The 70,156-nt window shown below is 49.6% G+C and overlaps 3 protein-coding genes across 3 annotated transcripts in view; 2 read left to right on the top strand and 1 right to left on the bottom strand.

Annotated features, from left to right (window-relative positions):
* The first annotated feature begins 16,848 nt into the window (after positions 1-16,848).
* SPACA6 (sperm acrosome associated 6) lies at positions 16,849-51,582 on the top strand. Its single transcript, XM_031963286.1, has 9 exons — positions 16,849-17,534; positions 18,146-18,223; positions 46,460-46,528; positions 47,056-47,079; positions 47,387-47,464; positions 47,751-47,854; positions 48,707-48,863; positions 48,987-49,197; positions 49,448-51,582. Exons 1-9 carry the CDS (start codon positions 17,273-17,275, stop codon positions 49,476-49,478), a joined length of 1,014 nt encoding a protein of 337 aa, XP_031819146.1. The 5' UTR covers positions 16,849-17,272; the 3' UTR covers positions 49,479-51,582.
* Positions 51,583-51,668: 86 nt separating this feature from the next.
* Positions 51,669-59,973, bottom strand: HAS1 (hyaluronan synthase 1). The gene is made up of 5 exons (XM_031963285.1): positions 58,834-59,973; positions 57,430-58,125; positions 56,611-56,836; positions 55,662-55,794; positions 51,669-52,860 (listed from the first exon to the last, which is right to left on the bottom strand). Exons 1-5 carry the CDS (start codon positions 58,840-58,842, stop codon positions 52,185-52,187), a joined length of 1,740 nt encoding a protein of 579 aa, XP_031819145.1. The 5' UTR covers positions 58,843-59,973; the 3' UTR covers positions 51,669-52,184.
* A 7,501-nt stretch (positions 59,974-67,474) lies between these two features.
* The window catches only part of LOC100915075 (N-formyl peptide receptor 2-like), a 7,964-nt gene continuing 5,282 nt past the window's right edge, over positions 67,475-70,156 (top strand). Inside the window, exon 1 of the mRNA XM_012546834.3 lies at positions 67,475-67,831. The gene's annotated coding sequence lies outside the window, so the exon portion shown is untranslated. The remainder of the gene's footprint in view (positions 67,832-70,156) is intronic.

The following is a 70,156-nucleotide window of genomic DNA, read 5'->3' as shown; positions in this document are numbered from 1 at the left end:
GACACGTGGTCCTGTACAGAAAGGTCCTAAAGGCAGATGTGAGGTTTAGGGCCATGAACAAGATACTGATTTATCATGGTAAGGACAGAACCAGAGAACAGCCTCAGGAGAGACTTGGGGGAGTCAAGGAATAAGACAGAAATAAAACAGTCCCTGCCCATAGCGCATAATATGAGGGAAGGTGTATATACCAATAAAAAAATTATATTCAAAATAGATGAAAAGCAAATACAAGGAAATTTGGGAGGGGAGGCTCTGGCATTGCTGGGCTTTACCTGAGTTTTGAAGGAAAATAAGGGTTCTAAGAGGCAAAGAGGGAGAGCATTATAGGCATGGGGGGGGCAGTGTAGGCAAAGGCACAGGGAGATGGGAGATTGTGTGGAAGAACAACAATAAGGGCAATTTGGCTGACCTAAAGAGTGCTCGAAGGAGAATAATGTATAATAATGCTGGAAATGTAGGTTTAAAAGGCTCTAAAAGCCAAATAGAAGAGCTAAGAGGGAGCCAGTGGAGCTTACTGAACAAGGTGCTTGAATTTTGAGATGATCATTTCATTGGTTATGGGGAGGATAGGCTGGAGTAGGGAGAAATTCAAGGTAGGGAGAACAATTAGGAGGCTAGAACAATAACAGAGCTGAGTGGTGAGGATGGTGTGAATCAAGATGATTATTGCAAAGAAGAGTGAAAGATAAAGGTCAGGCAGGTAAGAGGGAGAAAAAGGAGAGAATAGTGTGTTTATGGAAAGGAGAAAGAACTTGGGAAGCTGGGATGATTGTATATTCAAAGCTGAAAAAAGGTCAAGAAAGATACGGAACAATCAAAAAAAAAAATCATGGGTATTAGAACTTTGGAAATCACTGGTAACTTTAGAGGGAGCAATTTCACTTGAATGGTGGAGGTCAGAAGTCAAAAAGCAGGGGAATGAAAAATGAGGGTAGATCATCTTTTCCTAGGAGTTTGGGTTTGCAAAAAGGAGGAGAGATATGTGATAACAGCTCAAGGAAAGAGCAGGGTCAAGGGGAAAGTTAGGTTTGTTTTCTTTTTTTAAGGATAAGAAGAAGTGGAATTGTTTGTGGTCAGGAAAGAAGCCAAGATAGACAGATAAGGAGAAGTTGAAGATTAAAGGGAGAGGAAGATCACAAGGGCGAATTTCCAAAGGAGACTAGACTTTATAGACTAGACAAGTCCTTGGACTGAAGTTAGAAAAGAAGGAATTCCTCTTCCTCTTCCCTTCCCCTTCTTAGAAACAGCTGTGACAACTCTACATACATAGCAGCAAGAGCATGTGAGGTGAGTGAGACTGGACCACCATTTTCTGGCTATCTTTTCTGCATTGTGAACTTTTTCCCGAAATCGAGTGAGTAAACAGTGAGCCTGAGATGGGTGTTTCTAACCTCAGCAACCACTTCTTGAATCTTAGTGGGGTCTTGGGATCAGGTGCTGACTTTCTGACAGGAGATATCTCTGAGGAAAAGCCCCAGTTCTGCCCAGATTTTCCAGAAGATAGGGATCCTGAATGAATTGCTTAGATATTACAGAACTGAGGTGAAGATGAAATCCCTGTTCCTCAATACCACCAAGCATTTCCTGTTTTTATATAAAAAGTAATCTAACAAAAGAAAGCATAATAGGTGTATGGGGTGTACCTCTGGTCTGAGGGCTGCCCTTTTCAAGATGTCCATTCACTTCTTTCCACCCAACCCTCGTGTCCAACTTTCTACCCATCTCTGGTGTCCACCTTTCCACTCATCTCTGGTGTCCATCTTTCCACCCATCTCTGGTGTCCACCTTTCTATCCAACCCTGGTATCCACCTTTTTACCCATCTCTGGCGTCCACCTTTCCACCCATCTCTGGTGTCCCCCTTTCCACCTAACTCTCCCTTGGGTTTCCAAGAAATTGTGGTATGCACAGTGGCCACAATTGGCAAAACTATCTAGCAGATGATCTAAATCAGGTTAAAGGTAACCAACAGACCTCACAACCATTGATGAATAAGGGGGATGTAAATCTCAACGCTTAGAGCTTGGTCAGACATGGAAGACGCCAAGGTGATCCACTCCATCCCAGGCCATCCCTACTTACCCTGACTTTTGACTTATCAATGACTCTGGAAGAGAGGGTGAGACTGATGAATTTGGGCAGCTCTGTGTCAATTAAATCCATTTCATAAACAAGTCAAGACCATGATGTCATTGGTCCTCTTCAAAAACAAAGAACAACCAACTGTGATGGGAGTCAGGAGTTATTGTTCCATGTCATACTTAGTTAGCAATGGCCAGGTGAGTTTTTAGATTTTAAGCATTTCTTTGAGGTAAAGGAAATAAATAACCATCCCATCCCTCTACCTCTCTGTACACTATCCCTGCCTCTAGACAGTGCATGGCAATAGCCATCCAAGACTTTTTGTAGAGATGTGACTCCTAGAAATAGCTCCTGCAGGTACAGCAACCCCCACCTCCTCAGTGCCCAAGCTAGAGAAGACAAAGACAAAATGTTCTCACCTCGAGGCAGGTAGGTGGTACGGTGGATAGAGCACCAGCCCTGAAGTCAGGAGGACTTGAGTTCTAATTTGATCTCAGACACTTAACACTTCCTGGCTGTGTGACCCTGGGCAAGTCACTTAACCCCAATTGCCTCAGCAGAAAATAAAATGTCCTCACTCCCAGCAGCCCTAGCATTGTCACAGGGTTCGACATCAGAAATGGATTTGGTTTTGACATTCAAGGAGACATTACCATCTGCTTTACTACATCATCCTTAGAACCAGGAGGGGCCTTTCCGTCTGATTTGGGACTAAAATTTCTTCTAATGTGTCATCTTCCTCACTTGATCGTTGTGAGCAAGAACTATTTTTTCCTTTCAGATCCCAACACTTAGTAGCGCTTAACATAGTAAGTATTTGATAATTGCTTTTTTCTTGATTTGCTTTTACAAATAATAGGTGTTTAAAATTTGTTTTTGCTCCTTCATTGAAAACATAAACTTTAAAAGAAGAGAAATTGCTGAGCTAGAGAGGCAGAAGGATTGTCTGGACAGGGAAATGAGGAACAAAGAATAGAATTGCTTTGAGGGCAACATCCGGTATTATATTGAGGGACCAGAGATGAATTGTATTCCTGAAAGCCTGGCTCCTAGAGTATAGAGTGTACAGTAGAACTAGAACATTCATGGATTAAGTGGAATTGAATAAACTTGTAAAATGTTTAAAAAGATGATCTGTCAGTATCTTCTCTAGTGGTTGTTGAGGCAAGAATTATATTGCCACCTGGTGGAAAGAAGCAGCACGGAATCCTCTCTCCTACCCAGCCACCATGTGGCCATGAATGCTTGGAGTCTCCATTTCATCCCTTGGGTCTGTTCTTTCCTGATTTCAGACAAAAAAACATTCAGAGACAGAAGAGACATGTTATGAATCTGCAGACTTCAAAAAATCAGAAGAGCTTTCAAAGCTTCAGCAAGTTAGTGTCAGAGTTCAGCAGGAAGCCAGAACAATCAGGTCTAGTGGGAATCCATTAAAGATACCACACAATGATTAAATAGGCTTCTTGAGCCAGCCCAGCCGACCAAAAAAATTTTTGTTAGTCATCCCATTCCCCAGAAGCAAATTTGGTCAAGACTCCTCAAAACAAGAAAAGAATGCCTGGTGCATGCACCCCACTTCCAAAGTTGTCAGGGGGTAGAGTTCATAGAAATCACTCAAAGTTTGAGTTGACTCTCCCTAGGAACCATAGGAAGAGGAGAATATGTCCTCTGGCTTGAGGAGATCTTTCTGTCCTTCAGACCTTACTAAACCTTCCTAGTAAAGAATCTCTCTTTAAGGAAATCCCTTTGTAAATTGATATTAGATGATAATTGATATTGGAGTAGTTTTAATGGATCAAATGATATTAGGGAAAATACACTAGATGGAGGCGTCTGTTTGGTAATACTACCCCCTCAAACTGTGAGGTGAAAAGCTCCAGCTTGGCTCTAGGAACACAATCTTCCTATGCAAAGGAGTCTGAGCCACTCAGCTTATGCTGAAAGTCTATCTATCTATCCAACCCATTTTATCTATTTTATTCTATTTATTGTTCTCTTCTTCCATTGGATATAGATATATCTATAGATAAATCGATTTAATCCTTCTATCCATCTATCTATCTACCTATCTTATTCTATCTATTGATCTCTTGTATATACCAAGTTAAGACACATGTGGTCTTCTCCCATTGGATATAGATAGACAGGCAGATCTATTTAATCTTTCTATCTCTCTCTACCTGTCTATGTAAGGGCTTTGTCTGGGAGAAACGACTCTCCTACATTTGTAGAGATTCTTCACCTAGAATGCCCAAAGTAGAGGGATCCATTAGAGAAAAATTAAGAGGGCTTCCTTTATTTCCTATTTTAGAGTATAGCTGTACAATCACTTTTCTCATGTGTTTTCATACAAATCAGACTAGTTTCTTTTGTGGCAATTCTGGTTAAGTGTTTATGTATCAATATCTATTGTGTAACCATTCACCGTAGGAGTATTGCAGCTTAATAAGAAAAGTATGGATTCTGCCAAATCACTAAAACCCTGGGACCTGGTTCATAAAGGATCTTTTTTTTATTATTTTTATTTTGGAAAAGAATGAAAGAAACAAGCATTTTAAAGCACTGGCTGTGTGTCAGGCACGGTGCTAAGTGCTGAAGATACAAAGAAAAGCAAAATACAGACCCTGCTTTCAAGGAGTTCACAACATTAATAACTTTACAAATAGTATCTCATTTAACCATCTACTGGAAGGTAGGAGTTATCCCCATTTTACAGCTTAGGCAAATAAGAGGTTAAATGACTTGCCCAGGTTCACATATGTCTGAGGGAAGATTTGGATCAAGATCTACCAGGCTACACTGCATCATCTTGCTTGCCTTTCTTTGGGATCCTTGTGGATTGCATGTCCAAGAGGTAATAATTTCTGCTGATCTTGAGGCCTCAAGGAATAATTCCCCAAGTGCTTAATCCCTTTCTGGAGCCCCCTGGGTTTGTGCTTTCCTCAACCTTATTCTTTTTTCTGTCAACTTGACCCCCTCCCAGCCTTATTCTGGGGGAGCTGGAGATTCCATTTGGTTTCTCTTTGCAGTGTCAGAGGTCCTTTGGGGAATTTAGGGGTGCCCTTTTATGGGGATCCAGAAGAAATTGGCCTGAACCCAAGGAGATCGTCTATGACACAGGGACCCCCGGAGAAATTTCAATGTGTTGTGTATAAAAAGAGAAACATAAAGATTTTGTTTGGCCCCTTCACTTGGATTCCCTATCTATTTCAGGGTTTTCTGGACAAAATGTGGGGTGCCTTGGGTTCTTTCAGGGACCCACCGAAGTTGTACAGGATTACACCAGTCTAGGAGTGTGAGTCTGGAGCAGGGGACAGCAATAGTATTATACAAAGAAGGTGAGTTCCCCATCCCAACCCAAGGTCCAGACCCTCATTAAAGCACTTCAGCAAAGAGACTGAAAGGCTGGTGCCTCGGTAACTGTTTGTTGTGAAAATAAGGCAGAGGGACAACGACCCAAGCTCAAAATCATCCTGGTCTCTCTGGAGGAGCTGTTGATTTATTCTTTTTTTCATCTAACCTGGAATCGATCCAGCTCACTCAGGACTGCTTTGCTTAGAACTTAGGTTTGCTTCCTGGTGGCTCCTTGGAGGGAGTGAACTGAATTGCCTTGGATAAATTATATAAGGCTCTCAGTGACTTTGCAGACTTGTCCTGAAACAGGAAACGATCTTTTTTTTGTTAAATGATATTCTTCCGATGTCTAGGCTACTGAGAAGTGGAATGAATTTACCAGGACTACACAGTCTATATGTCTACACAGATATATTTGTCAGGGGTGGGCCCTGAAGCCAGGCTTTCTGAACTCCAGAGCTGGGCTGTTACCCACTCCAACTCTCCAAGGCAGAAGCCTTTTAGCCTAGTGTCCACTTCACAGGGTGGTCCATGAACTTGGATGGGGGGAAGTGACCTTTTATTAACCTAACTAAAGTTGAGCATTTCTTTCAATTATGAAGGTGAGAATAAGCCTGATTCTTAGAAGGGATCTAGGGTCTCCACTCACCTGACTGAGCAAAGGGTCCAGAACACACAAAAAGGGCAATAAACTTAAAGACCTTAAATTAAAGAGCAACTGTCAACCTGTACTAGTGAAGAGGCCTTCCTTACCAGGAGTTCTCTATATCCATGAGATCACAGAAACCAAAAAGTCGGAACAACAATAACAATGTTACTTCAAATGACATTGAATTGTTCAGAATTATAGAATGACACAATCAGAAGGAAGGAAGGAAAAAGGAAAAAATAAAGGAAGGAAGGGGGAGAGAGAGAGAAGAAGAAGGAAGGAAGGAAGGAAGGAAGGAAGGAAGGAAGGAAGGAAGGAAGGAAGGAAGGAAGGAAGGAAGAAACAAAGAAGAAAAGAAAGAAAGAGGAAGGAAGAAAGGAAGGAAGGAAGGAAGGAAGGAAGGAAGGGAGGGAGGGAGGGAGGAAGAAGGAAAGAAGGGAAGAAAGAAGAAAAGAAGGGAAGAAAGAAGAAAAGAAGGGAAGAAGAAAAGAAGGAAGGAAAGAAGGAAGGTAGGAAGGAAGAAAATGTTTCCTATCCGTATATCAAAGCCGTCCAAGACCCCTTGAAAAATATGTCCTAAATAACACTAAATAGACTCTCTGTGTATGGCTACAAGCAAAGTCTAGAACAGGAAAATGTTTGCCCACTGATGGTTTGCTGCTGTAATAGAGAAGATGCAGCCCAGACTAAAAGCTGAGGGATTCTCTGGGGCTGATGAAAGCTTAGCCATGTTCTTGTTTGAATTGTACTGATATCACCAAACCCTGAAATACCAAGGACTTCCTGGAAGAAATCGGTAATCATGCAAAGAATCTGTTCCGACCATCCACACAGGAAAGACTAAGAGGATGAAGAATATTTATTGCCCAGATTATGACATGTATTTGGACAATATGTACATATACATATCCATGTGTGTATATATTTAAACATATAAAAATACACATATATTTATGTGTGAATATATTTAAATATGCATATATTTATATGGCTGCTTGGTGACTCAGGAGATAGAGCACTTAGGGTCAGGTAAATCTAAATTTAAACCCACCTCAGACACCTACTAGCTATGTGACCCTAGGTAAGTCATATAACTTCCCTCAATCTCACTTCATAAATCTGTAAAATGGGGATGATAATAGCACCTACCTCATAGAGTTTTTGTGAGGATTAAACAATGTACTTTAAATGTTTTGAAAACCATAAATATGTATATCTGATACATAAATGGGTGAGTTGGGCTCAAAATTGAACAAGAGGGAAGAAAAGAGTAAGACAGCCTTTAGGAAACAGTAAATCTCCCTTAATGAGCCATTTGAAACACCCAAGAGCGAAGATCACATGGAAGGCAATGAAAAGGTGTCTCGTGGATGTGGAACCAATGAGGAACTTCCAAGAAGAGAATTAAAAAATATTTCACAAGGAAAATGAGATAGAAAAAGAGGAGCTGGCTACGTAGCATGAAGACGCATGGCAGGTGGAGCCTTTGGGTGCTGTATTTATATCTTCTTGATAGCAGGAGAAATAAGAGACCTCCATCATAGCAGGTGGGACCCTTTGGAAAATTTATGGAAAGATATGGACCAGAGGCACCCAAGAGAAGCGGGCATGGATAGGGGGTGATCAAGTCATGGGAGGGAACGTTCGAATCAGTGACATCATAAATCTGTCAGTGGCTAATGAATTTTTAAAAATTCCCTCACAATGCAGATCATCCACAAGTGAATGGGCTGGTTACTGAGACAGTGGGTCCCCCTTTTCGCGAAAGGCTAAGCACCCACTTGTCAGAGAGCCCAGAGGAGATTCCTGTTCAGTTATGAGTTGGACGATACTGAGTCCCCTCCCCAAACTGAGGTTCTTTAGGAGAGGTGAGAAGCCACCGGTCTCAGATCTCCCTCTCCTGCCACCCCAGAAAATAAAGTGACCAAGACTTTGCCTTTCCTAGTAAATCAAGGGGAGGACTAATGATGGATCCCCGGTCTTACCCTTCCAAGTGCAGTGCTCCACCCCCAGCACCCTGGCCCATTCCAGATGCTAGTGTTGGAATCCCATGTCCACTATCTCCCCCTTCTCCACTCCCTAGGGTCTAACTTGAGGCAATGGGATCCAGAACCTAAGGTGTTCCTTGTAGATCCAACCAAACCCCAAGAGAAAAGAACATCTCTGTCCACTGTCTTATGGGGCTGCTGTTGGAGTGTCCTGTTCCTTAGAGTGGCAGAGCACTTTGATCCCTTGTATGATGAGGCTTCTGGGGACTGTAGTTTTTTGTCCCATGGGGCTGCTGGGAGCTGTAGTGTCCTATGTCAGGGGCTGATAGGAGCCGTCTTCTCCCTACCTCAAAAGCTTCTGGGAGCTGTAGTCTCTACACCTTTTGCTCACCCTCCATAGAAGAAGCCCTGCCCAGATACATCATCCTGAATCCTGAAGTGGATGTCCTCGGGGAGTCACTTTTGTTAATAAAATGGGTGAGTGGGACTAGTGTCTCCTAAAATCCTTCTTACTTCCAAATCTGTGATCTGTGACGCATAATTGGCCCAAAGGATAGTGGGGTGAGGGGGGCAAAGAGGTAGCCAAAAGGACGGTCTGTTCAACTGGCTGGCAGGAGATCAATCAAGAAGCCTTATTTCTCCACAGGCAGCTCTGCCCAGTTTCAGGAAGGGAAAAGCACTCCTCTGTCATAATTAATTGGAGAGGGAAGGGTGGTAAAGGAACACTAACCTTTTTGACCCATCCAAGGCACTGGGGAGGGGAAGGAAGAGCAGATAATATATGGGCTTGAATTTCCTGGAAGACCCCTGAGTAAGAGACAAATGCCTCATATAGGTACACTCTCAAGAAGAAAAGGAAAAAGGTAAGAGAGAAGGGGAAAGGAAAGGAAAGAGAAAGAATGAGGGATCTGGGGTGTAGGAAGGAGAAAGGGAGGACAGGAGAGAAAAAATAAGGGGAAATGAGAGGAAAGACAAAAGAAGAAAAAAGGGAATGCAAGAGAAGATAATAGAGAGATGAGGGAAAAAATTCAAACAGAAACAGGGTTTTAATCCACATATAAGACTCCCTAGGGGTCTCATACTTAATTGTAAAATGTAATTTATCTATTTTTGTTGTGCAGCTTCTATTCTGGAAGGTCCTAGGTTGAATACCTCTGAGAACAGGTTATAGGAGAGAAAAGAGAAAAAAGAAGGAGAGGAGAAAGAAAAGACAAAGGAGAGGAAATGATAAAAGAAGAGGGGAGAGAAAAAAAGAAAATAAAATTGAGAGATGGAAAAAAGGGAGAGGAAAAAAGAAAAAAATATGGTAAAGAATAGAGGGAAGGAGAGAGAGGGAGGGAAAAGGGGAGAGATCAGAGGGAAAAGTGTGGCAGGATGAGAGAGGGGAAATTAGTTTTGTCTTTAAAAAAAAAAAATACATTCTTCAGACCATAAACCTCTGGGCTTGACTTTAATTGCTGGCAAAAATCTGTAAGATAAGAATTGGCAAACACCTGGAAAGGGAAATACTAAGCAGCAGGAAACAATCTCTTTTCAAGAATAAATAATGTCAGATTCACTTCATTGCCTTTTTTTGACAATGTTTCCAGGCTAGTGGAACAAGAGAATGTCAGAGATAGGTTGTCTGTGGAGTCTAGTGACACATTTGAAAGTCTCTCATGTTACCCTGGTGGGCAAGATGTCAAGATGAGAACCAGACAACATGACAATTCTCTGAATTCCCAATGGATTGATCAGATCCAAAAAGGAGTAATTAACCGACTGGTATCGGTCTGGAGAGAAGAGGTTGCTATGATCACTCAGGGATTTGTCCTTGGCCCTGAAATAGTCAATGTCGATTATCAGTGATTTATATGACAGTATAGACGGCCTCTTTTATCAGTTTTTCAGATGACACCGGGGTAACCAGGGATGGCTAACACCTTGGATGACAGATAGGGATAAAAACAAAAAACAAGATTGGGCAGACCAGAACAGTAAGAGGATGGAACCCGATAGAAATGTCAAGTTTGTCATGATTTCAAGAATCAGCCTCTCTGATGATACAAGATGATACAAAAGTTACCATGAAAATGATCTGAAAGTTCTCAGTACAACCTAAGTCAGCTATGGGACGAGGTAGTCCCAGATCTAGTGCAAACTGGAGAGAGAGATGGAATCCCAGAAAGGGGAGAAGCAGCAGCTAAGTAGTGCAGCGGTTCAGTGCCCTGAAGTCAGGAGGACCTGAGTTCAAATATGACCTCAGACACAACACTTCCTAGGTATGACCCTGGGCAGGTCACTTAACGCCAATTGCCTGAGAAAAAAAAAAGGAGGGGGTGGGAAATGGGAACCCCCCTTGTCTTCTGCTGTGCTTGTTCTCTGCTTTCTTTCCAAGCCCAGCCCAGCACCACCTTCTCTGGGAACAACTGGGAAGTTGTTCCGGCCACTCCCACCCCATCTTCCTCAGGCTGCTAGTGCCCTTCCTGCTGACCCATTTTGCATCTATTCTCTATATGTGTACACTTGAATGGGAGCTTCCTGAAGGCACAGTTCCTCTACATTCCTAGCAGGTTGCCTAGTCCATAGTAGGTGCCTGATAAATGTGTTTTATTAGTTGGCATAAACATAGAAATAGCGATTACTAGTATTTTATTGATAGAAATAGCGATTACTAGTATTTTATTGATAGAAATAGCGGTTACTAGTATTGTGTTGATAGAAATAGCGATTACTAGTATTTTGTTGATAGAAATAGCGATTACTAGTATTTTATTGATAGAAATAGCGATTACTAGTATTTTATTGATAGAAATAGCGGTTACTAGTATTGTGTTGATAGAAATAGCGGTTACTAGTATTGTGTTGATAGAAATAGCGATTACTAGTATTTTGTTGATAGAAATAGCGATTACTAGTATTTTGTGTTTTCTTGTTTGTTTTTTTAAATTGAATAGTCTTTTATTTACAGGATATATACATGGGTAACTTTACAGCATTAACAATTGCTAGTATTTTCTTGATAGAAATAACGGTTACTAGTATTTTGTTGATAGAAATAGCGGTTACTAGTATTTTGTTGATAGAATTAGCGGTTACTAGTATTTTGTTGATAGAAATAGCGATTACTGGTATTTTTCTCAATATATCCTATCAGTATTTATGGAATGAGAAGGATTCTGATGCTTCCGATAGATGCCAGAGCTGGCTCCAGAATGCCGGCGATCTGGGTACCACTCACACCTCCAACTGGCTGAGGGACCCTACCCAAGTCACATGACTTCCCAGGATCCCATTCAACTTTCGGAGTTGCGAAGGTGTTGCTCCACCTTGGTAGGGAGCGGTTCCTCACTAGTTGCTGCCTACACTGATAAAAATCATTCAGCGGCAATAAAAATCACCACATCAACCTCTCCCAGACTCAGTTTCTTCATTGGCACCTGTTGCCTTTCCTCCCTCACAGGTTTGCCGGGAAGATCAAGGCAGATGATAACGTAGGGAAGCGCTTTTCAAGCCTTAGGGCCATGGAAATGTCAGGTGCTAGGAGCCCGCCAAGATGGCAGCTTCTCTGAAGGGCTCTCAAAGGCAAGTGGGGTTGACTCCGCTGTTTGGCCCCAGAGCTAGGAACGGGGAGCCAAGGGGGAAAGGGAGCCCTCGACCTGGGTGTGATGACAAAGGAAAACTCGGTCAGCAAGAGAGAGTGGCCACCAGTGTCGTGGACTGGCTGCCTGGCAGGAGGAGACCTCAGCAATGGGGCCAGCCTGGCAGAGCGCTGGTCAGACATCCCAGAGCGGATCCCTGCCTACATCTGGATCGGGCTGGATGGCGTCTGGCGTGCTGTTCAGCGCTCAATCTGGGAGAGAGGGAGAAGGAGGCTGGGAGAAAGGAGAACGGACGGGAGGGAGCGAAAGGGGAGAGGGGAACGGAGAGCCAGGGGAGGGGGGTGGGGGAGAGGGAAACAGGAAAACGGGAGAGGGGAGAGGGAGACGGACTGGGAGAGGAGAGGGGCCAGGAAAGGGTAAGGGAGACAGAGCGAAGGAAGAGGAGACGAAGGCAGCCAGGGGAGAGGGAGAGGCCGGAGGCAGAAAAGCCAGGCGAGAGCTTAGGAGGCGAGAGCTTAGGAGGGGAGAGGGCAGCGCAAAGCGATGAAAGAGAAGAGAGGAGTGGAGAGGAAGCTTCTCCAGTCTAGCTCGCCTGCTCCTCCTTTGTTCCTTCTCCTCCTCCTCTGCGTCACGCCCCCATGGCCCTCCCCCTCCCCCTTTCCCTCCCCCTCCCAGGTCTCCTCTCCCCCTCCCCCTCTCCTCTCCCTCCTCCCTCCCTCTCCCCGGCCTCCTCCCTCTCTCCCCCTCCTCTCTCTCTCTCCCTGAGGCGGAATGGAATTTTTTCCCCTGGACCGCGTCCAGGAACTAGGGGGGAGGCCGGGCAGGGCCGGGCAGGGGCCTGGGCCGGCCGGGGCCCACCGGCGGGAGGGACACACACACACACTCGCACACGCACACGCACACAGAGAGAGAAAGGGAGAGAGAGGAGCAGCGAGGGAAAGGGGGGAGGGAGGGACGGGCGGGGGGCAGGGCTGGGGGCTCCGCTGTACGGGTCCCGGAGCGTGGGGAGGGAGACCCACACACAGGGAGGGAGACAGCGAGAGAGGGAAGGAGGAAGAGAGACACAAGGAAGACAGAGAGGGAGAGAACATGGAGGGAGAGAGAAGCGAAGACAGAGGAGGCAGAGACGGAGGGAGGGAGGGAAAGGGGAGGAGGAGGAGGGAGGGGGATGGAGAGAAAGGAGGGGGAGAGAAAGAGAGGCTGAGAAATCCGGAGAGGGAGATCGGAGCCCCGGACAGTGAGCCAGACTCCGAGCCCCCAGAGGGAGGAAGGAGCCGAGACCGAGACTCCCGGGCACCGGCGCCGAGAACCGAGCCGCCGATTCCGAGGCAGGGATGGAGGCGGCGGCCAAGGGACAGCCGCCCGCCCGCCAGCGGGGCCGCCGCCGGCAAACCGGAGGGGGGCCGGCCAGGGCGGAGGATGAGCCCCAGCCGGGCGGACCCCACGAGGAGCCTCGGGGCCGCAGGTGCCGGGGAAGGTGAGTCGGGAGGCGGCCCCGGCCCGGGGTGGGGGGACAAGGCAGCCCGACGACGATGCCCGGCCCATCCCTGGAAAGATGGAGACCGGGGTGGGGGCGGCGGCAACAGGGTGAAGGGTGGGGGCCGGGTTGGCTCCCCGCCGACCCCCGGGCAGGGCCCCTCGGGGTCGGGGGGACGAGGACCCGGATTCTCGAGGGGGGCGGAGGCCGAAGGGGGGCACAGCCAAGCGGCCCAGCGCCCCACGGGGGTGGGGGAATCGGACTGCCTGAGTCACCGAGGGGGGCGGGGGCCTGGGCCCTGGGAGGAGGGAAAGGGAAGGCGGTTAGCTTAGGGAGCTGCCGGCACACGGAGAGTTAACGTCTGGCAGGGCGGCGGGAGGGGAGGGGGGAGGGGCGGGGTCGGGGGCTGCCCGCATTAAGGGGTCAAGGGTGAGCGAGGCGGCCCGGGGGGCTGTCTGGGCCGCCAGACAGGCCGGGGTCAGCGGCGGGGGCAGGCGCTGTCTGTCGGGGGAGGGTCCTGGAGCATCCGGGCCCCCCGCCCCCGCCCCCGCCCCCTTAGGGACCCAGGCGGCCGGTCCCCCAGCCCGCTAGCCCTCGGAGCCCAGGCACCGGATCCCCCGGTCCCGGCCCCTCGGCGACCTGGCGTCCAGACCTTCCAATCCCCGTCCCTCGAGGACCCAGGAATTCTGAGATCCCCGTCCTTGGCCTCTCTGGGACCGGGCGTCCCGCTCTCTCCCCGCCCGCGGCCTCTCAGGAGACCCAGGCAGCCAGATTCCCCCAGTCTCCTTCCCTGGCTCAAGGAAGCCGGCGGCCTGGAGCCCCAGCCCCGCTCTCCGTCTCTGGGAGCGCAGGCTTCCCGCCCCCTCCCGCCCCCCAGCCCTGCCCGGGTCCCAGTCCCTCCTCCACCTCCCCAGCCCAGCTGGAGTGCGGCCCTCGAGGGGTTAAGGGGGCGGTGCCGCCGCCAGCCCGGGTTGCCATGACGCCAGACTGTTTGGGCCTGCTCTCTGACCCCCAGGGGCTCCCTGGGGGCCGGGGCGGGAGGGGGCCCCGGCGTGCTGCCCCCCAGCCCTGGGGAAGCCGGCCCTTTAGAGGCAGCTTCTGAACCAGAGAGATTCCCGAAAGGGCCCCGGGCCAGAGGTCTGGACACCTGCATCCTGTCCTGATATGTGACCTTGGTCCAGGGGCGCCCCCTCCTCCAGCCTCAGTTTCCCCTAGTGTCTTTGACCGACTCAGCTGCCTGGTTCTTTGCTTCCTTCCCCCCTTCCCCCCTCAGGGGGCCTGCACCCAGAGCATGCTGGGATTCCAAGGCGGCCACGGGTGGGGTAGTGGGGTGGAGGGGGTCCCAAAGCCAGGGCAGCTGGGCTGTTGCCTGGGACCCTGGTCTGAGTCTGGGAAGGGGAACCCCAGCAGGGGACCCCCCTAGGCCAAGCCTAAGGAGGAAATCCCCAGGCCAAGCCCAGACAGGACCCCCCAGGCCAAGCCAGGCAGGACCCCCAGGCCAAGCCCAGGCAGGGACCCCCAGGCCAAGCCCAAGCAGGGACCCCCAGGCCAAGCCAGGCAGGACCCCCAGGCCAAGCCCAGGCAGGGACCCCCGGGCCAAGCCCAGGGAGGAAATCCCCAGGCCAAGCCCAGACAGGACCCCCCAGGCCAAGCCAGGCAGGACCCCCAGGCCAAGCCCAAGCAGGGACCCCCAGGCCAAGCCCAGGGAGGGACCCCCGGGCCAAGCCCAGGCAGGGACCCCCGGGCCAAGCCCAGGGAGGAAATCCCCAGGCCAAGCCCAGACAGGACCCCCCAGGCCAAGCCAGGCAGGACCCCCAGGCCAAGCCCAGGGAGGGACCCCGGGCCAAGCCCAGGCAGGGACCCCCGGGCCAAGCCCAGGGAGGAAATCCCCAGGCCAAGCCCAGACAGGACCCCCCAGGCCAAGCCAGGCAGGACCCCCAGGCCAAGCCCAGGCAGGGACCCCCAGGCCAAGCCAGGCAGGACCCCCAGGCCAAGCCCAGGCAGGGACCCCCGGGCCAAGCCCAGGGAGGAAATCCCCAGGCCAAGCCCAGACAGGACCCCCCAGGCCAAGCCCAAGCAGGGACCCCCAGGCCAAGCCCAGGGAGGTCAATGAGAAATGGACAAAGAGAGGTAGAAACTGGGGAGGAACCAGCTCCACAAACTGAGACCAGAGCCGGACTGGGAGGGAGCCAGGGAGGAGGGAGGAGACCAGGCGGGCTTGGGAGGGAAAGGGGCCAGGAAGGGACGGCCGCGTGGGCGGACAGACGGGCAGCGGCCCCAAATCGGAGACCCAGAGAGGGTGCCGGCGGGGTCGGCCTTCACTGCCCACCTCTTCTCCGCTCCAGGCTGGCAGCCAGGGTTCCCAGGATGCTGAAGAGATGGCGATGTTGGCCGGCCGGCCAGAGGCCCTGCCAGGTAAGGCCTCCCCACCCTGCTCCCAGAGAGAAGACCCCGGGCAGGACTCCTCATCCCTTGCAGCTCGGAGAGGGGTAAAAGCCCCCTCCCACGTTCCCCAAATGGGGCAAGGGCTGGAGCATCAGGACACCTGAGGGGGGCAGGGGGGGCAGGACGCCCGGGCCCCAGAGGGGCAGGGGCTGGGGAATCAGGACGCCTGGGTCCCTGAGGGGGCAGGGGTTGTGGCCCAGGCACCCGGCTCCTGGGGGGGCCCATTCTGCAGCCTGGCACCCACCCGTAGATCCGACCTTGCGGGGCGCCGGCCACACACAAGCTCGAGTCTGTGGGTCTGTGTCGGGATTGGCACGGCCGCCGGGCCCCCCCGCCAGCCTGGTCCAGCCCCCGCCCGGCCCGGCCCTGTCCGCCTCGCGCGCTGCCCGGGCTGAGGTAGTAGGTTGTACAGTTGAGAAGGACACCTGTGGAGATAACTGTACGGCTCACTAGCTTTCCCCGGGCTGTGCCCCGCACCGAAGGAGGGGAAGGGGTTGGGAAGGGTCCGGAGGGAGGGGGCGGGCCTGGCGGGGTGGGGGGCTGGGCGGGGGCTGCAGGGCCTGCCGTGGGCACTCGGTGTCTCTGGGTCCCTCTCTGTCCCTCTCCGTGTCTTCCAGTGGCACTGTAGGTCCGTCTCTGTGTCTCTGTGGGTCCGCCGGTGGAGTGGAAGTGGAGGTGTGAGTGGTATGTATGGTCTGGAGATGTGTGAGTGGGGAGTGTGGAGGTGCAGATGTCTGTGAGGTGGAGGAGTGTGGAGAGTGTGTGGATGTGTGTGATGTCGTGGAGTGTGAGGTGTGAGAGGGACTGTGAGCAAAAGATGATGAATGTGGAGAGGTGTGGAGGTGGGGTGAGTGTGTTGTGAGTGAAATGAGGTGAATGTGTGGGCATGAGTGTAATGAGTGTGTGGAGCGAAGTGTGTGTTGTCTGTGAGATGAATAGTGTCGTGAATCGTGTGGCAGTGTGAATGAGTGTGGAGGAGGTGTGGTGTGAGTGAGGTGTCTGAGGTGTGAGGCAAGGGTGTGTGTGTCCTGAGGGTGGAGTGCAAGGTGTGGGAGTGTGGAGTTGTGTGAGGTGTTAAGTGGTGTGCTGAGTGTGTGTGCTGTGAGTGTGTGATGTTTGGAGGAAGTGTGTGGAGGTGTAAGGTGAGGCTGAGTGTTCAGGTCCCAGCCAGGGTGGGGTGTGGAGTTGGAGTTGTGTGAGAATGGAGGAAGAGTAGGTGGTGTGTGCAAGGTGTGAGGTGAGGAGGTGAAGTGTGGAGCTGGAGGTGTCTGTGTCCAGGTCCGTGTCTGTGGGTGTGTCTCCTTGTCTCTGTGTCTCTCTGCCCCCGCTGTCCTCTCGGTCCCTGAGACCCTTTAACCTGTGAAGACGTCCAGGGTCACAGGTGAGGTTCTTGGGAGCCAGGAGGCCGGCCCATCAACTGACAAGAGCCAGGATCCTCTGTAGCCATGACCCTCTGACCTTGGCCTGACCGATGACCCCATCCTCCAGCCCTAACCTTCAAGTCCAGCCTCCACCCGGGAACCTGCTGGAGGATGACTAGGACACCTGAGTCCCTGCGAGGTGTCTGAGCTGAAGGACAGCTCGTCCTTGGGAACGGGGCGGGGCTGAGCAGGGGTCCTTGAGTGGCAGGGGGACAAACCCTGAGATCCCCAGCGAGGGAGACCTGGGGCTGCGTCCCCTCCCCCACTTTCCCGATGACCTCACAAAGGCGGTCTTCTCACGCCGCCCGCCCAGGCCCCGGCTGTGTCCCTGCAATGGCCCCCCTGGCCGTGGAGCTGGCCCTCAGGCTGGTGGTGATGAGCCTCCCGGTGTCCTGGGGCTGCCTCCTCTGTTTCACCTCCAAGTCTGACCGGCAGCGTCTCTGCCAGCTCTTCACAGGCCTGCCGGAGCACCGGGGCTCCCACTGTGAGATCCGGCTGCTGGAAGCCTTCAAGGGCCTGACCCACGCCCAGATAAGTGAGGAGGGTCCCAAAGCGCTCGCCCCTGGGACGCCCGCCCCACCGCCTCCGGGGTGGAGCCCCGAGGGCTGCCCGGAGTCAGTGGGACGGGTTCGGAGGCGGAGGCAGGAGCGGCCCCCCTCCGACCCCATCGCAGCCAGACCCTCGTGGGCTTAGAGCTGGCAGGGACCCCAGAGGCCGGCTGGCCCAGTACCCGGGGGCCGAGACAGGAGTGAGCAGAAGCCGCGCTCCCAGTGAGACCCTCGGACCCCACACGCAGCTCCCCCCTCCCCTCGTTAGGGACCAGAAAGATACCTGGGCCAACCTTGAGAAAACCCCTATATTGGGCCCTGCCCCTGGTCAGCAGGAACAGACCCCCCAAGGGGCCCCACACTGGGTCTTTCTGACCCCTCTCTGGACCCCCAAAGCAGCCACAGCCCCGAGCAGCTGAGAGCCCCCTCCTCGGGGGTGAGGGCCCCGGGCAGTTGAGAGCCCCCTCCTCAGGGGTGAGGTCTCTGGGCAGCCGAGAGCCCCCTCCTCGGGGGTGAGGGCCCATTAGAACACCACCCACGGTCCAGAGCCTGTGGTCCAGCCCCGTCCCCTTGCCACACTCCCCTCCCCCACCCCCAGATTATGCCGAGAGAGCCCAACTGAGCGACGCCTTCACTCAGATGGTCTTCACCCTGGAGGAAAAGGCCGCAGCCAAAGGTGAGTGTGACCTCACCCTTGGCCCGGTGGCTGGGGATCGCCGGGCCAGGGACCAGCACGGGGCGGATCGAGGCGGAATAACGGGGACCCGGAGTAAGGACGCAGGGAGCCAGAGCCGTGGGGGAAGGGAGGCGCCTGTGATCGGGATGCTGTGGGGGGGGGGGGGAGCTCATGGTGATGGCCAGAGGGAGGGGGGCAGCCTGTGAGCACGGTGGTAGTCAAGCAAGAGGCACAGTTATGTGAGCAAGGCTGTTTAATAACAGATAGGGAGGAGAAGGTGCGAAGGTGGGAGTTCTCTGATGGGGTGTGAATGAGGGAGGAGGAAAGCGAGGATCGAGGGGACCTTCAGTCCTGTCGGGGTTCAGAGTGAGGCAACGTGGGAGAGGGACCTGAGAGTGAGCAGGGTCTGTTACGTGGGGGCCTGAGGAGGGGCCATTCTGAAGAGCCCCTCAGAACCCCAGAGCTGAAGGAGGGTCCTCAGGACCGTCTCACCCACAAATGTTGTCACGGGGCCGTGGTCTGCAATCTCACTGCACCCAGGAGCGGGAAGGGAACCTCGGCGGCTCAGGCCAGACCATTCCCTTTTTGGAGGGGATTGCTAGACAGGTAGCCCGGGGGCCTCGCTTACCCAGATGTTAGCAAAGCATCTGACCAGCCTTTCACACCATCCTGGACATAGTCCGGCTGCATCAGTTTAAAACTGAATGACTGGACCCCAGACCAGTTCCACGTTGCTTTGGAAGGAGGCCCCTCCTGGGGCCCTCTGTGCCACTGAATGTCTCAGTGCCCACAAAAGGCTCGCGCACCCAGTAGTGAGCATCTATTACATGCCTGTTATGTGCCGGCCCTGGGGGTGGTGATTGGGAAGTTTGGTTTGGGGAGAAAAGATCAATTTCAATAAGTCCCAATGTTGGATCATCGAGTCTGAGAGGTCCAGTGGGCGCTGGAGAGGCGAGAGATGGGGAAGGGAGGCTAGGACTGGGGAAGTGGCAGAGGGATGACGGCTTAATTCACGAAAGCCGTTGCCATTTCCAAGATACTTTGGAGGAAGCGGAGAGGAGGGCCCAGAGATAAGATAATACTCACAGGTCACATGATGTTGTGACCTCAGTGAAGATCCAGCCAAGAAGGAATGGTCAGACACGTAGGGCAGATCCTAAAAACCCAGAGAAAAAATGAGCTTCCAAGAGAAGAGAGAGACAGCCAGGGCCAGAAGCTACTGCCAGAGAGCTCGAGAAGGGTGAGGATCTCACAAGTATAATAAGTCAGAAGTTGGCTTGACTGAAAAATGTTTGGAGCTATAACAGTGTGCAAGCTTGATGTGAGTCAGTGGTGTGAGATATATAATATAGGTGTCTATGTATGTCTGTAGATAGAGAGACAGACAAACAGATAGACAGATAGACTAATCAATTGATAGATAGATAGATAGATGGATGGATGGATGGATGGACCAATCGATAGATAGATAGACTGATAGACAAATTGATAGATAGATAGATAGATAGATGGATGGATAGATAGATGGATAGATGGGTGGACGGATCAATATAGATAGACCAATCAATAGAGATAAATAGACCAATAGACTAATAGATAGATAGATAGACAGACAAACTGATCAATTGATAGATAGATAGACTGATCGATAGAGAGATAGATAGACTGATAGAGATAGATAGACCAATAGACTGATAGGTAGATAGATAGATAGATAGATAGACTGATCAATTGATAGATAGATAGATAGATGGACTGATCGATAGAGAGATAGACCGATAGATAGAAATAGATAGACCAATAGATAGACAAATAGACTGATAGATAGATAGATAGATGGACTGATCGATAGAGAGATAGACTGATAGATAGATAGATACATGGATGGATAGACAGACCAATCGATAGAGATAGATAGATTGATAGGTAGATAGATAAACAGACAGACAGACAGATAGATAGGTAGGTAGATAGAATTGAAACCAGCAAGACCCTTAGGCTCAGTTAACAGAGCCACAGCATCCAAGAATGCATCCCACTTTTGGACATGGTCCCTCTGCCTTCTACTTTGGTCCAGTCTCGTCTGAAGTCTTGAGCTCAGCCCTGGGCACCACAGTTCAGGAGGGGCTACGAGAGCGATCCCCCCAACTTTCATCTGACCCTTAACCCTAGGCCATCATTGCCCCAGAATGAGGTAGTCCAGCAGGACCGCGAAGAGCCCCGAGTACGTATCCCATGACAGTCATTTAAAGGGACATTGAATCTGAGGGAAGCCACCAGAGTTGTCCCCAAGTACCTGCTCTGATTGGCCCTGGCAGGCAGATGTCCGAGCAATGGGTGGGGATTACAAAACGGCCAATTTGATACTGAGCAGAACTTCCCAATGGTTAAAACCGCCCCAAAGTGAGATTGAGTGCTTCCAGAGGGGATGAGTTCCCCCTCCCTAAAAGTATTCAAGCCAAGACTTTTCACGGATATCCTAGAGAGGGATTCCGGCCAAGACTTAAGTCGAACCATGTGACCATCAAGGTCCTTCCAGATCCTGGACTCTGCAGAAAGTGATAGTGATGCAAGAAAGAGAGGGTTCCAATGAGTGATGGAGGAGCAGGGATAAAGAAGGGCCTGTGAGGGGGAAGGACGGCAGGGGCTGCTGAAATGATGAATTGTAGGGATTTGACCACGTGGGTGGAAGTTGGGGGGAAGGGCTGGGTCTGGACAATATGGAAGTGATCATGAATGGTTCGAGTTGCAGGGAGGGCACTGTGGCAATTCAGGGGTGATGAGGACATTAAAGGAACCACCACAATCATCTGGGTCAGTCCTGGAGTCATGTTGAAATGGAGAGGGTCTTGATAGCCTCAGAATGAAGAGGGTTTGTTAGTATGGGAGTGGGAGGGACTGTTTTAATGATCAAGGGAGAGTGGACCTGATCATGTTGATGATAAGTGTTCTTTAATAATGGGAATGTGGCGGGAGGGTGATGAGGAATAGGGCAATGGGCTAATATTGCATGGGGGCAGGGCTCTTTCCAGACTGAATCCGGGAGGGATACAATAGTGACGGGATGAGGGAACCTGGAGGGAAAGAGTTTGTGGCAGCAGTGGATGAGGAGGTAGATGGATAAGGAAGGAGCAAGGGGATCTGTTTTAATTATGGGTTTGGGGGACTTGTTTCAATTTTGGTTTTAGGGGATCTGTTTTAATGCTAGATCTAGAGTACCTGTTTCTTATGGATTTGGGGACCTGTTTTAATTATTATTTGAGGGGCTTAATTCATTGTTAAAGTGTGGAAGGCCTTAGAGAATGCTTGAATGATTGGGGACATGATGGTGAGGTGCATAGGAGGACACATGATAGGCTGGGGGAAGAGACCTCAGCAATGGAGTCAGAAGGATCATGGTAGTGATGAGTCAGGGGGAGGGGGAATGTGATAACAATAGGAGGGCGTGAGACTTCTGGGGTCAAGGGGGACCCATGACAATTGTGCGGGTGAAAATCAAGGCTTATGAGAATTTTGTGAAAGGACCTGTTTTAATGCTGAAGCAAGATAGCGGAAAAGGACTGATTTACTATCGAAGGAGAAGGCCTATGGAAGCTTGGACATGGGATAATGACGGACTGAGCAAGTCTGAATTATATATGAGTGAACAGGACTGTGGTGATGTTGGCAAGAAAGGAGCTTGTGCTTGTGTTGAATAAACTAGTGATAGTGATTGAGCAATAGGAGGGAGAGGGTGAGAGTACTAAGCGAAGGGCCAGGAAATCCCCAATTTAGAGCCAGCGCCGTCGTGGAGATCATCTGCTTCAGAGAAGTTTTGATCCTGGAGTGACAGAGGAGCCCGAGGTTCTAATGTCCCACTGAGAATGTTGGAAGATACAAGAATCCCTGATAATGATAAAGTGGGGTAGGTGGGACCCGTGATAATAACAGCATGGCCTTTTAATGGTAGAGGAGGAAGGGACAGAATGATAATGATGGACAAAGAGACCTGAGACTCTGTTAGAGGGATAGAGTATCCATAACACAGGAGGACGTCTCAGGGATGACAATGGAATAAAGAATCTGGGAATCTTGGCTTTGGGATCCTCAGGGTTATTTGATTCAAAGACGAGACCATGTCGGTTAATGTTGGAGTGAGGGTGAAATCACTTGGTATAAGAGTGAGAGGTGCTTGGAGATTATGGAGAGAGGAGAGAACGGGTTGAGACAAGGTAGTGAGAGGAGCTGCCAGGGGAGAGGAACTTTTGGTTATAATATTGGGGTAAGGAGGGATGGAATGAGGGGGATCTGTGATGATAATGAAGTGGAGGAAGTTGGTTGTGATCCTCTTGGAAGAAGGAATGAGATAATAGAGGAAGTGAAGAGGAACAGAAGGGAAAGGGTATGACCATGTAGGTGTGATGTGTGGGAATGAAGGATCAAAAAGGGAATAGATGCAAATAAAGATATAACGGGATCTATTCATGGGGGGCTTTAAAGGTGGATAATGAGAGGAACCTGTTATTATGTGGTAGGGAAGGCCAAGAGAGAATTAGGATCCCCCTGATAATATTGGGGTATAGAAATCTGAGTATGATGGAATGAGGAGGATCTGTGACAATAATGAAGTGGAGGAACATAGGGGTGTGGGAACCTGAGTGACAGTGATAGAATGAGGTGGATCTGTGATGGTCATGAAGTGGAGGAAGTTGTTTGTGATCCTCTTAGAGGAAGGAAGTCTACAATCGTAAAGATTGTAATAAGGAAGACTTGTACCCATGGAGCAAAGAGATGGAGGATGTGATGTGATAATGGGAGAGAGAAATTGCAAACATTCATGGATGAAAGCTGAATGCAAATCATGGTGTGGGCTTAGAGCTGGAAGGGATCTCAGGGGCCATATGCAGTCCAATATCCTCATTTTTTAGATGAAGAAACTGAGGCTCGAGCAGCCTCGCTGGGATCACACAGCTAGTAAATGTCTTGGACAGAATGTGAACCCAATTCGTCCTAGGGCCAAATCACTTCCTGCCCACTATGACTTGCTACCTCTCCATCGAAAACTGTAATAATATTGGAATTAAGGGGGGGCCGTTGATAAAGTTGGAGTGGAGGAAGTGGGTCAGCAATGTTAGCATAAAAGAACCCATTTTAATGATGGAATGAGGGGGATTTGAAAATGAGAAGGGGATCAGTGTGGTCAGTGTGGGACTAAAGAGGGCCGAGTGGTCATTTTTAATTGGCTGCCTTGGACAAGCTGTGATAATAATGGGGTGATAGTTTGTGTTGATGTTGAAGTGAAGAGACCTTCTTTCAAAGTGGAGTGAGAAGGAATAAAAGGAGTTTGTGATAATGTTGGAGTAAAGGGGAAGAATGAATGAGAGAGAATGTAATAATGATGCACCAAAGGGGCCTGTGATCATATCGTAGTGAGGGAGGCCTCTTTAATTATGACATGAGATGGGATGTGACATAATAATTGAATAAAGGAAGCTTGTGATAATGATGGAATGAGGGGACCTTTTTAATGATGGAGTGAGAAGAGATGGTGATGATGAGGTAACAGGAGCTTGTGATACTTCAGGAGTGAAGGAGATCTGCTTTAATGAGGAACTGAGAAAAGATGTAAAAATGATGTAGTGAGGGAACCTGCTTTAATGATGCAATGAGAAGGGATGTGATAATGATGTAGTGGGGGGGGGGGTTGATAATATTACAGTAAGGGAGCCTGCTTTAATGTTGGGATGAGAAGGGATGTGATAATGATGTAGTAGGGGGGTTGTGATGATGTTACAGTAAGGGAGCCTGCTTTAATGATGCAATGAGAGTGGATGTGATAATGATGTAGTAAGGGGGTTTGTGATAATGTTACAATAAAGGAGCCTGCTTTGATGATGCAATGAGAGTAGATGTGATAATGATGTAGTGGGGGGGTGATAATATTACAGTAAGGGAGCCTGCTTTAATGATGCAATGAGAAGGGATGTGATAATGATGTAGTAAGGGGGTTTGTGATAATATTATAGTAAGGGAGCCTGCTTTAATGTTGGGATGAGAAGGGATGTGATAATGATGTAGTAGGGGGGTTGTGATGATGTTACAGTAAGGGAGCCTGCTTTAATGATGCAATGAGAGTGGATGTGATAATGATGTAATAAGGGGGTTTGTGATAATGTTACAATAAAGGAGCCTGCTTTGATGATGCAATGAGAGTAGATGTGATAATGATGTAGTGGGGGGGTGATAATATTACAGTAAGGGAGCCTGCTTTAATGATGCAATGAGAAGGGATGTGATAATGATGTAGTAAGGGGGTTTGTGATAATGTTAGAGTAAGGGAGCCTGCTTTAATGTTGGGATGAGAAGGGATGTGATAATGATATAGTAAGGGGGTTTGTGATAATGTTGGAGTGAGGCAGCCTGCTTTAATGATGGAACGAGAAAGGATGTGATATATAATGATAGCGTATAGGGGGTTTGTGATGACAATAGAATGAGGGAACCTATTTTAACAGTGGAATGAGAGGAAATGCAATAAGGATGGAGTGAAGGGGCCTGCTTTAATGAGGGAGTGAGAAGAAATCTAATAATGGTGGAATGAGGAGGGTTCTGAGATAATGCTGAAGTGGATGATGGATGAAGGCAGCTGGGATGACTTTGCATTGGGTCGCTGTTGAGCTGAGGTTCTCCATCATAACCCTGGAGGTGGGATGGCCTTGAGAGATAAAGAGCCATCTCCAAGCCTGGCCCAGGGTGGTTGGTGCGAGCCGATGCTGGAATAAGAGAGCAACGGAGATGGGATCTGTGGACGTAGCTAAGAGATGGGCATGTGGCAACCCTGAAGCCCCAAGCAGATATCCCCTCCGAGCCAGCTCTCTCCCAACATCTGTGAAGTGTCTGCTCTAGCTGAGAAGCACACTGGGTTCCTTGGATACCGGGACAAAAATAGGACACAGGCCCTACCTTCAGGAACTTACATTCCACTGGGAGGGAGAAGGTTTAAAACATGTAGAAAAATAGACAGATACATGCGGGGGCAGGGGTGGGAGAGACAGCCTCTGCAGAGGCAAGGAGGCAGGAGATGGGATGGCATGTAGGAGGCAGAGCTGGCGGGCCAGGTTGACTCATATGGAATGCAAGAATGGGTGTAACAGGAAATAAGATTGGCAAAGAAGCAGGGAGCCTTGAAATGCCAGGCAGAGGATTTTGTGTTTTGTCCCGGAGGCCATAGGGAGCCATCAAAAACGTTTGAGTAGAGGAACATCGCCCAGAGTGTTGGAGAAACAGGCAGAAGACCTCCAGGGATGGGCAGGCGGGTGTCTGTGTCCAAGGAGGAGAGTGAAAGCCCCCGGTGTGACTCCAGGGTGATGTAGGACTGAGCCATGAGGCAATTGGTGGGGAGGAATGCGAAGGAGGATGGTGGGTTACAGACGAGTGGGGCCTGGGAGTTGGGGGATGGCTCCTTGGTTCTGGAAGCCCACCCTGCCCCCCAACTTTTAGCCAGACTCAGAATTTATGGAGATACAAAGTTTAGATTGGACTCTCATCCTCACATTGTAAAATCACAGATTTAAACCCGGAAGAGACCTCAGAGACCACCCCCCTCAGCTGACAGATGAGCAAACTTCCCTTCACGTGGTGCTTCGAAATTCCCAGAGATCCACCTCCTCCGACATTCACTCCACTGATCTCAATCCAAATAGTAACGGCCGACACTTACAGTAACACAGATGGGGGTCCAAGGGAGGGCACTCAAGAAAGTCCCTTCCCTAAAGAATCCCTTGAAGGAAGTGGGAAGATTCAGCCTGGAGAAAAGAAGGCTTAGGGGGAGCCCAGAACCATTTTTGCAGGGACCCTTCACGAGAAAGAGCCTGGGGCAGAAACCTGAGGGCAGAAACCAGGAAGGGAGCAAAGAGCCAGACTGGGGCTTACAGCGGGGAAAGAGTGGAATGGACGGTCTCGGGAAGTGGCTTCCCCTCCTGGAAAGAGGCTGATGGCCGCCTACTGTCGGCGAGCCTTGAAGGCAGTTCTTTTCCAGGTGTGCCTGGACTCCTTGGCTGCTGAGTCTCTTCCCCTCTCGGGTTCCACGACAGGGCCCTTGGGGAGACGCGATGTGCTTTGAGCTGGCTACAACCCGAGTGAGGCTGATCCTGGTTATTAGCTCATTTTACAGATGGAGAGACTAAGGCTCAGAGAGAGAGTTAATGATCCAGGGTCATATGGCCAACACGAGTCAAGTCTCCCTTGTTCCAAGTCCATCAGTCTCCCCACCCTGCCACGGGGCTGCCTCGGATGACATGTAACAGAATGGGGCATCTAGTGCCCAGAGGCATGAAGGAGCCCATCAGCCATCAAGCCTTTGTTAAGCATCTACTGTGTGCCAGGCATTGGTGGCCCAAGAGAGGCAAAAGAGAGCTCGGTCTAATGAGGGATATGGGGCAGTGCTACCCTGTGGTCACACTGAGTGGTGGATGCAAATGGGAGAGATGGAGAAGCGTTTGCTAAGTGCTCCCACTCCCCTGAGTGCTCTGCTAAGATCACAGGCTCATGGTCCCTGCTTTTAAGGAGCACGTTCTGGTTGGGGGAGACTATATATGAGGGGCTCCACTGCAGGGAGGATGGCAAGGCTCAGTGGTCCTTAGTGGGGAAACGACCTGCAGGGCCCTGGAAGACAGGTCCAGAGCTGACCCTCGTTTCCCGTTGCCACTTCCAGCCTGGCTTCCTGGCTCAATCACTCCTCCTTTGAAATCCATGCTATCATTTCCTGCCACTCTCTCAGAATCCTGGGAGCTAAAAACACAAAGGAGGTCATGACCTTTGATCTTGCCCTCCCCAGCAAATACTCTACATCCATGTTCAAGAATTCCAAAAGCTCCTTGTCTTGCTCATATTCTGTTGGCTTTTCACCTCTCCCTCTGCCTCCCCTGACAGAGCTCTGATCTTCACCTACAACGTGACCTCCAGTCTCTTGATTCCTCCATTCTGTCCCAGGCCATCTCCCCACACACACTCTTGATTCTTGGATGGATGAGTCAATTCAGCTCTGCCCCATCGTCCTCAGTTCCCTCGCCCCTTTATCATTTCATGGATTGCCCCCCGCTAAGTCTCAGCCTTGGAGCCCTCTCACCTTTCCCACTTTGCTCCCACACATGTGCTGCTGAATGAGGTAAAAAAAAGTCCTGCAGCCATTCTGGCTGAGTGAATTTACTTTACAGCCTGGATTGGGCCCTCGCTGCTGCCAGGCAACCCCACTCTACCTCTTTAACTCTCCTGCTCTCCACGATGGCGCTTCCCAACCTTTTCATCCCTCTTCAAGCCAGACTCCCCGGGATCCCCCTTTCCCCCTCTCCCAGAGAACCTTGTTTCCTATTTTACAGAAAACAATTGAGACTATTCGCTGTGAATTCCCTCTTCTCTCTTCTCCTCTCCTATCACTGAGGCCTCCTGCCACTTTCTTCTCCTTCACTCCTGCCTCATGATGAGTCGGCCCCTCCAATGGTGCATTCACAGCTTACAAACATTCCCATGTCTCCTCCATCCTGAAAAACCCTCCCTTGGCCTTTCCTTCCGTGTCTCTTCTGACCTTTGCAACTAAACCCCTCAAAAAGATCATGTACAGTCTGTCTCTCCTCTCCTCTCCTTCCCAAGCCCCTACAACTCAGCTTCCCACCAACACTGATCTCTCCAAATTTACTAAGGATCTTGCAGTTGCCAAATCCAACGGCCTTTTCTCCCATTTTCCTTAATCTCCTTTTTAGTCTTTGACACTTCATCACTCTCCCTTCCTTGATGTTTTTTTAAGATTTTCATCACACACACACAATCACACACACCCTCACACACACATGCACACACTTACACATGCACACCCTCACACACAATCACACATACACTCACACACCATCACAACACCCCTCCCACATGCACACCCTCACACACAATCACACACCCTCACATGCACACCTTCACATACAATCACACACCCTCACATGCACACCCTCACACACACCCTCACACATGCACGCACACACAATCACACACACACAATCACACATACAATCACACACATACAATCACACCCTCACACATGCACACAATCACACACACACACACTCACACAATCACACACCCTCACACATGCACACACACAATCACATACACAACACATACACACCCTCACACACACACACACACAATCACACATAGACACACACTCACATATACACCATCACACACAGTCACACACAGACACACTCACACACACTCACACACTCACACTCACACACTCTTTCTTGGTTCTCCTCCTCCTCTCTGACCACTCTCTCCTTTGCTGGATCCTTATCCAGATGGAGCCTTTTAACCACAGGTGTCTCTCAGGGTTCCGTCCTGGGCCCTCTTTTCTTCTCTCTCCATTTTAGTTGGTGATTTCAACAGTTTCCATTGATCTAATTAACATCTTTATGTTAATTAATGTACTTTTCCTACCCCAGTCTCTGTGCTGGACTTCCAATCTTGTCTATCCAACACCTCAAGCTGGAAGTCCAGTAGACATCTTAAACTTGACATATGCGAAACAGAGCTCATTACCTTTCCCCTAAACTCCCCCCCTCCTTCCTGGCAGGGGCCCCACCACCCTCTCCGTCCTAGAGGCTCACAAGCCGGGAGTCCCCCTGGACTGCTCCCCCTCTCTCACCACCCACCCCCATATTGCCAAGCCATTAACAAGTCCCTCAGTTTTACCTTTGCAACATCCTTTGAATTCATCCCTGCCCGTCCCCTGGTCCAGACTCTTGCCCCCTCCCACCTGCAGCAGCCACTGGTGAGCTTACCTGCCTCATCTCCCCTTCCTGCCCATCCTCCACTAAGCATCACAGTGACCCTCCTACAGTAACCGTGCCCCCAGCTCCCCTGCCTCCCCTACTCCCTTGCCTCCCTCTTACCTACAGGAGCCAATATGAAATCATCTCATTGGCTTCATATCCTAATCCCTTTCCTGTCTTCTCCTCTACTGCCCTCAGTGCACTCCCCAGTCCGGTGCCCCCACCTCCTTGCTGCTGCTCACAGACAATAGTAAACATTAAGTGCCCACTACGTGCCAAGTGCTGCTAGGGGCAGCTGGCTGCCATGCTGGATAGAGGTTTGGAACTAGAATCAGGAAGTCCTGCGTTCAAGTCAAGTCTCAGCCTCTTACTAGCTCTATGGCCCTAAGTATGCTACTTGCCCTCTGCCTCAGTTTCCTCAGCTGTAAAATGGGAATAATAATAATACCCACCTGGAGTCACAAGGCTCAGAGTTCTAGTCCATCCTCAGACACTTAACACTTTCTAGCTGTATGACCCTGGGCAAGTCACTTAACCTCAATTTCATTTTTTTAAAAATACCATTTACTGCTTTTTGAAAACCTTAAAGTGCTATGTAAACGCTGGCTATTGTTTCTCTATTATTATTTGACTATAATGAACAGTACCAGGCAACCTGATGGCTCAGTGAATAGAACACTGAACCAGAGTCAGGAGGACCCGAGTTCAAATTAACTGGATGTTGTCCCTGATCAGACTATGGTCCTTTTACACCCAGAACCAAGGCCATTATTCTTCACACAGCACCCACTTCTAAAAAGTTCCCTAGTCATCAGAAAGGTGGGGGACTACTAGGACAGCATGGGACGTGCCTTTCTCTGGACCAGATCCATTTGGCTAATTGTTTTTCCTACTCACAAGGGATAAATTCATGCTGAGGAAGTTAGGGTTTGAAGTAATTGTCTAATAAAGGCAACCACGAAGCTTTTTAAAACGTTTCCATTTGGAGTACACAGAATATTTGATTTGTAGTTAGAAGATACTATGTTCCAATCTTATCTCTGGGACTTTCTACCCATGTGGCTTCAGACAAGTGTCCGGTTTCCTCAGCCGTCAAATAAGGTGAATTAGCCAAGTTGGAGGCTCTTCCAGCTTTTGATCCATTATCCTTGGAATCTAATTTGACTTTGAAGCTGTTTCTGAGAGCGTGCATCCCTTAAACATTTGGGGAGCCCTCGGAACCTGCGCGTCCATCAGTGTGGAGAGCTGCCTCCCAGAGTGCAAGCTGTGGCCATCCCTCTACACCTGGTAGTTTGGGACGGTTGCCTGAGCACCGAGATAGTAAGTGATGGTTAGGTAGTTAGTCCAATTCAGGGGCAGGATTTGAGACCAGATCTTTTAATATCTAAGCATTAGTCCACTCTGACTCTTAAATTGGCCATTAAACAAAAGTAGGGAATAAATAAGTGTAGGGAACAAGTGCATTAGTCCACTCTGACTCGTATATTGACCATAAAATAAAAGTAGGGGATAAATAAGTGTAGGGAACAAATGCATTAGTCCACTCTATCTCTTATATTGACCATTTAAATAAAAGTAGGAAAGAAATAAATATAGGGACATTATTTGGGGATAATGACTGAAGAGAGAAAAAAGAAAAAAAAGGAAAGATGAATAAGAAGAAAAAGGAGGAAAGCGAGAGAGGGAGGGAAGGAAGGAGGGAAGAAACATTTATTAAGCACCTACTGTATCAGAGAGATGGAGACAGTTTAAAAAAGGATTAAAAAACATTTTAAAAAAACAGAAGAAACTTGAATTTCAGAAGAGGAAACAAGTGAAAAGGGCAAAGTTTGTTACTCCCTTATTAATATCACAAGATGAGGGACCAGCCTGTGATTTCATTGGCATAGGAAGCTCCCAGGTGAGAAAATGTCCTCTCTCAAGCAAGCCAGGATCTTCTCTCTTCAGCCTGGGGTCTTAGAGAATTTCTCAGAGTCACAAGTGGTGAAATGACCCGCCCACAGTAGCCCAACCAGCATGTTTTAATCCTAACCTCGTCTTAAGTTATATGCATCAAGGAGTGTGTGTATAGAGTGTGCACTTGTCAGAAACTCACACTCAGAAGTTCCCAGGTTCATGGACCACTCTGTTTTGGGTTCTCTATTCTTTGAAAGGTTTGTGACACTCAAGTGAAAAGAAAATTGGGAGAAAACAAATACTCGTGCAGTCCAGTAGCCCAGAAGCTCTGGAGAGGTGCGAGGACGCTGTGCTAAGTACAGGTGTGATAACTCTGTGTTTTCTGTGGCTAGGGTGTGATCACCGTGGGTCTGGAGGCAAGGTGTGATCCCCAGGAAGTGTGAGAGCACTGGGTCCTGGGTAGCTACGTGAGAAGCCAGAGAGGTGTGCCGACACCTCCGTGTTCCTGCTGGGAGGAGGGGAGAAGTGGCAGGGACTTGGCATTGGGGTCTCAACAGGGGCGGCTTGAGCTTGAGAGTCACCTGGGCTCTGGGACTCATCAGTCTCAGTGAAAGGGAAACGGAGCTTTTACTTTCCAGGGATCAAGACTCCAAGGAACAGTTCACTTAGAGGGATGATGAGTCATAGGGCCCGTAAAGCATCAGGATTTGGGGATCCAGGTGGAGGAACAGAGCTCCAGTGCAGCCCAAAGGAGATCCAAGGGCTGGGGATGGAGATCTGGAAAGCCCTGTTTCCAGAGTGAATTCACAGTGTAAGAACAAACCCTCCAGGGAAGGATTCTTGTTTGTTCTCCTCCTCAAAGAGCACCAATGACATCAAGAGGAGGATGTCTTGACTTGTAAGTGAATTGGATTTAAGGGGGGCAGGGTTGTGCAAAGTCATCAATCTCCCTCCTCCAGGGTCATCTGGGTCTGACAACTGGACTGAAAGAGAAAAGGAAAGGAACAAGCTTAAGCAACTCTTATGTGACAGACACTGTGCTAAGCCCATTACAAAGCTCTAATTTGATCCAACTCTGAGAGATGATTGTCCCCATTTTACAGATGAGGAAACTGAGCCAGGCAGAAGCTAAATGACTTGCGTAAAGTAACACAGTGTCTTAGGCTAGATTTGAACTCTGGTCTTGTGCATCCTTGTCCACCTAGCTGAAATATTGAAGAGGACTAAAAACTCTGCTCAGGGCTAGGAGGAAGATGATGAACTAGTGAGATTAGAAAGATGGAAGGAGAACCAAGAAAGAGTCTTGCCCTGAAGGAGTAGAGAAGGTTGCCCAATGGTCCTCCATGCCAGGTGCTGCAGAGGATCAAGGAGAAGAGCCCATGAAATTTTGTCATGAAGGAGATTTTTTATGCCAACAAATTAACTTATTTTTTTCCATTTTTTCCGACCTAGCCAAGGCAATTTTATTTTTACTTGTGCACACAATGGGTGAGCCAGACTATGAACACACAAACAGGTCCCACAGCCTTGCTCTCTCTTCAGGTGGGGGTATGGTTGACTAACTTATGGTCTCACACCGAGCCTGAGAAAACAAAGAATGAATTGACTTGAGAGAAAGACATTCCAGGTGGGGTAGGGAGAAGGAACCAGATTACAAGGGGCTAACACACTGGCTGCCGGTGGCAGGATCCAAATAGATCTTGGCAGGCTCCGTAACACTGGACCGAATCAAAGAAGCTTAAATTCAGTAGGGCTAAATATCAAATCTCACATTTGAGTTTGTTGGGTTTTTTTTTTTTAATCTCACATTTCCAGGATGGGGGAAAGCATAGCCAGACAGCAATCGGTCTGAAAAAGATCCGAGGGCTTCGGTGGGCTGCCAGCTCCATAAGAACTGGCAGTGAGATACAGCAGCTAAACCAAAATAAAACCAGACAAAAACAAAGCAAAACTGAGTTGCGCCAAAAGGCGTCACTTCCCAAAAGGAGGAAACTTCAGCCCCTCAGATGTCCTCCTTAGTTAGACTGCAGGGGAAATACATCACATACCGATAACCTGGACAGCTCCAAAGGAAGGCTGCTAGGAATGGCAAAGGCCGTGGCAGGCGAGCAAGGGTCACTGAGAGTCTGCTTTGTGCCAGGCACTTTCCTAGGCGCTGGAGGAAAATGGAACGGGACTTGCCTTCAGGAAGCTTCCAGTCTTCCAAAGAGCATGATATATCTATAGATATGATAGATTTTACAAAATGAATCCAAGGTAGTTTGGTGGGAGGAGCCACTGCAGCTGGAGGGATCCAGAAAGGCCTTGAGAAGAAGGGGATGTTTGAGCGGAGCTTTGGAGAAAATGGACTGGAAGAGGTTGAGGTGAGGAGGGGAAGCATTTCAGCTTCAAGTACAAAGATAGGAAATGGAGGGTTGTGTGTAAGAAATGGCCAAAAAAAAAAAAAAAAAGAAAAAAGAATAGTGTATTTAATTAGTGTGTTGGAACCAGGTCATGAAGGGCTTTAAAAGCCAAAGAAGTTGGTATTTGATCCTATAGAGCATATTAAGAAGGGAGGACCTGTGCTTTGGAGAGCTATGTGGAGGACTGGGTGGAGAGGGGAGGGACTTGAAGGAGGGAACCTCCACTTAGGAGTCCAGCATAAGCCAGGTGAGAAGCAGCTAAGCCAGGATGGTGGCAGGAATGATTGTTGAGAAGGTGGCTAGTGCCAGGGATTTGATGGAGATGGGGACAAGAAAGGTTGGTAACTGATTAGATATATGGGTCTGTGTGAGGGACGAGTTTGGGAACCAATGGGACCAATGGGTACTCTGAACAAATAATAGGGAAGATTGGGAAAGGGATGAGTAGGGGGGGGAAGACGAGTTCTGTTTTGGACAAAGGTGGTTGTTAACCAGTCATTTCTGTTTCTTCATGCCCCCATTTGGGGTTTTCTTAGGTATTGGAGTGGCTTGCTATTTCTTTCCCCAGCTTGTTTCTCAGATGAGGAAACTGAGGCAGAATTAAATGACTTGCCCAGGGTCATACTAAGAGGATTAGTAATTGGTGGAGTGAGGACTTAAAACCAAGTTAGCATGTCCCTGGAATAGAGTTTGAATTTTATGTTAGACAGCTATCCTAACTAATGATGCAGAACTGGAGGGCAAGGAGAGATGGAGCTGGCTATTTAGGTCTGGAGTAAGTAATCTGCATTAGAATAATCATTTAGCCTATGGAACCTGACGAGGTGAGAGACAGAGAGGGGAAAGAGTGAGCTCTAAGAGCCAAGCAAAATTTCCGTAGCTCAAAAGAAATAGGAGATGCACAAATTTAGACATCTCCACTCCAAAAGTTCATATAAACCACGTCTGCCCGACCTTTTTGGTAGAACCTTCTTTCCTCATATTGTTCTGATCAGCCACAGTCAGGTACCCTATACAGAGAGACAAGAGAGACAGAAAGACAGAGGCAGAAGAGAGAGAAAGAGAAGAGAGAAAAGGAGAAAGAGGGAGAGGAGAGAAAGAATATAGTATAGTTAATATAGTACTATATAATATAGTATAATTAGCATAGTATAGTATAGTGAAAGAAAAGGAGAAGATCCAGTACAGAACATTGGTTCATGAGATAAATGATGAGGCTGGAAAGGAGTATTCAGATAGGTGAGAGAAGAATTGAGAGCAAAATCATGAAAACAGAGGAGAATTCACAAGAGGCTGGTCAGCAGGCCCATTCCTTGGAGAGAAGTCAAGAAGAATGAGGATTGAGAAAAGGTCATAAGAGTTGGTCATTAAAAAATAGGTGGTTGGGGCAGCCAGGTGGTGCAGTGGATAGAGCCAGCCCAGTCTGGCCTCAGACACTTAACACTTCCCAGCTGTCTGACCCTGGGTAAGTCACTTAACTCCAATTGCCTCAGGAAAGGAAGGAAGGGAGGGAGGGAGGGAGGGAAGAAGGAGGGAGGAAGGAAGGAAGGAAAAAATAACTGATAACCTTGGATTACCAACCCAATCAACTGATTAAATGATAAGTCAATAGGTTGCAGATGAGATCAAGAAAGGAAGTAGAGTAGAAGCGCTAGCCCCTTTCAGTAATTTGAGGGGACAAGAGGATCTTGTAAGAACTTTAAAGCTGGGGAAGACGTGGGCTGAGATTCTGCTGAAAGAACTGAGGTTGTTTAATGTAGACAACAGAGGACTTGGGGGGAAAGATGATAACTCTCTTCATAGGGCTCTCTCCTTCTACAACCCATGGTTGTACAATTGAGAATCAGGAAAAAACTAGATTTATGTAGCCCTAACACTGGCCACCAGTCAGCGTCCAGCACAGTGCCTGGCGCATAGTAGGTGCTTGATAAATATCTATTGAATGGTTGAACAGCATGTCACAGAAGCCCAAGATGAGCTAAAATGATCTGTTTCTTCCTTTTCTTGGGCCTCAGTTTCCCTTTCTGCAGTATTTGAGGGCTAGGATATGATGCCCCTGAGGTCCCTCTAGCATTCTCTGATCTATAAGTTACTTGTTGCCCAGAGACTCAGTCACAACATTTTGTAGTCAGAAGGCACCTCCGCAGCCATCTATCCAACCCTTGGCTGAAAAAAAAGGCTCTCTGGGACCAGACCAACAGAGGATCATCTCTTTAACTCTTGATTCTCCATAATCTTCCAATTTCACTTCGTACAACTCTTCTTAATGGGGAAGATATCCTAACATCAAACCTACATTTGTCCCTCTTGATCATGGGCTGTCTCTCAGAGATCCAACAGAACAAGGTAATCTTTCCTCTAGGAAAGAGCCCTTCAAATATATGAAAACAGTTTATCATAAAGACAACCCATAAGAACCTCTGGACTCCAGCATTCACCCACTTCTCTTTCCTTTTGTGACAAAAGCGCTTCATTGAATTCTAGTCTGACTTCCTAGTCTCATTTCCCATTTCTCCCCTTAATGCATTCTGGTTTTGAGAAGGGAAGCAAACTTGCCCACATACTGTCCACTGCATGGGAAAGTCCATCTCTTCAACTCTTGATTCATAAAATCTGTAACTCTCTACTAGGAAATGCATAGGAGAGAACTTCATTCTCAAAGAGGGCCAAAATGACATCATTATGTTGGGGTCAAAGTAGAGTGTGTCCGACTGTGGCTGCTCGGAAGGCTCTGCCACGGGTCAGACACAAATGGTCCACGTGAATATTTGGGAAGGATTCTCTAAATTTGTACATCTTATGCAATTCTGATTTTCTTATAGAGCACATCGCCTTCTTTGATGCAGGCTGGCCATGCTAGGTAGTCCTGTGCTCCCATATCCCCACAACTGAATTTCAAAGTTCTTCAGAGATACTGTGTATCCTTGCATTGCTTCTTCTGACCACCATGAGCACTTACTTGCCTTGTGTAAGTTCTCTGTAAAATAGACCAGAATAAGATTGAAAGGGAAACACAGATCAGTAGGACAGTTTAGAAACAAACATCCTGAATGCATTATATACTTTTAGGGAGGTAAAGTCTCCAAAGCTACAAAATCGTCATGGTTTCACATAGAATTCTAATTTGTTTCTGATCTTCCTCCCAGATGGGAATGCTCAGACATACTGGTGTTTGGCAGTTCAGAATAACAAAAAATAAAAATTATGGGTTTTATGTTGTGTATGTTATATAAGTTATATAAGTAGGTAAGTTATGTTATGTAGTTATGTAAGTAGAAAAGCGTCCTTTTTTCCAAGCTCAGGTGAGGAGCTGCCTTCTCCAGGAAGTCTTCTTGGTGGGCCCCTTTGCTAATGGTGGCTTCTCCTCCTTCACTATCTTTTATTTATTTCTCTCTCTTGCTATTCTATCTCTTCCGAGAACTAGAGGCTTCTTGGGGGGCAATGCTTATTCTTCTCTTGTACCATACTGAATAAGTGCTTGCTGAAATGGCAGCTGGTGCTTGTCTTCTCATGGAAGGGGGAGGGAGAAAAGTTGAAACTCAAAATTTTAAAACCAATATTAAAAATTTTTGTTTATATTTGAGAATAAAAATAAAATGGCAACTGGGGAAATGGCCCAATGTACAAGAGCACCAGGCCTAAAGTTAAAATCTTGCTTCAGACATTTACTAGCTGTTCAACATGGGGAAGCAATTTAAGTTCCCTCAGCCTTGGATTTCCCCATTTGTAAAATGGGAGTAATAATAACACTCACTTCCTAGGGTGATTGTAAGGATCAAATAAGATAATATTTGTAAAACATGTTGTACATTTTAGAATGCTATATAAGTATTTGTTTACATCAATATTGTTATTACGGAATTGAGTTTTTCTTCCAGGATCACATCATCATAGATTTAGAGCTAGAAAAGAACTCGGAGACATACAAGACCAGACAGCTCCCTCCTAGGGAAGAAGAAACTCAGTCTCAGAGATTTCAAAAGTTCTACCCAACTCCACACACATAAAAGTTAGCGCCATGATTGAAATCATTTTCCTGACTCCAAATCCTCTTAGCTAATGCACCATGCTACCTCAGTAAATGCAAAATTATGTGGGAGCAGAAAAATGCCTTTTGCATCCACGTCGCAATTTTTCTGTGGGCAAAAGTCCTTCCTCCTAATGCCTTCCCCCAGGCCTGAACAGGATCCTCGGCTGCCAGCAGGGCCAACCAAGCTGGAAAAGTTCCTAGTAGGGGCCCAACAAAGACCTTGTGTCTGCTGTCCAAGGAGCGGCCTGGCAAAGGGCAGGGAAGTTCATCACCAGAGGGTTGGCTGAATTCTTTCAGCCACAGTAACCCTTGAAGAACCTTTACAAGGCATGGAGAGCTTCCAACTAGAAGAAGAATCCATACCCATGGGATCCCAGATAGCTAATACAATGGTATCCAAATAGATATTATATGTCTAACATTTACATGGCACCTTAAGGTTTGGGAAGCCCTCTATGTATATTATCTTGGAAGTAATTACATATATTGGAAGGGAGGTAGGAGCTATCCATATCTCCATTTTGTGGTTGAATCATTTTTCAGTCCTCTCCAGTTATTTGTGACCCCATTTGGGGTTTTCTTGGCAAAGACACTGGATTGACCATTTCCTTCTCCAGCTCATTTTACGGATGAGGAAGCTGAGGATTAATTACCCAGGGTCACCCAGCTAGGAAATGTCTGAGGCCAGATTTGAACTAGGAAATCAGAGTTTCCTGCCTAGAGGCTCAGAACTCCATCCTCCATGGCGTCACTTAGCTGCGAGGCTCGGCAGCTGGGAAGTATCTGGGACAGACCAGTCTGAGGTGTTCCTGACTCCAAGTCCGGACACTATCCATCCTGCCCCCTCCCATCATGGATCAGGGACTCAGAAAATAGGGCATGGGGAAACTGAGGTCCATACTGGCTAGGGCCTTGGAATCATAAATGCCCAGAATGTGAGACTTGGAAGGGATTTTGGAGACGGAGTCGCACACTCACAGTATTTTACAGAGGAATCCCAAGGAAGGCAAAGACTTGCTCACATGTGTTTGTTAGTGGTAGGATGAGATTTGAATCCAGGTCTTCTGACTTTAATTCCCGTGTTCCCTACACAACAACACTCCTTCATTTGGTTGCAAAATTCTCCCAAGACCCTATTTTTTAAATTATTTATTTCAAAATTACCCCCCCACACACAAACACACAAAAGGTCATGTCCAGATTCACAGCAGATCACAAAGAGGATTTTATTTTTATTTTTATTTTTGCTGAGGTAATTGAGGTGCTCTATTTACTACAAAGAGGATTTTATATGGAAATATGAATCTCCTTTTCATGCTGTTTAGGTTTTTAAAGTATATAATCGATTCCACATATTACTTTAAAAACTTTTGGGCTTCTCTGTGTTTCCCTCTAAAATTCGTTGTGCTTCTCTCAATGCATTTTTCAAATTGTTTTAATTACTCTTTTTTTATGACATTGGTATTATTAACCTCTTTCTTCCCTCTTTCCTTCCTATAGAGAGACAGAGACAGAGATGGGAGACAGAGACAGAGACACAAAGACAGACGAGAGAGAGAGAGAGAGAGAGAGAGAGAGAGAGAGAGAGAGAGAGAAACCCTCATAACAAATAATCTTAGTTGAGTAAAACAAATCCCCAGTGACTGTCCAAAAGTTCACATTTCTTTCTGTACCCTGAGTCCATCACTTCCCAGTCACAAGGTAACATGCTCTATCATGGGGTCTTTGGAAACATCATCAGCTAGTCACCGCAATGAACAAGTTCTGAAGTCTTTCAAGGTTTTTCTTTATAGCATCATTGTCCTCAGATAAATTGTTCCCCTGGTTCTCCTCACTTCAATTCTACCTTGATTGATTCAACCAAGGATTCTCTGGAATTGTCTCCTCAGTCATTTCTTATTCTGCAATAATTTCCCATTACTTTCGTCTACCATAATTTGTTCAGCCATTCCCCAGTTATGTAAGACGATCAGAGGCAACTCTAGATTCCAGTTCTTCTGTTTTTCCCTTTAATCCATTCTTCAGGATGAGGAAATTTGCTTTGTTTGACTGTCACCTCTCTGACATAAACTCCCTCCTAACAACACTCTCCAACTGTTTCCCTGTTGAATATGATGTCCCTATACTTTAAGCTTGTGTATGTTCCACCCTTTTGTCCATCCGCTCCATAACAGGGCTTTCCCTTATTACTTTCTTCTTTCCCTGCCCCAAACCCTCAGAATAGAATCAACTCACCCTCACTGAACTCCCTCAATATATCTTAAATATACCAAAATACTGAAGGAACACTTGTTTCTTTTCCTGAAACTAGATTGTTAGAACTGAATCATCATGCAGCCCCTGACAGTTGCTCAAATTTACTTTAAGTTTCTCTTCACTCTTTTATATGTATTTCAAAGTTCCTACCTACCTCTGCTCTTTTATCCACAATATTTTAAAGTCCTATATTTGATTAAAAGTCTATTTTCCACCTTTAGGATGATACTCTGCTTTACAGGGTAAGTTGATTGTAAACCTCTGACTTGCTCTTCAGAAAACTGAATTCCAAAATCCCCTTTCTTTTATAGTAGGGATGGCCAAGTCTTGTAGGTCCTTAGAGTACTTGCATCCATTTTTTCTTTTATTCTGGAGTCTTGTGACATTCCTGGGACTTCTTTTGGGATTTCTTTCAGAAAGTGATTTGTGAAGTCTATCTTTACTTTACCCTCAGATTCTACTCAACCTGGGCAGTTTTTATTTATGTCTTATTGTTAAGGCTTTTTTTAAAAAATGGCTTTTTATAAGGTTTTGCAAGGGGCAGCCAGGTGGTGCAGTAGATAGAGCACCAGCCCTGAAGTCAGGAGGACCTGAGTTCAAATCTGGTCTCAGACACTTAATACTTCCTGGCTGGGTTTTGCAAGGATGAAGATCAAAAACTTTGCATGTATTTTGAAAATAAAAAAAAAATAACTGGGAAAAATAATTGGGAAATGATTAAGAAAATAAAAATATAATGAAACATTTTTAAAAATCTGATTCTTGAGAAGGCCAATGATTCTTACCTCTCTTTTCCAGGTCAGTTGTTTTGATAGCAGGTAACTTATGCTTTCTTCATTTTTTCAATATTTCTCATTGTTTTATAGAGACATTGCTTTCTATTTGGTCTGTCCTAGTTTTCAGGTCATCCATTCATTGAGTAAAGTTTATCATTGTCTCTTCTATGCTTTTTATTCTCTTTCCAATTCTTTCCTTCAGAGCTTTTATTTTATTTTTTGTCTCATTTCATTTCTTTGAGGTATTCATATAGTCATTGAGAGAAATCTTTTTTCTTTTAATCACTGCTTGAAATAGCTATAGAATTATTTTCCCTTTTGTTGGGACATCTTTAGAGCTCAATAATTTTATACTGGTTATCATTTTCTTTGATTTATGTATCTCTCCAGTTTTAGTTTCTGAATTTGGGTTTTATGCCATGTTCAGACTCCATACCCTGCTATTTTTCCCCTCAACTTGATCAATTGTACCTGGATCCCTTAAGTTCTATACTGACTTTTTCCTACTGGGGTTAAGTCCCACCAGATCTCTGGGGTTCAGAGCACTGGATCTGAAAGGCAGAATGCCAGTCTTCTCAGAACCCAGGATTCCTGGGCTGCATCACTATTGCACCTACACTGCTTTGCTGCCCAAGGACCCGGTGTTGGCTTACAACTGCAGCTTTCTCAGGGCCCTTCTGGCTCTCAGAGTCCTGTGGGCCCCATGTGCCTCTTGCCCTCCTCTGGTCTCATTAGGAGGCTTTGAGTTTGTTTGCTTGCCCTGGTGCTGGCTTTGTTGGTGGTCCCATTTCCGATTGTCTGTGGGCTGTTGGCTGATTTTTTGTGTGGTTTGGGGATGGAAAAAGTCATTTACTGTAGTTTCTCAGTAGGTTTCTTCATCATTATTCAATCTGGTACAAGTTTCAGTTAAGTAGGGCAGCTGGGCAGTCTGCCTACATCGTCAGCCATTTTGACAGCAATGATTCTCAACTCTGAATTTAGGCCATTTCCTTAGTCCCGCAGACTTGCCTTTAGGGGAAGGTGGTGAATGGATTCTAGAGTGGTGAAGAGTGCTCCCTTGGCTTCCAATCTGTGCTTTGAGATCTTTGAGCTCAGGAATTGAAGGGCAATAGGATGGACCTGGAATGTTTCTTGATTTACTCCAGGTAGACTAAAAAGTGGTCTTATCTGTCATTCCAGAAAACGAAGGGTCTCTGGGCCTGGATGGGATGCTTTATCTGAGAAATATTTACCGGAAAAATAGGAGGGAGTCAGGTCCTCTCGACTGATTTTAAGAGTCAGAGAAAGAAGCTGGAAGCACTGAAGAAAGGACCTGAGCCACCTGATACTGGCTTCCATCTTCCTCCCCCTCCTCACTTCTACCCAACTGGGATCACTTCCAGGCTCAGTTCTAGGGCTCCCTCCTACAAGAAGCCTTCCTGGCTCCAGCCAGTTACCACTTCTCTCTCCCCCCCCAGTACAATCACTTTCTTTGTGTTTGGATCACGTCAGTTTTGTATTGACTTACTGGTTTACATGTTGCTTTTACATGAGCTCATCAGACAGGGATCATTCCATTTGGGGTTGCCCCATGCCAGGCCAATAGGAGACATTTAGTAAAGTATTAAACCGAATCAAATTAAATCCTCCCCCCATTGTGAGAATTCTCTCTTCCTGTGTTTAATTTCTTTGCTTTCCCTGAGCCATTGCTCCCTCCTGAGGACACTGCAGCCCCAGCCATCCTTTTCAATAGCAGCTGTACCTTCTCTCATCCTCATGTCTCCTTTGCCCACCCCCACCCCCCAACCACTGGACACCGTGAAAGACACAAATGTCCCTTGCTTGCTCCCCACTGACCCCGTCAGACTCTCTTCTTGCCAGTCCTTCGGTAGCTCTTCTCCTTTGAGGTGAACAGTCCATTTCTGTCACCCAGTCTGGATTCTGGTGGGGGTCCACAACCCCGAGGGAATCTTCTTTTGGTGACCTCAGTTCCTGGCTAAATCTCTCCCGTTCAACTCCTTGTCTCATATTAAGTGACTCCAGCCCACACTCAAGTATTTCACTCTTAGTTCTTCAGTCAGCTCTACTGCCACGACCCAGTCCTCCACAACCACATGGACGGTCGTACCCCTGATCTTGACACCCCCTACAAGTGCTCCCCTGCCACGGCCATGGACTTCAGCATTCCTATTGGATGATAATCTTTTATTGTTCTAATTTTCTCTCTTCCTCGAGACCCCAACCCCATCGTTCATCCTCCCCATTCCTCCCGTCTCAGAACTCTCTCCCAGCACCCCCCACACTGATCTCCCTATCTTGACTTCTTGTTGCATTCTGTGCTGTCCCTGTCACCCAGCTTGGATCCCTCCCACCATTCGCTGCATTCTCTCCTATTCATGTGCTCCTGAATGACCTGGAGGAGCTAACCAACCTCTGCCAAGTGAGTCCCCCTTCCAGTGGATGGGAACTGATCTTGACGGGGGCCTCCATTGCAGCAGAGCGGGACTTTCACTCCCCTGCTCTCTGCAGTGGTTGTTCCAGATCTTCTCACCTCTACTCAAAATTTCCATGGCTCTCCCTCCCCCTCTTTCATCATCTGAGAACATTGCTTCATACTTAACTGAAAAAAAATGAGGCCATTCACCAAGAATTCCTTCTTCTCCCCTCCTCCTCCTCATCTCACATCCCTCAGATGCCTTCCCCCCGCTATCTCCTCCTTTGCCCAGCTCTCTTTTTTCAGTGACCCTTCTCCTTGACATGGCAGGCTCCTTAATATGCATCCCATCTTCTGAAGCAGATCCCCCTCCCTCTCCATTTTCAGTCGCTGCCTTTCTACTGGCTCCTTCCCTGCTTGATGCGGGAGATTTCAGGGCTGCAGACATGGGAAAGCCAGCCCGCCATCCAACAGCCCCTCATTTTCCAACACCAACATCCCCAGGGACGGGAAGAGCAGAGAGGTTTTCCCTTCCTTCTGGGTTGAAAGGCACACGTATCCCCTCTGTATTCTAGCTTCTTCTCTAATCTGTTTAACTTCCCTGAATTCTGATTTCTGTGTGCTTGGATAAATAGGACAACTTGCTTTTAGAGACAGGAGAAGGGAGGGAGGACTAGAGACAGAGATAGAAAGAAGAGAGACAGGATAAAAGAGAAGGGGAGAGGAAGAGGAGGCAGGGAAGGAGAAACACAGAGAAAAAGAGAAGAGAGAATGGAGGAAGAGTGTGCACTGTTACTAATCTCTTTAAAGGGACCAAGGAGAGTGATTTTTATTTCGAAATCCCTAAGAGAGAGTCTCGTGCTCCTAGTCTGTCAATATTTGCAGGGTGATAGATAAATATAATTCTATCACATAGAGATAGGAGACAGATAAGTGTCCAACCACATTGGCCCCTTCTTTTGCTCTCCACCAGGGAGGCACTCGCAGCCAAATTCCCAGAGCACTTATAATGAATTCCCATTCCACTTTTCATAAAGGGAATTCCAAATTTTTTCCTCTCCTATTGAAGTCTTCCCTGGTACGCCTTTCCCTTCCCTTTTCATTTGAGAACCTCATCTCATATTTCATGAAAAAATCGAGGCCATTCACTGAGGTTCCCTCCTCCTCATCTCACTTCACTCAGATATCTTCCCACATTATCTCCTCCATCATCTTTGTTTCACATAATGAGGTAACTCTCATCCCTGCCAAGGCAAAGCCCTCTACTACAGGCATCCTTGATCCCATTCCACCCTGTCTTCTCCAAAAAATTCCCCATCATCCCCACTCTTGTTAACCTAAAACCTCTTCCTATCTACCGGCTGTTTCTCTGCTGCCACCCACATTTACTCATCCTTAAAAAGAAGAAAAAAAAAATCGTTTACTTGATCCCACCAACCAAGCTAGCTGTTAACCCATCTCTTCTTCACTTTATGGCTAAACGCCTTGAGAAGACCCTCTACACTGAGTGCCTTTGCTTCCTCTTCCAGCTGTCTTTCCAATACTGGCTTCCAACCTCATCATTCAACTGAAATTGCTTTTCACAAAGTTATCAATGATCTCTTAATTCCCCAATCCAATTCAATAGCCTTTTAAAATCCCTGTTTCCTAAAATCTTTTTTTAAATTGCCTTTGCAACTTTCAAACACTTGTATCCTCAATGATTTTCCCTCTCGAGGTTTTCAAACTACTCTTCGCTCCTGACTCTCCTCCTCCGTCTCTGATTACTCCTCAGTCTCCTTTCCATTCAGGTTGCACTCAGAATTGTGGGTGCTCCCTGACCTGGTCCCTCTTCTTCCTCGGTGCTCTCTCTCCCAGTGATTTCATCAGTTCCTAGGATTCATTCTCAAGCCAGGTAATTCCAGATTTCCATATCCAGTCCTAACCTCTCAACTGCCTTTTAGACATCTGAAACCGGACGTTAACCAGGTGGAAGTCAGCATATCCAACTTCAGCCTTTCCTGCTTCCAAACCTCCCTATTACTGTGGAGGAGCCCGCCATATTCCCCATCTCCCAGGCTCACACCCTATGGCTCATCCTCAATCTTTACTCAACATTCACCTCCCAGATTCTACCTCCCACCAACTACTGCCTTTTCCATGTTCACATCTGATTCTCCCAAGTCTCTTTGGTACCCAACCAGCTGCCTCATCGTCATCCGGACTAATGTAGTCGCTACTAGTGGTCTCAAGTCTCTCCCCCTAGAACACATCCTCCACTGAACCGCCAAAGTGAGCCCTACTCAATAAAGGCCAGTGGCCCCCTCCTACCTCCAAGATAGAATATTTTGACATCCGTCATGACCTAAGCTGCCCCTGCCCCTTTCCAGTCTCTTTCTGCCTTACTACCCAATCTGTCCTTGATCTCACTGTGCTCACGGCACCCATGGGTCTCCCGGGACCTTTCCCCCCACTATCCCCCAAACTGGATGCTCCTCTCTCACAGTTGCACTCCCAGTGTCAGCTCATTCACGCGAGTTAAATCCACAAAGGTGGGCTCCTTAGGGCATTAACTGCTTCTAATAAGCCTGAGAAGTTGTTTGTGGGCCGGCCGACGCCACAACAAATCCTTGGCCGTGATTCTCTGCGTCAGTAACTTCCAGTACGGTGTAAGCTCTCTGAGGGGAAGGACGGGCCCTTTTGCCTTTGAAGCTTTAGTACAACAAGTGACACAAAGTGAGCCCTCGGTGGGGGATGAGCCTATGAGATGCACAGAAGGAGGACGAGCAGATCGTTCTGGAACCGGCTGAGATCTCGGAGCGGGCCCCACCCGCGGGTGATGTGATTCCTAGCGATGAGCCAGACTCGGTGGGAGACATCCAGACTCTGCTTGAGGACTGACGGAGGCCGGGGTGGGGGGCCGGAGGCGGCACTAGCCATTGGGAAGGAGGCCCTCACCTTGAGCTGAGCTCTGCTTCCTTCCCTTCTCCCCCTCCCCCTGCCCTCCCAGGGCAAACCTCCTCCCTCCTCCGCAGCTCAGGGGGGGGCGGCGATTCAAGGTGTCGGGGCACCTCCTTCCCAGTGACGCGGGCCGGCCGCTCCCGCCTTCCAAACCCAATGTCTGCGGCAGTCTGAAGCCAGGGCCACGCCCTGAGGCAGCACGATGGTACCGTCTATCGTAGGTCACTTCCCTCGCAGCCTCCTCTTCCCGGAGCCGAATAAAGGGTGGGGAGGAGGGAAGCACTGCATACACCTCCAGTACTCTAGATGGGACTTCCTCCACCTGCCGGCCCACGGGTTGCTCCCAGATTCGTCCGCCTCTCAGGCCAAGTAGAGTGGGAACTCGGCTCTTCTTTCTCTTTTTGTTTTCACTGGTTTGGAGCTGCAGGGGGCTCGGATGAGACCAGATCCGCTTCCTCTTCTTACAACCTGAGACCCAGGGGACTTAAAGGACTTGCCCCAAGTCGCGTTCTGGGAGCTGAGAATCAAACCTGAGGGGAGCTCGTCCCCCACTTGGGGAAGCTGGTGATGACTTGGGGAGGGGGAAGGGCAGAGAGCCGGGGTACAGGAGCACGTCCCAACTCAGGCTCCTCCGCTCCCCGTGGCCTCCGGCCTGAAACTCCGGCTCTGAGCCCATCATCCCGCCCTGGCTCCCCAACCCCCGCCCCCCACCTTCACCCCCCAGAGTCCTACGAAGTGGCCTTCCCCGCCGCTGCCCAGAGCCTGGAAGAGACGCTCAAGGAGCTGAGCAAAGGTAGGACCTCTGCACCTCCTCCCCACGCATCCTGAAGCCCCGCCTCCTCCCGGGCACTCTCGGGTTACCTGGCCCCGCCCCCTCCGAGGATGGCTGCATTGTCTGGCCCCGCCCCCTCCCCGGAACGCTAGACCATCCGGAGGCCTCGCCCCTTCCATGGAATGCGCGGCGCCCAGGCCCCGCCCCCTCCGTGAAATTGTTAAATTACCTGGTCCCACCCCTTCCCATGTAATGCTGGGTTACCGGGCCCCGCCCCCGCCATCAACTGTTGCATTATCCGATCCCGCCCCCTCTATGAAACTGTAAATTACCCTTCCTCTCCACGGGTTGCTGGACTATCCTGCCTTTTTCCCTCACGGAATGCTAAATTATCCCGGCTGGCCCCTCCCCTTTCGAAAGCCTAGGAGGAGAGGGAGGAAAAGGGGGGACTTCCAATCCATCCCACCCACCCCCGCCCCTTGCGCGCCCTCCCCTGAAGGGAGAAGGGGAGGGAGGAGGCTGATTTGGGTTCTTTGCACTCTTCTCAGCCCCCGACTGCGTGCCGCCTTGCGGTAAGCCTCACAGGGACCCGCCCCATCTGGATGAAACCGACCAATAGGAAGGTTTAGGGGTGGGTTTTTTTTTTTTTTATCCTCCGGGAAAGGCTGAGGTAAAGCTCCGGTGCGATTCTATGACGTCTCCCCAACCATGAAGGGCGGAGCCTGGGCCAAAGTGGCCAATAGGAGGGCGGGAGGTTGGACTGAGCCTGGATTGGGCCAATGAGACTGGTGGAAGGAGGGAGGAGGAGGGACTCCGGACCGTTAGGGCTGGGCGCTGCGGAGCGAGCAGTGTCCTCTCTGCTACCCCTCCCCCCAAAAGGGTTCCAGGAGCTGGCCCGACTCTTCTTCTGCAACTCGTGCGCTGCCCATGACTGTGACCTTCCGCTGGACTGCCCGAGTAGGGGGCGGGGCCGGGAGGCGATTCGGGGGCGGGGCCGTGCCTTCCACCTCGGAGGGGGGCGGGACTTGGAGAGATAATAAGGGCGGGGCCAAAATTTTAATGTAGGGGTGGAGCCAGGGGCGGGGCCCCTGAGTTTTAGATGGGCACGGAGCCCGACGATTCCGTGGGGGCGGGGCCAGAAGAGTCCGGGTTCAAGAGCATTTTTATGAAGATGGAGGGAGCTTTGTGGAGAATTCCAAGTGGGTGGGCTGGGTTTTTAGGCAGAACTCGACCCCCTCCCCAGTCAAGGACTTGCTGGTGCGAGCGGGAGGCCAGGCTGCCTTCTCCTGCTCCGTGTCTTTCTCCACTCCCTTGGAGGTGACCTATGCCTGGATGTTTGCGGGGAACGTGAGTGTCTCCGAGTGTAATTGGTGGGGGGAGGGGCATATCTGAACCTAACTCGAAGCCCCAGCCGCCTCCTTTCTCTCGCTTCTCTTTCACAAACTAATTCCTAGAAAAAAAAAAAAAAATCTGCTTCTGTCTCCTTGTTCAAATTCTCATTCTCTTTGGATTCTCCCTCACCCTTCCATCCCCTCTATCTCCATTCCTTCATCTCCCTTCCCCTATTCATTCCCCACCTAATCTCTGTTTTTCTCCATTCCCAACCCAATCCTCCTTTCTCTGTCTTCATTCATCCCTTCATCCTTATCTCTCCATTGGTCCATCCCCCTACCTTCCTTCCTTCCTCATTCCCATCCTCACTTGCACCCCTTCATTCCTATTCCTTTATCCGTTCATCCTCTGACCTTCCATCTCTCCCATTCCCTCTCATCCCCATCCTCATTTACATCCCTTCATCCGTATCCCTCCATCTTGACCATCCCCATCTTCACTTGCATCCCTTCATCCCTATCCCTCCTTCTGTCCATCCCCTGACTTTGCATCTCTCCCATTCCCATCCTAGCTTCCTTCCTCATCCCCATCCTCACTTGCATCCCTTCATCCCTGTCCCTGCATCTTGTCCATCCCCATCCTCGCTTGACCCCTTCTCCGTATCCCTCCATCTGTCCATCCCCTGACTTTGCATCTCTCCCATTCCCATCCCAGCTTCCTTCCCCATCCCCTACCAGATTCATCCCCCCTGGGAAGCTGACTTTTCTCTCCCCTCCCTCTACGCCCCTCCCGTTTCTGCCTCCCGTGTCCCTGATTGTGTTCCTCAGGCCTCTGCCTGAGGGCCCCCTCCTCCCTTCCCACCCTCAGATCCGAACCCGGGACCTCTCCTACTTCCGGGTTTTGCCACGAGCCCAGGATGTGTTTGCGCGGATCCGGCCGGTTCGGCCCTCGCACCGCGGGACTTTCTCCTGCCTCATTAGCTTCGACCAGCAACGCCTGGCGCGCCTGTTCTTCTTCCTCAATGGTGAGGCCGAGGCTGAGGCGGGCCGCTGCCGGGCAGGGGCGGGGAGGGGTGGGCCGGGTTCCGGAGGAGCAGGCCGGAGGGAGAGAACGGCTCGCGGCTCGCCCCCACCCCGTGTGTCCCCAGTGACTGCAGGGAAACCGCAGGTCGAATTAGGCCTGCAGACCATATTCGGGATGGTGCTGAAGGCAAGAGGCTCCAAGGCAGACTGTCCCGAGCCCTGGAGGCCGAGCTTCTCCGCGCTGCTGGCTCACCCTCGGGCCCTGACCACCAGAAACCTGTGCCTGCTTGGGCTGGCGGCTGGCCTGGGCGCCACGACCCTCATCCTGCTGGGCATGTGAGTCACCCCTGCCCGAGAACCCAGGAGGCCGGCTCCCCGCAGGCCCGCCTCAGCGGGGCCCCCAGGACAACCACTGGGACCCACCGCGCACCCCAAGGGACCCACCGAGCACCCCAAGGGACCCAGGCTTCTGGGCTGACTAAGGGCGGCCTTGATTTCTGGCCTCTGAGACCCAAACTGGCTGTGGCGAACTCCTGCCCTGTGGCGATAGGTTAAGAGCGCCTTTCTCCCTGCTTCACTCCGCCAGGTTGCTGTATCGTTGTTGTTCCGAATGCTAAAGGGCCCGTCCTCTTCATCCTGTATCCTCCACTCACCCCAATAAAGCTATTTCAAACCCAAGGCAGTCCAGGTTCCTAGGATCAAAGTTACAGTGCGGCGGCCCAAGGCTAAGGCACCTAAAGCGTGCTAGGGGAGGGGAAGGTCTGGAACATCCCGTTAGAAGGTAAACTCCCAGAACCTTCAGCCCTGCGCCTGGCACGTAGTAGGAGGTTAACTGATACCGCTGCCCAACCCCTTTCCTTCTGGAGCTCACCCGTAAAAAAGCACCATCACAAAAAGTCCTCGGAGATTGAAACACAACTCTACGAACACACAAGTTTTAGGCAGCCCTGGAAAGTCCTTCCTAGGCGAGCCGATGGCTCGCCCCAGTGCACCCAGGAAACCCTCACCCTCCTAAAACCAGATTTAGAACCACAAGGGATCCCACAGGTCATCTTCTCTCATCCAGCCTCTTTTACAGATGGGGAAACTGAGGCCCAGAGGGCGTGGCAGAGAGGAGATAAAAGCCCGGGTTCTCGTACTCTGAATCGGGCTCTAGACACATGGCAACACACTGTCTCCAGGTTTAAAGACAAATGGAGAGGAGAGATTCCGGACAGGCAGCCGGAGGCGACCTGGGTTCTCAATCCGAAGCCCTCCCCTGAACAGCCTGAGTAACTTGGGTCGAATTTTTTTCCTCCCTCTTGGCTCTTTCCGCTATAAAAGTGTCTGGAACGTGAGCGGCTTGGGCTCCGGGAGCTCCCGGTTCTGACTCCAGGCTTCCCAGAACTCTCCTCTCCTATTCCGCTGCCGCCTGAAAAGGGTTAATTCAATCTCGGAAGGGAGCAGCAGCCGGGAAACGCGATTGCGCAATGTTACTAGCGGGAGGGGGGACGAGACTTAAGGGGCTGAGGCTGGGAGCAAAGCCAGGAGCCTCCCTTCTCGCGCACGCGCAGTCGTTATTCAAGGTTAACCCTTTCTTTGCCTTACGGGTGAGTGCTGCGGTTCTGTCTCTGGATGCGTGAGGAGAATGCTGAAGCCGTGCTTGGATGGAGATGCGGATTCGGGGGAGCCATAGCAACGAGGATCTCAAAGGCTGCCGGCCTCTTTTTTGGGGGGGGGAGGGGGAACGATGCTACATTTGGAGTCAGTAGATCTCGGGTCGAATCTCAGTCTTTCATTCGCTGTCTTAGTTTCTGGAAAATGGGGAGTAGATTCCGGGGCTCGAAATCTATTGTTCATCCCCAAATTTTGCCTCTCACTGGCTGATGGTCCCGTGAGCCGCACAACTGTCCCCTGACCTGCATGCTTGGAGGGAACTTCCGAGCCCAGAAAATGCCAGGTCCAGAAGTCATTTGCCAAATGGGGAAGGAAATGAGTTAGGAGGACACTCGGCACGCCTCTGGAGGGGGTTCAAACCCCCTCCTCTTGCAGAGGGACCTCTTGCAGAGAGGGACATCGAGACTTGACAGGCCCCAAAGCTGGCCTGCCTTGGTGGGGGCGGGGTGGAGGGGGAGAGAGGTACCGCCAACTCCCTCGGGTTAGGTAACCGATTGTTGGCTCCATACTCGGCATCTCTTCCAATGACCCCCGGCGTCTCTGGAGCCGATAACTCCATAGATTCTCCGGAGGAATTCCGGGAGACGAGAGAAATCCCTGAGGTGTCAATCCCTCAGCCCCGCTCCCCTTCCTCAGGTATCCAGACCCCTCCCACTTCCTCAGAGACCCAGGAATTCTAATGCCCCAGTCCCAGGCCAGTCGATCAATCAAACCACCGCAGACCAGGTCGGAAAATAAATAAAACTCTTTATTGCTCTTTGAGTGGATGCGAATTAAATAAGGTTCAGAGTCAGAGGCCACCGTGGTCTCTTCACCCCCTGTGGACAGAAGACACCCCTTCGGCCCAATAAATACCCCCTTTCCCTCAAGACACTGGCGTCTCCAAGCTAGCCCAGTGCGGCTAATGAAACTACAATTCTTGGCTCCTCGGTTAGCTGCAAGGTTTGCTGGGAATTGTAGTGTTCGTTTCCAGACACAAAGAACACGAAGGGCTCAAAGAGGGACCCTGGAAGCCCCTTCCATCTCTGACACATCCCAGAGCTCTATGAAAAGAACTTAAATATGCGTCACAGCTGGAAAAAACTCTAGGAGCGTGTCCGGTCTAACCCTTACCCTTACCCTCCACTTTACAGCTAACACCTAAAATCAAAAAAGGAAATCTCAAGCGCCAATCCCTGAGCTGTACTACCCCATGCCCAAAGTTTTTCTAGAAGAGAAAGCTGGGGCCAAGGAGGGCAAGTGACCTCCAAGCCGCACATTTAGTCAGGCGGTTGGGCTGACTGACCCCGGAGCCCCAGCACCCAGCTGCCTAGTGGATGAAAGGAGATTCAAAGGATCATAGCCTTGGTGCCCGAAGAGCCTTCGGAGATCTAGTCCGAGCCCGTGCCCTCCCATGTGAGCAGCTGAGTCTGCCCTCCTTTAGATCAGGAATCAGAAGCCGGGAGACTGGGGATGATTTGTCCAGAAAGGAAGAAGCAGGTCGGGTCACCAGATTTTAGTGCTGGAAGGAACCGTTTGAGATCCCCTCCTTGGTCCAACGTGCTCATTTTACGCAAGAAAACTGAGGCCCTGAGGTAAAATGACTAGTCCCAAATCCCCTTGGGACCGGACCTAGGTCCTCGGAGTTCCAGTCTCGCGGCCCCGGGGAGTGCCTCGCCGAGGGGCTGTCACACGGACACCCGGTAGCCCCCAGCCCTGGGCCGGCAGAGCCTGCGGACTCCCCCCCAGTAGAGAGCCATCATGAGCGCCCAGTAAGCCACGTAGGCGGCGGCTCCGACGGCCAGGTAGCGCGCCTCGGTCCTGCGCGCCTCGCTGCTCCAGTCGGCGCGGGCCTCGTGGATCACGCTGCGCAGCAGGCCGCCGAGCAGCAGCGCGGCCCAGATGGCCAGCGGCAGGGCCGGCGCGTAGTTGGCGGCCAGGCGCCGGCGGCCCGAGGTGCCCCAGCCGCTCTGGTTCATGGTGAGCAGCGCCAGGAACTTGGCGGGCAGGAGGCCGCCCATGTAGAGGGGCGCGTAGAGCGAGAGCAGCAGCATCCGCGGCGAGCCCCGCAGCCAGGCCGCGAAGGCCGCCTTGGCCGCCGCCACGCCCTGCACGCACAGCAGCACCCAGAGCAGCGCCCACGGGGAGCCGGCGTAGAAGAGCCGCAGCACCGTGGCCGCCACGAAGAAGGGGAAGAGGCCGGACACCACGGCCTCGTAGGTCATCCACGCGTGGTGCCGGTGCCACCACAGGGCGTTGTACAGCCACTCGCGGAAGTAGGACTTGGACCAGCGCGTCTGCTGGCTCAGCCAGCGCAGGAAGGACGCCGGCGTCTCCGAGTAGCAGCGGGACAGCGACGTGTACCTGCAGGGACGGAGGATGCTCGTCTCCACCGCCCAGCCTGGCTCCCGCTCGGCCAGCGCCGGGCTGGCTGTGGGGAGGGAAGCGAGCTCCTGCGGGGGAGCCTGCCGCCCGTGCAGGCAGCCCCGAGGGAGGGCTGAGCACCGAGACCGTAAGTGACTTACGGGGTCGTACAGCCCGGAGGAACTTAAACCCAGGTCCCCCTGGCCCAAGCTTAGACCCGCGTTCCAAGCTACCTCTGACGTGGTGTCTGTGCCCCCCTTATCCTCTCAGTGCTCTAGGCTACTCTAACACTATAAGTTGCCCAAGGATGCCTTTCTTTCATAATTCGTTTCTTTCATAAATTTTTGACAAGTCTGGCCAGGGCGTGCAGGACATCCCGTACAGGGCCCAGGCGGAAGAGGGATTGCCTAAAGTCCTGCAGGGTGGGTGACATGGAGCATCAGGACCCAGAACGTAAGAGGCAACTGGGTGGTGACATGGAGCCTCAGAACATGAGTCAGCCGGATGGAAAATCCCCGGGGCTAGTCCATCAGTCTCCACCTGCTACAGCCACTGCACAGGGACACCAAGCTGGGGCTACAATTGACCAGGAGGAGGCCAGCGGGCCTGATTGCCCTTGAGATAAGGCAGTGAATGCGGATGATCTCTGGGATTTCTCCCTGAAACAAGGTCCTATCTATTAAAGCTCAGATGTTTCAGATGATGGCCTGTGGTTTCCAGACATAGAATATCTCAGCCTTCAGAGAGCGTCAGAAAGGGGAAGGCTCCGGGAGGAAGTATGTATACACAGTACATCATCCTCCCCAAAATAGACAAATATCACCAAAGATAAAAAGATTCAACTGAGCTTACGCATGAATAAAAGAACACAGGCCAGTCAGATAAGGAGATGAGGGGAAGCCTCCCTAAACCAGCAGCATCCAGGCAAAGTGGAGAAATCTCGAGGAAAACCCACAACATGTTGGCTGAACTCCTTGAAGATCTTTAAGAGTCCCATAAAATGAGAAGTCAGAAAAAGGCTAGGCTTTGGGTCACTGAAGTATCTAAGCAGCTAGAGAGTGGAGTGGGATAGACTGCCAGACTTGGAGTTACTAGCTGTGGGATTCTGGACTGCCTCCGTTTCTTGATCTGTAAAATGGGGGTGATAACAGCACCCACATCCCAAGGTTGTTTTGAGGGTCCGATGAGTTAATATTTGTATAAAGTGCTTTGCAAACCTAAAAACATTTTTACAAATGTTATTATTCTTATTATCTGAACATCAAAGCAAGCCCGGGGAACGCTATGGACTAAGTTTACTTTGCTTTTAGGAGAACATTTAATAAAATCTTTCTTATTAAGGAAAGGCTGGCGAGAGATGGAGCAGTTGAAAATATGATTAAATAAGTTAAAAACTTGGTTGAACAGTATGACCCAAGATTAATGATTTAATATCCGTCTAGAGAGGGTCCCTCCTGGAGGACTCCAAGGATCTGGAGTTAGATTATAAAACCATATAAACCATTATTTGGTTTTACATTTTTCTCAATACTTTGGATAAAGATGATAATAAATGATAATCATAATCACCGTAATAACACCTATCATTTCTATAGCACTTGAAAGTTTGCAAGCACTGTACAAATTTCATTTTATCTTGAAAATGACTCTCAGATAGAGATGCTCTCATTATCTTCCCTTAAAAGATGAGAAAATGGTGACAGTCAAGATTAAGTGATTGGCAGTCACGAAGCTCAGAAGTTTCCGAGCTGAATGTACAGCATCATTTTCGAATTTATAAAGCTGGGAGAAATAGCTAGCTTGTTGTATGGCGGAGTCAGAGTTGACCGCCTTAGAGGTTAGAATAATGGACCACATTTAATAAGACAGAATTTAGTAGAGATACGTGTCAAGTTTTAGGATTGAGGGTTCAAAAATTCACCCTCCCAAGTACAAGATGAGGATGATGTAGCCGGACTATGGTCATCCCAAAAGATTTGAGTTTTTAAGGAGCTGCAAACATAGTGTGAGTCATCTCTGTACTAGTCCCAAAGAAAACTAACGGGATCTCAGAAAGGATGAGATCTGAGAAAGGCAGAGTGGGAAGGACTGGAGGACGGTCTTGCCCTCAATCAGACCCCATCTGATGGATTGTGCTTGGAGCTTCATTTTTAGGAAGAACATTGACAGTGTCCAGGGAGAATGTCCAAGGAAGAAGTATCAGGACAGTAAAAGGTCTTGAGACCATGAAATAAAGAAAGTGGGATTTTTTTAATCTGAAGAACTGGGACAAGAAGGGCTGGGAAGGTATAAAAATTGGAATAGAAATTAGACTATTGTGCTTGGCTCCAAGGGACAGAGGGACAGACAGAAAATAAAGAGAATCAAATACTACTTAATCTCTCAATACATCAGTTACCCCATCTACAGAATGGGGTTGATGGTATTTGCTCTCCCTACCTCACAAGAGTGTGTCTAAGAAAGACTTTCATAACCCCTAAATCTCTCTTGAGATATGAGTTTTCTGGGTTATTATTATATCACTTTGCATAACCCACCTTGACATCTTCTACTTCACCAGCCCATGTGACCCACTCTACTCCCATATGGTAAAGCGCATCCTGCCTTGTGAACACTGGGTTCCGTCACCCATTTGTCCTTTTCCACAGCTTAGCTAATTGGTGATAAACCTTAATAGAATTCATCCATTCCCCTACCTAGCCACTTACTATGGCCCGTTTCCCTCAACAGCATTTAAAATATCCCACGATTCACCCGCCCCTCTTCCCTAACCCTAGGACGCTCCCCAGCTTTCTCCTTACTTGGTAGCGTAGCCCATACTGAGCATTCGGTTGGTGAGATGGCGGTCATCCCCAAAAGTGCAGTGGGTGCCCAGGAACTTCTGGTTGTACCAGGCCTCCAGGAACTGCTGCAGCAAGTCGTTCCTGTACAGACCTGCCAGATGCCGAGAGAGCTCCGTAAGCACACAGTAAGCCCATTTACCAACCCAGTCCTCAATTCCCTATCTCTCCCCTATCACCAATATCCTACCTCCATTCTCACCTCTGTCCCAGTCCCCAGACCCAACGCCGTGCCATCCCCAGGGACGACCTTGATTATCTCAACCATCCCCATCCTCATCTTCACCTCTGTCTTTATCCTCATTTCTATCCCCCTTCTGTCCCCACAACCATCATCCCTATTCCGATTCGCTTCTCCATCCCCATGGCCAAGATCCTCTCTAGCTCTTTCAAAAACATTATTGCCCTCCCTCGCTTCATCTCTATCAATATCTCTCCCCTTATTCCCAATTTTATCCAATCCTCTATTCCTATTCCCTTCTCCAATCCCATGGCCAAGATCATCTCTAGCCCTTTAAAAGCATTATTGCCCTCCCTAGCCTCTATCAGTATCTCTGTCCATATTATTCCCGTTTTTATCTGGTCCTCTTAGCCGTGATTACCCCCATCCCATCCCCATTTCCATCCTGTCCCTATGCTCTTGCTCTTCCTAACTTTACCCTCACCTCACCCCTCACTCTCCATTCTCAACTCCAGCCCCAGACTTACCCCTTCCTCCCTCCCCAAGCTTAACCCCTGCCCCTCTCCTCATCACCCCTGCCCCATTAGCCTCCCTCTCCCCCTCCCCCGCTCTCCTTCATATCTACGCTCATCCCTGACCCTATCCCACCGCCCTCTCTACCCCAAGGTGGCCCATCTCTGCCCCTTTCTCTCTGGCCTCCAGAGCCCAAGGACACCCGACTGGACTCACCGAGAGGCCCACTGACACAAGACACACATCGGAAGTAGCTCTGGCAGGCTCGCTCCACGTTGAAGGCCACCCAGTACCTGAGACTGCTCAGGAAGCTGACCCAGGAGTCCAGAGGATTGAGGATCCGGACGTCCCCGCCCACGGCCCCGACGGTCCCGTCTTCGTCCAGCACTCGGGACAACTCCAGCAGGGCCCTGGGATCCAGCCGGGTGTCTGAGTCACACACCTAGGGCCGAATCACAGGGTGAGGCTGGAGCAGCGGGAGGCTGGGAGGGCCAGGGAAGGCGGCCTCCGCCACATGAAAGTACTAAGGGTGCCGGGAATCTGGGGGTTCAGGGAGGCTCAGGAATCATAGGGGCTCAAAGGGGGATTCAGAAGGTTTGCTATTAGGGATCCAAAGGGGTCGGTGTCAGCAGAGTTAGGGGGCCGATTGGGGGGGCTAGCCTCAGAGCCCCCAGCAGTCCCTGACCCACATATAGTCCACATAAAAGTATTAAGGGTGCCGGGAATCTGGGCTTCTAGGGGGTTCAGGAATCAGAAAGGCTCAAAGGGGGATTCAGAAGGTTTGATATTAGGGCCCCAAAGGGGTCACAGCAGAGTTAGGGGGCCAGGGCTAGCCTCAGAGCCCCCAGCAGTCCCTGACCTACATGTAGGCCACATAAAAGTATTAAGGGTGCTGGGAATCGGAGGTTCAGAGGGGCTCAGGAATCAGAGGGGCTCAAAGGGGGATTCAGAAGGTTTGATATTAGGGCCCCAAAGGGGTCACAGCAGAGTTGGGCCGATTGGGGGTTAGCCTCGGAGTCCCCAGCAGTCCCTTACCTGCACGTAGTCCACAGATTCCCCGAGGGCCTTGAAGGCCGTGTACATGACCTCTCGCTTTCCGCCCCAGCGCTGAGCCACGCACACGCACCGATGGCTCCGGACCAGCGCCTCCACGGTCAGCCGGCCCGGATCCTCAGCCTCCACCTCCACGTAGCCGCCGGCCTCCACCTCCCCGGCTTTGTCCCCCGACACCTGGGGGGCCCAGGGCTGGTGGTAGTTGCCCTCCCACACGTAGGTGGCGGGACCCTCCGCCTCGAAGACTTCCCGGAACATCTCCACCATGTACATGTCCTCCTCGCGGTTGCCGTCCACGACCAGGAGCACCCGCAGGCGCTCCCGGGGGTACTGCAGGGCCCGGGCGGACAGCAGGCACTGCCGCAGGTAGTCGGGGTCCTCCTGGTAGGCGGAGATGGTCAGCGCCACCCTGCGCGAGCACGCGGGCTTGCCCTGGGCCGCCCGGCTGGCCACGCGCCGGTGCTCCAAGTAGGCAAAGAGGCTCTGGGCCACCAGGTGGGCCGAGAGGAAGGCCCCATAGAGGCCGAAGGCCAGGAGGCCGTAGTGGTCAGAGGCCAAGGGGACCCCCACGGCGTAGGCCCAGGTCATGCCCCCCAGGATCAGCAGGGCAAAGGCCACGGTCAGGAGCCGCCGGAGGGGGCCAGAGCACGCCCGACGGGGGCCGGGTTTGGGGGTGTCCTGTCACAGGGGGGAGAGGAAAAGTTAAATCGGATCTCAGGGATCACCCGGCCCTCCCCACCCCCAAATACATAAGGGGACCGGAGGCCCAACCAGGAGGGGAAAGGGAGCAGAGGGGCTGAGAAGAGGCCAGGAGCCTCCAGAGCTCCTTCTGAGTCCCCAAGGGCAGGGCCCTGTCCTCCTCCTCCAGCTCGGTCATCCCTTGCCCAGCCCAGAGAAAGTGGGCACAGAAGAGGAAGAAAAAGGGGGGCACTGGTTGTGATCTTCCCTAGGGTCCGGAGGCAGGAGCCTGGTTCTGGTTATAGGCCACCTCAGCCCGGGCTCAACCTTGTCCCACTTCCAGACCTCCTCAACCCACGGGGCCTTCCAGCCCCCCACGCTGGAAATGATGCCCCCGGCAGAGAGGGAAACTGAGGCAGTGCCCCCTCCCTGTCTTACGCTGAGACACACACACACACACACACACACACACACACACACACACAAATACATATACTAACACACATAAACGCACACACACATACATACATAGTCACACACACACAACTGACTGGGACCTCCCCAGCACTCTTGATCCAATTCAAATGAGCCAGGGTCACCACCCTTGAAGCCCGCACTCACACCGGCCGTGGGACCCACCCAGACCCTGCCCAGACCCCTCACACGCAGGGTGTGATAGCCCAGCCGCACGGACACTCACAAACCCACCTGCCCCATGTTCTTCGGGCTCCTTCCTCCCTGCCCTGAGTCTCTCTCTCTTCTTCGCCTGGTTTGTTGGGGGGGGCATTTGTAGTTGGGGGCTGACGTCAGTACTGGGCTGGGCCCCCTAGGTCTGAGGTCATGGCAGGAGCAACGGCCCCACCCGATTCCCGCTACTAGGCCCCCACCCGAACCCCCTTCCCAGCCTCCACTTCTACTCCCCGTCTCCAGCACCCCATTCTCGCCACTGAGACAGCTGTGTTATCTGCCTGTCTCTGGGGAGGGGAGGGGGGGATTGGGAAAAGGAATTCCCCGTCACTTCCTAACCTTCTAGCCTCCCTGGACAGTTATCCCTCCCCTTCTCCCCCCATATCCCATCTCTCCCTGTGTCCCCACACCTTCCTCTGTCTTCACATCTCCCCTTCCCCCAATATTTGCCATCTCTCCCTCCCTCCCCACATTTCCCATCTCTCCCTGTGTCCCCAACCTTTCTCTGTCTTCACATCTCCCCTTCCCCCCAATATTTGCCATCTCTCCCTCTCTCCCCATATTTCCCATCTCTTCCTGTGTCCCCAACCTTTCTCTGTCTTCACATCTCCCCTTCCCCCCAATATTTGCCATCTCTCCCTCCCTCCCCACATTTCCCATCTCTCCCTGTGTCCCCACACCTTCCTATCTCTCCCTTCTCCCATATTTGCCATCTCTTCTTGTCTTTCACCATCTTTTTCCAGCTCCCCAGCTCCCTGTCTCCTCACATGTTTTGTATCAGTCCCTGTCACTTCACAACTCCCCCGTATCTTCCTGTTGTTTTTTTTTTTCTAAACAGCCTTTCTATTTCCCTCCACCTTTCCAGATTTCTCTCTGGCTCTCTTCATCTCTTCATTTCTCTCTATTCTCAATCTCTCTCCACTTCTTTCCCTCTCTCTCCTCATCTTCTCCCCAACTCTCCTCATCTCCTTCATTTCTTTTCATTTCTCCTACCAACACTCCCCCCAAATCCCTTCCCATTTCTTCTCTGATTCTCCCTCTCCCCTTTCCCTTCTACTCCTTTCCCCCTTCCCTTTCTCCAGACAAGCCCCCTCCCCTTTTATGGATTACTGAAGTCCAGAATGATCTGAGATTGGCAATGGATGCTTCTTCAGCATATATTTGGAGCATTTTTGATGTGCAAAATACGGTGCTAAGAGGAAGAGAAAGAGGAAATAAGAACACTGTTGAGGGTGGCTGTGATCAAGGAAGAAAACAAATAACGGGGAGAAGGCAGAACCACTCAAACCTTTCCGTCCTACTGCTTTCCTGACCAGGCCAAATCCTCCTCAAATGGATAAGGACAAAAACAATGGCCACCAAGGGGTGGAAATGCAAGCTAGGGGAGGAGATGCTAAGATACCAAGGGTCTGAATGCCCTCAGTGAGTTCAGGTCACCCTCTTAAACAAACCAAATATCCAGGTACAGGAAGAACCACTGTCTCGGATTCCCAAAGGGCTTTTGATGAAGGAGCCTGGAGAAGGGGGGACCGCCACAGTACCAGACAAGAGCAAAGAGTTTCCTGATTTTGGGGAGCCAAATTATCATCGAAGGAATGGTGAACAAATTGTAGTGGATTCAGTGAGGATTCACGGAGAGCTTTCTAAGGGCCAGGCCCTCAAAGCCCAGGGTAGAAAAGGAAACGTCCAGTGCTCCGAAGGAATTTGTCCTGGACTGAACACTTGGAAGGGGAAGCTGTGAGGAAGAGGAGTCAGCATGAGTTCATCAAGAACAAATCATATGAAAGTAACTACACTTCCTTCTCTTTTTTTTGACCTTGCTGATAGACCAGAAAAATAAAAGTATTTCATCTGGGCATCTGACGTGGTCTCATAGTCTTTTGGCAGATCCAATGACCAGGTAATGGCTAGTAGAATTCAATTTATTCAAGACTAGCTGAGTGACCAGAACCTCAAAGTAGACGTATTGAAGTTAGTACAAAGGCAGGTCTTTAACCAAGGGCCACTGGGATCTGTCTTTAGCCCTGTGCTATTCACGATCTCGGTTAGTGATATGGATAAAGGTCCAGGTGTTGTGCTTACTAATTTGCAGGTGACCCAAAGCCGGGAAGGATAGTTAAGGGAGGGGATAACCCAGCCAGGAAATCTAAAGAGTTAGCAGACCTGAATGCTGTAGGAGAGGAACAAATGGGCTCCCAAAACCTGATGGTCTGAGTACAAGATGGCAGAGGTATGGCTAAATAAATGTGCAGGGAAACGCAAGCTTAGTGGGAGCCAGCAATGTGACAGGGCAGACACAAGGTCCACGTAACCCTTAATGTATGTGAGGAAGAAGAAAACATCTGGGACTGCAGGGGTGAGATTGGTCCCATTATGTGTGCCCAGGGCAGTTATAGGACTGCATTCTACTCGGAGGGCAGGGATGGAGAGAGGGGAGAGGGAAAGACGGAGGAATAAATAATGTGAATGTTGGACCTGGAGAAAAGGGAGACAAGCGTCCGACTAGTCCTTTAAGTACCTGAAAGGCTGTATGGAGGGAGAGACAGAGACAAAAAGACACAGAGAAAGGGACAGAGACACACAGAAAGAGATAAAAAGACAGTGAGAGAGACAAAAAGAAAGAGAGAGACACACAGAGACAAAAAAAAACATAGAAAGAGACAGAGACACGGAGAAAGACAAAGACAGTGAGAGAGACAAAGAGAGGAGAGACAGACAGACAGACAGACAGAGACAGACAAAAAAGTGGGAGAGACAAAAAGACACAGAGACAAAGACAGAAGTAATCAAAAAGATGAGAGACAGTGACAAAGGGACACGGGGAAGAGACAGAGAGACAGTCAAAAAGATGAGAAATGGTGATAAAAAGAAACAGAAAGGAACAGAGATAGAGAGAGACAGCGACAGAGGTAATCAAAAAAATGAGAGACAGTGACAAAAGAACACGGGAAGGGACAGAGACAGATTAGTTAAAAAGATGAGAAATGGTGACAAAAAGAAACAGAGACAGAGACAAAGGTAATCAAAAACATGAGAGACACTGACAAAAAGAGACAGTGAGAGAAAAATAGAGATGGGGGGACAGAAGGAGAAGGGGGAGAAAAAAATTCAAAATTGGAGGAGACCCCAGAGATTCTTTTTGTTCAGCTCACCAATAATAGTAATAGTTAACATTTATGTGGTGCTTACTAAGTGCCGGGTTGTGAGTAAAACGCTGAGTATTTTAGTTATGATCTCATTTGATCCTCATAACAACACATCTGGGAAATGGTATTATTATCCCATTATTATTGTTATTATCCCCATTTTCTTATATATATTTATAATTATATATTATTATTGTTACCCCCATTGTATTATTATTATCCCCATTTTGCACTTGAGGAAAATGAGGCAGACAGAGGTGGTGTGACTTGCTCTGGACCACACAGCTAGTAAACGTCTGAAGCTGGATTTGGGAAAGGAGAATGGGTTGCCTTGTTGCCTTACAAAACAGATAGTGAGCTCCCTGTCACTGGAGGTCTTTGAGCAGAGATTAGATGGGCCCTAGTCGGGGATGTTGTAGAAGAAAACTTCTCAGGTTTAATTAAACTTAGATGAAATCTGAATGTCCTCCCAGTTCTTGAGACTCTTTAGTTCTTTCCATCCCCCGCCCCTTTTTTCTCAGTATCTCAAAGGGAGTGTGACTTGGGGCTCAGGATAATGGGAGGAACTGTTACAGCTGAGACCGGGTCAGACTGAAGCTCCACAGTTGGAAGGGGAAGGGTCATCCTGGACCACCCCCTGATTTTACAGGCTGTCGGGTTTGAGGAACCTGCTCAAGGGCACACAGTTGGTTCCTAAAATATAATTCTGGATATAGAGTCACAGGGCCTGGATTTTCCAATACAACCTGCCTGACTGGGATTTGTGCAGGGCCTGCTTGAAGGGAGGCTCTAAAGGGAGGCTGCCCCCAGCTTCTGGGGCAGGGCAGAGCAACTGGCCCGGCTTTGTTCTCCTGGGACTGCAAGTCAGAGTTCTCACTTTATCTCTGTCTCTTTTTCTTTCTCTCGCTCTGTCTCTTCTCTTTCTCTTCTTTTTTTCTATCTCTGTCTCTCTCTGATTCTTTTTTTTTTCTTCTCCTCTTTCTCTTTTTCTCTCTCTCTTCTCTTCTTTTATCTCCCTCTCTTTCCTTTTATCTCCCTCTCTGTCTCTTTTCTCTCTTCTCTCTTTTTTCTCCCTTCTCTCTCCTTTTTCTCTATTTCCTCTCTTCTCTTCTCTATTTCTTTCTTCTCTGTCTCTTCTCTCTATTTCTTCTCTTTCTCCTCTGTCTTTCTCTATCTCCTCTCTTTTTTCTCTTCTCTTTCTCTCTATCTCTTCTCTTTTTTTTCTCTTCTCTCTCTTTTCTCTCTGCTTATCTCTTCTCTTTCTACCCTCTTCTCTATCTCTATTTCTTTCTGTCTTTCTTCTCTATCTCTCTTTTCCATCTCTTTTCTCTTCTCTTTTCTCTCTGTTTCTCTCTATTTCTCTCTGTTTCTTCTCTTCTCTCTGTCTCTACCTCTTCTCTATCTCTATTTCTTTTTCCTTTCTTTCTTCTCTCTTTTCTCCATCTCTTTTCTCTGTCTCTTTTTCTCTTCTCTTTTCTCTCTTCTCTTTCTCTCTCTCCCTCCCTTTCTGTATTGAACATTCTACCCTTTTAATTTTTAACCCATTTCAAGTAGTCTAATCCCCTCAAAACTTCCTTCTCCCAAAAGGAAGACTCAATCTCCTTCCTAAAGAATACAACGGCCTAACCCCTCCCTAAAAACACTAAGATCTCTTTCCTTTGATACTCAGAAAAGGGAAAACAAAACAAGTTCAAACAGGTAGGGCAAGAACAAAGAAACATCAGAAATATTTCTAAACCTCAGGTAAGGGGAAAAACCTGCCCCCAAATTCTCCCTTCCCACCCCCCCAACCCCTCCTTACAACACTTGCCGAACCCAACCATAGCTCCAGGGTCAAAGAGATGGTCCTCAAACCTTTCTAGGCAAAGAAATCTGGGTTGTTCCCAAGGCCAATGAAAACGGCAGCTCAAAGAACCCAAGTCCAAGGGTGCAGGTTTGTCGGAAGGAAGAAGGATCCCAGAGATATTGCTGAGGGAGCTAACCACTAGCCCAGCTCTCTGGCGAGAGCCTCTGGATGTTGGAGTCCTTCGGGTGCTTTTAAATGTCTCTGTGTCTCTGAGCCTTTGTTTGTGTCTCTCTGAATCTGTCTCTCTGGGAGTCCTTGTGTCTCTGGGCCGTATTTTTGCGCTTTTGTGTGTTTCAGTCATTTCTGGGTCTCTGGATCTCTGACCTTTTATGTGTCTCTGAATCTCTGTCTCTCAGTCTCTGAGTTTCTTGGAGTCTCCGTGTCTCTGGGCCATATTTTTGTCTTTTGTGTGTTGCGGTCATTTCTGGGTCTCTGCATCTCTCAGCTTTTTTATAAGTCTCTCTGAATCTCTCTGTCTCGGAGTCTCTGTTAGTCTCGGGGAGTCCCCGTGTCTCTGGGCCGTATTTTTGCGCTTTCGTGTGTTTCGGCCATTTCTGGGTCCCTGAGCCCCCCGTTTCGGGGTCTCCAGGCCTAGTCTCGGGGTCTGGGCGCCCCTGGGTCTCCGAGCATCGTGTTTCCGCAGGCTTCCCGTGACCGGACTCTCTCTGATCTCGAGCACCCGGGAGTCTCTCCGGCACGGAGGGAAGCGAGCGGCCCTTGGGAGTGCAGGAGTCAGTCCCGGCCCCAGGTGTGGTTATTGAGGGCTCCTAAATCAGCCTCCGGGCGGGCCAGGCTCTGTCTGGGGCCATGGGAACTCTGTGCGTCTGAGTCACTCTGGGCCTCGGGAGCTCCAGGAACCCTCCGGATCGGGAGGGGGCTGAGGGTGCGGGGCTCAGACATGAGCTCAGGGCCAGTTCAGACTCCTCTGGGAGCCCCTGACAAGGCCCAGCCCAGACTGGAAACTGAGTCACTCGAGAGGGAAATGACTGAAGTGAAGGCGCTCAGGTGCCTGACTCCCCTTGTCTCCCCAGTCCATGACCCAGAGAACGGAGGCTCCGAATGACTGTCTCTGACTCTCTCTCTGTCTCTCTGTTTCTCTCCCCTCCTCTCCCTCACTCCCCCTTTCCCCCCCACCCTACTTCCCCTCTCTCTCTCTCCCTCCCCGGAGCCTCTCACAAGCCCTTCTGCCCTTTTTTTGCGGCCTAGGGCAGATGCCCCTTTCCCAGCCCGAGGCTGCCGGGCGCTCACTCTCTCTTGTCCCTCCCCCGCCTCCTTTCTCTGCATTTCTCACTTTCTCCCTCCCACTCGCTCCCCGGGCGGAGGCTAAGCTGGGGCCAGGGCTGGGCCGGAGCGTGTCAGGCTGTGTCAGGCCGGCGGAAGTTGACCCTGGAGCCAGGAGCAGGCATCCAGTCACCCACTCAGCCTGGCCCGGGGCTGGCAGGGAGAGGAGGAGGAGGGGAGGAGGAGAAGAAGGGAAAGTCTGTGAATCAGGAGGGGGAAGGGAGGCCGAGCAGCTGTATAAAACCAGATGTTTCTAAAACTGGAGCTCGAGACAGGCCGCCTGCGGAGGCCCGGCGTGGGCCCCTCTGCTTCCCCGGGGTCCCGGCCTCCTGCTCTCCCAGCCCTCATTCCCTTCGGGGATTCCACCCGCTGGGCCCTTTATTCCTGAGCCTCAAAACTCGTATAAGATGGGGCTGAGGGAGAGGGGGGAGATTCAGGAGCTGGTCAGAGCCATCCCCTCCCCTTTCCTTGGCCCTAGGCGCTCTTGGTGGCTCCTGCGTGTGTGTGTGTGTGTCTGTCTCTCCCTCTCCCTCTCTCTCTTTTCCTCTTCTCTTCGATCCATCTGTATCTCCCCCCACCTCCTTTTCTGTCTCTGTCTGTCTCATCTCTGTTTTTTTCTTTCTTCCCTCTCTCCTTTCCCTTCATCTCTGCATCCTCTCTATTCCTTGCTATGCTATTCCTTGATGGCTCTCCTATGTCCTGTCTCTGTCCCTCTGTCCTGTCTCTGTCTCTGTCCCTCTGTCCTGTCTCTGTGTCTGTGTCTGTCTCTCTGTCTCTGTCTGTCTGTCTCTCTCTGTCTCTCTGTCTCGTCTGTTTCTCTCTTTCTTCCCTCTCTCCTTTCCCTTCATCTTTGTGTCCTCTCTATCCCTTGCAATGTCTACCTTGATGGCTCTCCTTTGTCCTGTCTCTGTCTCTGTCCCTCTGTCCTGTCTCTGTGTCTGTGTCTGTCTCTGTCCCTCTGTCCTGTCTCTGTGTCTGTGTCTGTCTCTCTGTCTCTGTCTGTCTGTCTCTCTCTGTCTCTCTGTCTGTCTCTCTCTGTCTCTCTGTCTCATCTGTTTCTCTCTTTCTTCCCTCTCTCCTTTCCCTTCATCTTTGTGTTCTCTCTATCCCTTGCAATGTCTACCTTGATGGCTCTCCTTTGTCCTGTGTCTGTCTCTGTCCCTCTGTCCTGTCTCTGTCCTGTCTCTGTCTCTGTCCCTCTGTCCTGTCTCTGTCCTGTCTCTGTCTCTCTGTCTCTCTATTTCTGTCTCTGTCTGTCTCTCTGTCTCATCTCTGTTTCTCTCTTTCTTCCCTCTCTCCTCTCCCTTCATCTCTGTGTCCTCTCTATCCCTTGCTAGGTCTACCTTGATGGCTCTACTCTGCCCTGTGTCTGTCTCTGTCCTATGTCCTGTGTCTGTCTCTGTCCCTCTGTCCTGTCTCTGTCTCTGTCCCTCTGTGTTTCTCCACGTCTCTGTTCCTGTGCGTCTCTCTCATTTCTCCAGGAAGGACTGAATGGGTGGGGACAGACGAGATGGGTCAGTGGGAAGGTGTTGGGTACGATGGGGTGAATGTCAACAGGCCAGATGGACAAACTGAGGGACTGATTCACGAGCCAGTAGTAACCACAACCCAACCCTCTTCCTGCCTTTTTTTTCCCTTTCCCCACAATCAGGGTTATTATCTCCCCACAGTTTTTCCTGTGTGCTAAGTGGAAAACCCAGATTCTTCGCCCCACCTAGAAAACACACCTACCCACTCTCACAGGACTCAGGCGTCCTGGACTCCCAGCCTTGCCCCTCGGGGACTCAGATGTCCTGGTACTCTCCCCCCCCCCCACCGCCAGGTCCTGCTCCACCATCAAAATAAAGTGAAGATGGGCACAGGCTCAGACCTTGGGGATGTGCAGGGCCCCGTTACCTCTGGGTATATGTCTCCATTCTTCTCTATTTCTTGTAATTATCTCTTCTTTCTTTATCTGTTTCTCTGTCTCCATACTTCCCTCTCTGTTTCTCTGTCTCCATATTCCCCACTCTCACTTTCTCTGTCTCCACATTTCTCTGTCTCTCACTTTCTCTGTCTCCATATTCCCCACTCTCACTTTCTCTGTCTTCACATTTCTCTGTCTCTCACTTTCTCTGTCTCCATATTCCCCACTTTCACTTTCTCTGTCTCCACATTTCCTTGTCTCTGTTTCTCTGTCTCCATACTTCCCTGTTTCTTTGTCTCCATATTTCCCTGTCTCTCAGTTTCTCTTTGCCTCTTTCTCACTCTACTTTTCTCCTTTCCCCTGTCCCCCTCCCTTCTTCCTGGGCATTTGCCCACTGGGAACAAAAACCTGGGTTTCCCCCAAAAAATCAATGTTGGAAGGCAAAGGGGGAAGGATCCTTGGAAGAGGGCCCAGCGAAGGGGCCTCAGTTCAGGGAACACCTTGGAGAGAGATCTCTCAGGGTCTTTCTTCCTTTCCTTCTGTGCCCTACGTCCCATGTGTAAATCTGGGCAGTGGAAGGAGACCTGGATCTTGGAGAGGGGCCAAGGTCCTGTGTTCTTGGGGCTGGATCTGAAATTTCCTGTAAGGGAGAAGCAGAATTTGCTGAGTTCTTCCTCCTATTCATAACCAGCAAATCGTGTTGATGGGGGTTCTGCTCCTGTCTGACCACAAATTATGCAATGGTGGGTCAGCCCCCGGATACTCCCTCTTTGCCTTTTAACCAAAAGCTGAATCAACTCCCAGAGGAGACCAGAGGCCAGTGAGGCACCAATAAACACGGTGAGTCTGGGCAGGGGATCTGGATGGGGAATCAGGGGCGGGGAGGCTGCGGAAGGATCAGAGCACCCAGCTCTCCGAGAGGAAAGGGAGTGGAAGTAGAAGAAGCCAGGAGAAAGCTGTTTACTGGATCCCCTTCCCCAGCGTCCTGACTCCAGATACCCTCCCCTCGCTTAGAGGTCATTAACCTCCTCTTCCCTCCCCCCCATCCCTAGACATTTAACTGAGACTTGGAGAGTGGGGATGATTTGTCCAGAGTCTCAGAGCTAGATCGTTCACCCCAGGTCTTCCTGACTTTAAATATTGAATTCTACCCATTCCATTGCCCTCCTTCAGGGAGACCTTGGAATATCAAATTCACTAAGAGGATCAAATAGAGCTTGAAAAGCCTTTAGATATTCATTTCCAGATTTTAGAAGGGAGGATCCTAAAACTTATAATGTCAGAAGGTGGGGCGGGGGGGGGTTAGAACATGGAGTGAGAGTTAGACCCTCTCTCTTGTTTCTTTCTTTTATCACCGTAACTAATCCTTTTCTGTGTCCTATGCTAGAGCATCTTCCTATCCTATGGGTACATCCCAAATATCTGTCCTGGATTTCCCCCTCCTCTGCTTCCTCCTTCTTTTCTTCCTCCTTCTCCTTCTCCCTGTCCCCCTCCCTTCTTCTTCTTCTTCGTCATCATCGTCGTCGTCTTCTTATTCTTATTCTTATTCCCCTTCTCCTTCTCCTTCTTCTCCTCCTCCTCTTCCTCCTCCTCCTTCTTCTCCTTCTCCTTCTTCTTCTCCTTCTCCTCCTCCTCCTCCTCTCCTCCTTTTCCTTCTCCTTCTCCTTCTCCCTCTCCTGCTCCTTCTCCTTCTTCTTCTTCCTCTTCCTCTTTCTGCTTCCTCTTTTCTTCTCTTCCTCTGCTCCATCCTCCTTCTTGTTTCTCTTACCAACTTGCAAATATTCCGTTATCTCGGTAGATGGTTTCCAGATGTTGACATCTAGCCCTAATCTCTTTCTGGAGCTTCAGTTTGAAGCTCCCCACTATATACCTCTGCCTGAGCAGCTAATAGACTTCTCAAACCCAGCATGTCAGAAACAGCATGTTACGTTTCCTCTTAAGCCCATTCTTTCCCTGAATTTCAACCTGGAAGCCATCTTTGATCTTTCTCTGATCCTCAACTACTGTAACCAACCATATCTCAGTCCTGTCGATTCTCTCTCCACAACATTTCCAGCATCCATACCATTCTTTCTACTCATGCAGCACCTGCACCCCGACTCCACTCTTTGTTTAGACCTTTATCTGATTGTCATCACCTCTTGCCGGCACTATTGCAATAGCTTCCTATTAGGCCTGTGGCTCCACTCTCCAATTTATCCAAACAGCTGCCAAATCCATAGTCCTAAAACAGAGGAATTTTTTCACTGCCTTACTCAAATCGACAATGGCTTCCTACCACCTGTAGATGGAAGAAGGGAGGGAAGGAACAAATGAACAAGGGAGGGGAAAATGAAAAAAGGAAAGAAAGGAAGGAGGAAAGGGGAAGGAGGGAACGAATGAATGAACGAACAAACAAGGGAGAGAGGGAAAAAGGAAGAAAGGAAAGGAAGGAAAGAAGAAGGAAGGAACGAAGGAAGGAATGAAGGAAGAAAGAGAAGAAAGAGGAGAGAGAGAAAGAGTTATTGAGAGACAGAACATTTTTAAGCAGGCAGTGTACTAAATATCGGGGACAGAAATACAAGCAGCAAGATATCCTTTAACTCCCAAACTCTATCATTTTAAAGAGAAAGACACACATAACACAGAATAGAGAGCTGCAAAAGGAGAGTACTATGGTGTGGGGATGACCAAGAAGCAGAATGGAGGCTAGTTGAAGGCAAAATAAGGTCAAATTTCCCTTACAGAGCCTGGTGTTCCAGCAACAGAGTTCAAGGCTCTATTGGGAAGGAGAGGGAAAGGAAGGTCAGAGAAAGGGCAGGAAGGTATGGAGAAGGAAATATGTTTTAGTATAAAGTCACTCCAAAACCTGGGAAGGCAGGTGAGAATCAGATTTTGGAGACAGGCAGATGGCCTTGGACGCATGATGAGAATTTTGGTTTTTTGTGCTACAGGCCATAGGGGACCGTTGAAAATTTTGGTAGAACAATGATGTGGTCCAAATTGTGTACTTGGATTATTAATTTGGCAGCTGTGTGGAGGATGACCTGAAAAGGGGGAGCCTGGAGACAGAGAAAACAATTATGAGACTGTTTCTATGGTCTAGTCTAAAAGTGGTAAGGGCCAAAATTAGAATCATAAAGACCTTGAATAAGAGTAGGAACGGAATAAGGGGAGAAAATAGGC

This window comes from Sarcophilus harrisii, chromosome 3 (genome assembly GCF_902635505.1).
Source record: "Sarcophilus harrisii chromosome 3, mSarHar1.11, whole genome shotgun sequence".
NCBI lineage: Eukaryota > Metazoa > Chordata > Mammalia > Dasyuromorphia > Dasyuridae > Sarcophilus > Sarcophilus harrisii.
The sequence above is the reverse complement of the archived record's forward strand: the minus strand, read 5'-3'. Positions and strand labels throughout refer to the sequence as shown.

Excerpts from the sequence above, each read along its gene's own strand:
- HAS1 (XM_031963285.1), bottom strand. Across the intron at positions 55,795-56,610 it reads TTGTGTCAGTGGGCCTCTCG|GTCTGTACAGGAACGACTTG; the intron begins GTGAGTCCAGTC and ends GGCATCTGGCAG. Across the intron at positions 52,861-55,661 it reads AGTATGGGCTACGCTACCAA|GTACACGTCGCTGTCCCGCT; the intron begins GTAAGGAGAAAG and ends CCGTCCCTGCAG.
- SPACA6 (XM_031963286.1), top strand. The coding sequence starts at position 17,273 with ATGACCTCACAAAGGCGGTCTTCTCACGCCGCCCGCCCAGGCCCCGGC. Across the intron at positions 47,080-47,386 it reads CGACTGCGTGCCGCCTTGCG|GGTTCCAGGAGCTGGCCCGA; the intron begins GTAAGCCTCACA and ends TCCCCCCAAAAG. Across the intron at positions 47,465-47,750 it reads CCTTCCGCTGGACTGCCCGA|TCAAGGACTTGCTGGTGCGA; the intron begins GTAGGGGGCGGG and ends CCCCCTCCCCAG.